This window comes from Rhinolophus sinicus, chromosome X, assembly GCF_036562045.2.
Source record: "Rhinolophus sinicus isolate RSC01 chromosome X, ASM3656204v1, whole genome shotgun sequence".
Classification (NCBI taxonomy): Eukaryota; Metazoa; Chordata; class Mammalia; order Chiroptera; family Rhinolophidae; genus Rhinolophus; species Rhinolophus sinicus.
In genome coordinates, this window is record NC_133768.1 from 72,403,107 (window position 1) to 72,475,195 (window position 72,089).

The 72,089-nt window shown below is 36.1% G+C and overlaps 1 protein-coding gene across 2 annotated transcripts; it reads left to right on the plus strand.

The window, feature by feature from the left end:
- The first annotated feature begins 12,743 nt into the window (after positions 1–12,743).
- PWWP3B (PWWP domain containing 3B) lies at positions 12,744–45,869 on the plus strand. Of its 2 annotated transcripts, XM_019713859.2 has the most exons (9): positions 12,744–12,871; positions 15,409–15,594; positions 20,063–20,170; positions 20,896–20,994; positions 22,379–22,564; positions 36,207–36,268; positions 38,342–38,477; positions 40,726–40,800; positions 41,836–45,869. In XM_019713859.2, the coding sequence occupies exon 9, from the start codon at positions 42,054–42,056 to the stop codon at positions 44,133–44,135; it is 2,082 nt and encodes a 693-aa protein (XP_019569418.2). In that variant the 5' UTR covers positions 12,744–12,871; positions 15,409–15,594; positions 20,063–20,170; positions 20,896–20,994; positions 22,379–22,564; positions 36,207–36,268; positions 38,342–38,477; positions 40,726–40,800; positions 41,836–42,053; the 3' UTR covers positions 44,136–45,869. The 2 variants fall into 2 exon arrangements, with proteins under 2 accessions (XP_019569418.2, XP_019569417.2); XM_019713858.2 differs by lacking the exon at positions 20,896–20,994.
- Positions 45,870–72,089: the final 26,220 nt, after the last annotated feature.

Consider the following 72,089-nt stretch of genomic DNA (forward strand, 5'->3'; position numbering starts at 1 on the left):
GACTACTCTCTGTCACCATACACGAAATTTAACTAAAAATGAATCAAAGATTTAAATATAAGACCTGAAACAATAAATTGCATAGAAGAAAGCATAGGTACTAAACTTATGGACCTTGGGTTTAGAGAGGATTTTATGAATTTGGCTTCAAAGGCAAAGAAACGAAAATAAATAATAAGTTAATGGGACTATATCAAACTGAAAATATTCTGCACAGCAAAAGAGACCGTCAACAAGACAAAGAGGCAACCAACCAAATAGGAGAAGATATTTGCAAGAACACTTCCCATAAGGGGCTAATATCCAAGATATATAAAGAACTCATACAACTCAATAAGAAAAAAACAAACAATCCAATTAAAAAAATTGTCAGAGTACCTGAACAGCCACTTCCCCAAAGAAGACATACAACATCCAACAGATATCTGAAAAGATGCTCAACTTCACTAGCTATTAGGGAAATGCAAATAAATCAAAACAACAATGAGATACCACCTCACTCCTGTTAAAATAACTATTATCAATAAAACAACTAATAAAAAGTGTTAAAGAGGTTATGGAGAGAAAGGAACACTCATACACTGCTGCTGGGAGTGTAAATTGGTACAGTCACTGTGGAAAACAATACGGATATTCCTCAAAAAGTTAAGAATAGAATTACCATATGACCCAGCAATTCCTCTTCTGGGTATCTATCCAAAACATCTGAAAACATTGATCTATAAAGATATAAGCATTATTCGTGGTGGCCAAGACATGGAAACAATCAATGTGTCCTTTGATAGATGATCGAATAATGAAGATGCAGTATGTGTATGCGATGGAATATTACTTGGCCATAAGTAAAAGATGAAATACTGCCACTTGGACCAAGACATGGAAGCAACCAAAATGTTCTTCGATAGATGAATGGATAAAGAAGTTGGGGTATATATACACAATGGAATACTATTCGGTGGTAAGAAAAGATGATATAGGAACATTTGTGACAACATGGATGGATCTTGAGAGTGTAATGCTGAGCGAAATGAGTCAGACAGAAAAAGCAGAGAACCATGCGATTTCACTGATATGTGGTATATAAACCAAAAACAAGAAAAGAACAAGACAAACAAATGAGAAACAGAAACTCATAGACACAGACAATAGTGGTTACCAGAGGGTAAGGGGGGTGGGGGGTGGGAGATGAGGGTAAGGGGGATCAAATATATGGTGATGGAAGGAGAACTGACTCTGGGTGATGAACACACAATGGGATTTATAGATGATGTATTACAGAATTGTACACCTGAAATCTATGTAATTTTACTAACAATTGTCACCCCAATAAATTTTAAAAATAAATTGGAAAAAAAAACTAATTAAAAATAAATAAATAATAAAATATTTGAAAAAAAGAATTTACCCAACTTTAGCAGAAGAGAGAAAATAAATTGAAAATAAATTAACAGTCTTAGTGACCTGTGGGACTGTAGGAAAAGATCTAACATTCATATCATTGGAGACCCAGAAGGAAAAGAGAGTGGGACTGAAAAGGTATTCAAAGAAATAATAGGTGAAAACTCCCCAAGTCTGATAAAAGACATAAACCTGCAGATTCACGGTGCTGAAAGAATCCCAAATATGATAAACTCTAATAACTTCATACCAAGACACATCTCATTAAAACACTAATTTAATTAAGCATTAATTGACACATCTAATTTGAAAACAAAAAAAGAAAAATGTTGAAAGAAGACAGAGAAAATATAATGATGGTAGATTTCTCATCTGAAACCACGGAGGCCAGAAAGGAGTTGCACACAATTTTCCAAGCACTGAAATACAAGAAATGCCAGTTACAAATTTTATATCTCACGATAATATCTTTTATGAATGAAGGAGAAAATAGAAATTCTAAGACAAAGGAAACTAAGACAATATGTTTACAGGATGCCTACCCGTATAGAATGGCTAAAGAAATTTATCTAAGCAGAAATAAAATGATAACAGAAGAAGGTTTGAAACTTTAATAAAGAAGAATATCTTAGAGGGTAACAATAGAGGTGAATATGATGTTTCTTTAATATTATTTGATGATTGATTTAGAAATTATAGCTCCATGTAATGTGGTGCTCGATATATGTAGAATAAATACATAAGACAATTATATTTAAAAAGTGACTAGTGTAAGGAGACCTAAACGGAAGTAAGGTTTTTGTCACTTTACTCAAAGTGGTGAAATGTTGATAGCAGTAAACCATGGTAAGTTCATGTGTACATAGTAATACCAGAGCAACCAGTACCATGCACAGCAAAAAAAAATGATCAACAAAATGAAAAGACAACCCATGGAATGGAAAAAGAATATTTGCAAACATCGTATATTTGATAAGGAATTAATATCCAAAATATATAAAGAACTCATACAACTCAATAGTAAAAAACAAATAACCTAATTAGAAAAAACACAAACAAATTTATAGTGACACAAAACACCTCATTGGTTGACTGGGGGTAGGGACTGAGTGGAGAGGGGGCATAACAAAAGGGTGTGGGAAATTGGGGGGCTTGATGGATATATTTATTATATTCATTGAGGTGATATTTTCCATATATATGTCAGAACTTATTAATTGTAACATTTTAAATATGTGAATTTTATTGTCAACTGTATAACTCAATAAAGCTGTTTGAAGAAAAGCAGGTTATGAAACACTAAGTAAGGTGGTCTATGCATTAGATGTTACAATATGCAGTTGCTAAAAAGAATGAATGATATATATATATATATATATATATATATATATATATATATATAGTGATATATAAACATGTGATGTTATGTTTTAAAAAAGCAAAATGCCGAATGTCATGTATCCCATGGCCTTGTTTTAAAGTAGAATAATATGTTAAAAAAATCCGGAAAATATGTGCCAATAATTACGCAGTAATATCTGGGTAGGCAGGCAGGAAGTGGGGGTGGTAGAGATACAGGACCATATCAACTTCTATATTATATGATTATCTACTATTCATTTTTTCTTTAAAAATATGCATTATGTTTGCTACAAAATGAAATGACATTTGAAAGAGCAAATATCTTGTTTAAATTATTTTTTAAATGATGAAAAAATATTTTTGATATAAAAGTGTTCAGCTATATTGTTGAACAAAATAATCCTAGTTTGAAACAGTATTCACATATATATGTGTGAAAATTTATGAAGGAGAAAACTACAAATTTAACAGTGAATATCCCTGGTGTGTTATACTGTCTTCCTTATATATCTTCTTGTATTTTTGTATTTTCATATTTTCTATAAGCATATGCAATTATTTTCCAGAAAAATACTGGCAATAAAGACATAATCCTATTGTACCTACTGCTCTCAGCTCCCTTTCCTGTCCTTCCGTACCATGTTTCCCTGAAAATAAGACCAGGTCTTATATTAATTTTTGCTCCAAAAGACTCATTAGGGCTTATGTTCAGGGGATGGCATCCTGAAAAATCATTCTAGGGCTTATTTTCCAGTTTGGTCTTATTTTCAGGGAAACACGATATTATAGGTGATGGAAATCCATAGACTATTTTTCCCAGATCCCCTTTCCAGATTGGTATTTATTAGGCTATGTCAATGGGAGGCACAGTTAATAAGGTGGGAAAAAGAGAGAAGCCATTGTTCCTTTTCTTTCCCCCTCTCCCCTCCCTCCTCCCTCCCTCCCTCCCTCCCTCCCTCCCTCCCTCCCTCCTCTCCTCTCCTTTTCCTCTCCTTGCCACACTTCCTGCAAATACAGCAGCTCTGGTCAGGAGGTTATTTCCTTAGCAAGAGCATGGCTCCTCAGGGGAAGTGTAGCCTCCTTGGTTCATGTTTAGGCAGAAGGGTCTGGGCCTTGGTGGTAAGTCACAGTTGCTGTGGCAGCTTAGGCAGCAGTGTGTTCCTGGCTCTGGCTCCAGCTGTGGCAGAAGCCTTGGTAACACAGGACTTGTATGCTCTGATACCTGTAGCTTCAGGGCACTCATGGGCTTTGGTTCTAATGACAAAAGTGGCAGATGATTTTTAGCATGTGGGCTATTGTAACATCAGTGTTGCTCTCTCTCACACACATGAGTACAAGCTACATACTTACACCTTAAAATAAATTAATGATAATGAGAATAGGTTGGTCTTACCAACACCAAGAATGAATGTACCTCTTAAGAAGGACTCCTGGTAGTTAATTGCGCTCAAATTTATAAACAGAATCTAGGAGTCATTGCTAAACAGGGGCCTCTTATGCCCTCTGAGCTTCAGGGAAAAGCTCACTGAGCTCCCTGCCTCCTGCATTGTGTTCCTGCTGTCTGAGCAGATCCTTATAAAAAAGCTCATAGGTTCCTAAATCAAGGCCTGGGCTGAAAGTCGGCCTTGGCCAATCAGAGCTGCACAGCTATATCCTCATTTGCATCTTTGCCAATCAGACAGAGCGTCTCCATGCTGAGAAATCAGGGCTGTTTGGGCCAATCAAACTGTGTGGATTTGGAGTCTTCATTTGCATAAAAACGGACCACTCAAAGACTGGGGGCAGGCACTCTTCTCTATATAAGCCACCTTCCCCTCCGCCTCAGTGGAGTCCACCTTTGGTTTCCAATGAAGACTGTGTTTCCCAGGATGGAGCTAACACTGGAGCTGTCTCACCAGAGTCAGACCTGTAACCATGAAAGATGGGATGTTATGATAATACTCTTATAGTCTTTTTTTCTTTCAAGTATATTCCATGAATGAGGCCTGCTCTGTATGATCCCCATTTTTTTTCTCTTCATTCTCATATCTCTACTATATTCTCATTGACAGATCCCGTCTTTGACATGACATTCCTTTGTGGATTCTTCTTCCCTGTTCTGGCCTTAATCTAGTTCAAAAGATGTTTTTAAACCTCCTTGGAGTTTTCGGAGGAAAATACAAGGGTACAAAAGGTGAGAGCAATTAGTAATTTTAAGTTAAAAGAGTCTAATTAAAAGCACTGCTTTAGTAGAGAATGAAGAATTAAACACAGAACAATGCTCTAAAGATTGTTCCAGAGCATAGGGAATCCATGTTAGATTTCTTCTCTACATTCACATATATTAATGAACCATGTGTATTTTCAGATACTCTGTAGTTCATTTTGGGCTTTGTTTTCCCTTTTTCCTATTCTTGCTATGCCTTCATTAGCCCCTTGCTATACTGCTAATTAGGTTAGTACTAAACACTTTGAATCATTGTAATTTTGTTTATATTGCTTCATAAATGATAGTATTAATCTTTCCTACTTAAACTTCTTTTTCAGAAGTCTCCTGAAAATTCTCAAATATTTTCGCGTGAACTACAGTATTGCTTTAATTACTTCTATCAACTCTAGAGATAAGTATTAAGATTACTCACTTTTTATACTTATGTACTCAGGAAAGTAAGGTACATAAAAGTTAAGGAACTTGAAGTCACATGACTAGTAAGTGGCAGAGTTTGGAAATAAATTCATATCTACCAAATTGCCTGTCACATTGAGAATATCAAATATGTGGGCATTCTGGCATATATCTCCCTCACAATTTATAAAGACTAAACACTGGGTCTAGTGAATATATATATATATTCACTAGACAATGATAATTACCTCAATTCAAAGTACATGCAGGAATAATTCTGGTCCAGCCTGGTTCTTCTTTTATAGGTCCCCTATAAGAGTCAAAAGTAATACTCCTTGCTTTAGAGTCATCAAGAAAGATCACAAAGGGTCATGTTCTTTGCTTGTTAATCCCAAGAAGAGCTGCGTCACACTGCAACTCTAACCTGTCATCTCAGAGTGTGGCAAGAGCTGATTTTTTTTTAATAACCTGTGCACTGTGATGATATAGTTGTTAGGTCTTCAGAAACCTTATTCACATTTTTAAAAAAACTTACTATAATATTACCCTATGTAGTCCAACTCATAGTATCATTAGCCATTGACAGTGTGTATGGACTCAGGAATACAAAATCCCCAAATGTGCAAACTCAAACTTGCATCCCTGTGGGTTATTTGGCGGAGGGTTCTCTGTGGGAGTTCATTTCTCTACAATGAAACTACATTTTCTCTCACCACCGTGTTCCCACACATTTGAACAGAAATATCTAAGCCCTCTTTGGCTGTGGCAGTGACTCACTGACTAGTTTGCCTTTCTCTGTATCTGAGCACTCAACTCCAGTAAGTTCTTTTCTCCTGCTGTTGTGCTGAAGGTGGGGTGACATTCAGCCAGTATGCATTCTTTTGGTCATCCTGCTTGTTTTTAGCCAGTGTTGGATATTGGTCAAGGCCTCTGACTTAGGGATTGTTACAGGCTTTGTATGTCATCTGTAAAAATTTGCTTTAGATAAATTTATCTCTAACGTGTCAAATTTTAACTCAGTAGTAAGGGAACCAGCAAAATAACAAAAGCATTTAAAAGAGAGTTTTCCAGGTCAGAAAAGGTATTGAAATGAAATGGTTACAAATTTGGGGACTAGGAATGCTTACAAAAACAAGTAGGTTTTTGTAATAAAGTTTCTTTCCACAGAGTCTAAAATACATAATGTCCTTGCCAGTTGTTACAAAAGGAAGCTTGTACATGCTGATTATCAGTCAGAAGATAAACCAAACAAACAAACAAAAAAAACCCCAGCACATTTAAGTAGAAAATGTTCACAATATATCTGCCTGAGACAGAGATTGAGTTTTCATACTCCAGCAATAATGCATTAATAGGGACATTTATCAGGAAAGTATGAAACAAAGTTAACAGAGATTGGAAGCAGAGCACAAAATAATAAGTTAGTGCCAGTGATTTTTTTTCAAGCTGCAGAAAGGAAGATACAGAATATATAATTTGCTCATTTCTTAGTTTGTGCACAATTCTTTTTTTCTTTGACCTTCACTCCTTTTGGTTTACTCTTCCAAAAAGCAATACTCATTCTCATATTAACTTACTGTTTGAATAATTGTTTTGTTTGTTTTTCCTTTACAAGTTTTGAATATAGCAAAAATTAGACATAGGCTTACTTTATACACTGTTATTACAATCACGTTTATCAGCAAGGTTTGTACTTATATTTATGTTATTACTTTCATTCACTTTCCACCGTCGAGGAAAATTTTCCAAATAAAATTCTACAGTAAATCAATCTAATAGCAACAAATTAATTTTGTCTATGAACCTGGACTGACAGAGCATGGTCTTTTTCTACATACCCTCCTATATTTATATGAATGCTTTAGGAGTGTTACTCAGCACACACACATACCTCCTTATTGTATAGTTTCTCACTTTCATGGTGAGAAACTACCAAGGCCTGACACATTTGTTGGAAGATTATGAAAGGAATCCAAAACTCTGTTTTAAATGGTCCCTATTAGCTCAGAAATGCCCTGTACCATTTTTATGAACTTGGCTTATTCAAACTAGAGAACAAGAACCAAGAAATTCATCTCCATCTGTTTGCTATACCTATTACTGTGCAGCAATCCCACATTTTCATAGGTCCCCCACAATTTCCAAGGTTCCTAACCTGCCAGAAAAGATTCTTTACTACCTGTGAGGCAGGGAGTTTCTGGGCAGATCAAGCACCAGATAAATTCCTTGGAAGTGTCTTAGGCATTACTATCAAGTATAATCCTTGTTGTTTCATGGTAGGGCTTGCCAATTCTGATTTGGTGATTTTGCCTTCAAATGTGACATTTCTATTGTGGTTTTAGTTACAAACTTGATTTGATTTGTGGTGAGTTACAGTATTGATTCAATTACTTTTGTCAACTGTAGAGATAGATATGAAGATTACGTATATGTTACAGATGAAGAAATTGAGGCACACAAAAGTTGAGGAACTTACTTAAGATTGCACAACTAATAAAAGGCAGGACTGAAAAATCAGTTCATATTTGTCACACTGCTGATCATATTGAAAATATCAAACATGTAACCACCTTGCTATACGCCTCCCTGAAAATATATAAAGGCTAAGCAGTGGGCCTTTTGAACAGCCTCCTATATATCTTGAGTCATCATCTTTAAGGTATTTTTTATTCCCCTGAAAATTCAAATCTACAGTCTGTTTTTACATTAAAGTGTCATAATATGAACATGCATTTCTGAATTCTGATGGGGTACAACTTCTGATGGGGTACAATTCTGATGTTATACCATAACATTCTGAAGAACTTAATCTGTTGTATCCCAAAATCTGATGCCTTCAGTTACACCATGATATTCTTTCCATGGATTTTTTGGAGGGATCACTTGACTTTCATACTACTTAAGGAGTGAGATATTTCTGTTACCCTGTGATTTTGAGCATTATAATAGAAAAGGAGGAGGAAGAGGAAGAGAAGAAAAAGAAGAAAGAAAAACTTCATGGAGTAACTTTCTGAATAGAAGCTACCAAGCACAATACTAAAACATCCCAATGCAAATAATCACAATTAGATTTTTCTCATTAGTTTCACTCAGTCCTCCCTTAGTCAAATGCAACTAATTCTTATTCATTTGTCTTGGATCAGTAGTGTACACCTTGAAGTCCTCTGCTTCTGGACTGATAATAGGCCCAGAAATTTTGAATCCCCATCCTGTATACAATCCATTTAACTGTAGTTTTAGGCTAACTTTCTTAAACCTCTCTTCCATTATACCCAATCATTACCCTGTAGCTTGTGACAGGGGTCCATAAGTTCCCATGTGTGTGGGAGGGAGAGGCAAGTCTGACAGGCTTGGGGTAATTTTATTAGAGTGATTGAATATATCAGGAAAAGTGCATGGATTCCCTTATTAGGTAAAAAACATAAACATATGAACCTAACCATGACCTTTTCTTAGGGTGTTAGGCAATATTTGTCAAAATGAGTGTAAGAACATTTTATGGATTGTGATTGACAGATCTCTAGGGCTCTCCTATAAAGTGTGGGGCACAATCATCACTAATAACCAAGTAATAATAACCTAAGAATGAAATCTTAAATGTTAATTTGTAAAAAGTTATTGTGTCAGCCCATGCACATGAATAAAAGCATGCTTCTATGTATACTGAAAAGATAGTTACTGAAACATATTTATATCAGTAACATTTTAGCTATACAAAATTAACCTAGGAGTTAGGAGTTGATTTTATTTTTTTTTTATTTGACAGTTTTTTTTAATAATGTGTATCTGGAGGGGAAAAATATATTTCTTCTAACATTGTGAATACAATTAGAAAATAAAGAGCAAATCAAATACACTTAAATTAAGTTTATTTTTCATCCCTCCTTCTATAAGGTGAGGGAATAAGCCTTTATTATTACTTTTAGCTATCTGGAAACTGCCAAAGGTGATTTGGGTGTAAGAGACACTTTGACAGTTTTATTACACTAAATTTAGGGTTAGATTTGGGGGAAGAACATAACAAAAGGGACTATTAGGGGAAAGTGGCTGTCCGATTAAAATTAGAGCATAGGTACCTAAGTACAAGGAACAGTTTTATTCTTGGATTCCTCATGAACCAGAGTGACAATACAACATTTAAAATTAACATAGCAGAAAGAAGCACAACAATGAGTAAAAATTTAAGCTTTTCCTGAGATCAGGAATAATAAGGGGCAGTATAGAAGAATAAAGGTTAACTATTTTAAAATGAAAATATACATACAGGTGAGGTATATTACATTTTTTGGAATCTGGATAGCATATATGAAAAATAAACAGTAAGTACATATGATCTCATTGTGAGGTTAGACTATATATTCAAAGATCATTTTTTGTTTTAGTTATTTAACCCTCTCCTTTCTGTTATTCTTAGGTTGTTCTTATTTAAACTAGTGTGCCATTATATGTATATATTTAAACATATGGACCCAGATACACATGTATAAATACATATTATAGAAAGGTTTAAACATAAGGTTTAAAACATAATTAAACGTCTAACATATTATAAGGTGATTCATATACCACACTGATTTTGCTGTTTAATTTGAATTTTATAAAAAGTAAATATTTTTATATGTAAGTCTAAATAAAAATCATAAACCCCATGTTTTTCAAGGGTCAACTATATAAATAAAGATTCTTGTATTCCAACAATGATGTGCTACACCAAATATCTAATTGTGGGTCCCAGGAATCTGCATTTTTAATAAGCAACTCAGATGATTTTATTTTGTTCAATAAAGTTTGAGAGTAAAATTAATACAATGTGTTTTTTTTAAAATAATCATTGCATTGCAACTTGATATGTTTGATGCTCTTTGTTTATGGATTCTGATTTTCTTAGGAATTTTCCTGGTACCAAAAGATATTCATTCATTATTTTCAAGTTATCAAAGTCAATTAGACAACTTAGAAATTAAATTTAGGTTGATATTTAAACCAAAAAAACAACACAATCATTTGGCATTAAAATTTGACTCTATAATGTTACGGAGAAAACTTATATTAAAATATAGTCCAAATGGAATAACTGTAGGGCCACATATTTTGTAGCATTGTCTGAAGTTGGCAAGAACCGATTCTTTGGTAAAAATTTAGCTTAGTACAATTCAGTTTCTCACTATTATCTTAAACATCTAATGGGAGGGATGCAGCTTTTCTGAGCAGTGAAATCAGTATATAGACAATCTAGGAAATTCTGATTAGTCTTTTTGAGATTATAACCCTAAACTATGTAAATCTAGAAGACAAGTGGAAAGGCTATGTGGGCTCTGAATCCCGTAAAGCAGAGATCTCACATATTTTTTATTATCATTAGTGTAAAAAATTATGGACATCCCCCAACGTTCATATTTTTAAAGTACATAATGTACTGCAGTACAAGTAATTTATAATGAGTATTTAAAAATTTATAAATAGAAGCTTATAAAATAGATCGAGATGAAAAAATTGAATTTTAAATATTTACTTCCTACGCCCCGCTGAATAGTTTAAATGTGCTCTAAAGTATACATAATTCTCTAAGGAGTTAATTTCTCTACTGCCAATTTAGATATGACACTGCTACTAAAAGTCCTACATGTTCTACACTAACCTTTATAATGTTCAATTTCAGAGGATAATGCCGAACATTTACCAAAGTATTAGTTCCAATTTACACTTCAGCAATGTATGAACCCTTTAGTTGCTTCTCATCCTCACCAGCATTTGGTATATTCATATTTTATATTTTGCTATGTTCATTTTCTATATTCCACTGGTTTCTTTTAAAATATTTTTAATACTAAAAAAATTTACATAATATCAACAGCAATAAAAGAGCAACACTCAGAGTAGAACCTTTTTGTTTTAAATAGCAGTTTCTCAAGGTTTTATGATTTTAAAGAGCAAAGTTTATCAGTTCTCTGTTCTCAATGTTGTTATGTTTCAGTGAACAATGCTTCCTAGTGTTATGTCCTTGACAAACAGTAGAACTAATTCCACAATTTTGCAGAGTTTCTCATGAACAGAAACTGTTTTTATAGAGTTGCAGTGTTGAGAAGGTTTGTGTGTTTTTTTAATTATTACAGAGATCTTAACAGAATGTTCTCTTATAAATCATATCAGACACTACAAGATCAAAATAAATAGACTTTAATCTAGGAGAGATCGAAATGCTTTGTATGTTAAAAGAGCCTCAGGACAAGCTGACCAGCATTTTCTCCCAATTCTGTTAGAGTGAAACAAAATGTTCTTGCTTGCCCAGTAATGTACTTCTATCCATGTTTGCTTTATTAAACATTCTGAAGTGAATTAGTGGGTACATAAAAGTTTACAATTTTCATATCTTGAAAATAATGAACAAATTGCAATAAAATAGGATAGCAGATGAAATCAAAATGTCAGCTTTATTAAGAGGGGAATGTGAATAGCAGGATATTGATCATTATGAGAGTAAAATGGAACTAATAGAACCCCAGATTTAAGCAAACTATCCATCAGCCTAAAGGTTTGTCTAGTCTAGAAGAAGCAGAGAGAGCCTTCAAGTTGCACTACTTGACTCTCTTCACAGGGAAGTCAATATCAGGAGTAGGAAAGAACATTGTGAATTGTCTGCTTGTGTCCTTCCCCCAGTTCTTTACCTTGTTGTTCATTTCTTTCTTATTGATATATAAGAACTAGTTTAGGGATATTTTTGCTTATACAATCATATGCATTGGAAAGTATTTCTAAGTTTGTGATTGATTTTTTTTTAACTTGGTTTATTGTGATTTTATTACTGATACATATATTTTTTTTCCAATTTCAGTATACTCAGATTTTGTTTGATGATTTTTCTTTACAAATGACCTAAGAAAGGAAGTATTACAAGGCCTGACTGAAAGAAGAGACATATTATGTCCCAGATTCACATTCAAAATTATAAAGAATTAGTTCTACCTAAAATATGTATTAATTCACTATAGTCTCAATCAAGACCCTTAACATGCTTTTCTAGTGGAGCTTGACTAGCAGATCTTTAATTTACTAGAGATAAAGGATGACAGAAGGCCTGAAAAAATATGTAAAGAATATTTTAACAGCATTTTTATTATATGAAAAGGGGTTTGCTACTACTTTACTTTTTTTTTCCTCAGGAAGTCACCCACCCTAAGGGTTTAAATGGAAATGGAACAGACATATGTTGCCATTACACTTTAAAGTTCTTTAAAATAAACATTTTTTTCCCATTTAACTGTATTTCAGTTTAACTTGGTGATTCTCCTCCTTCTAAATGAGGGAAGGACCGCCTGCTTTCTCCATCACAGGGAGGGGGCGGAGCATCCTCTGGAAGCTTGGAAGTGAGCAGTGCCTGGCCAGTCTTGGGGGAGGGACTGCATTTCATACAGACTTCCGAGGCTTCCGCTGAAGAGCAGAGGCTTGGAAGTAATGGCTGTTGAAATCTAGTTATTTTCAGAGATTTCTGGAGACTTTGGAGTAAAGGTGAGAAAAGAAGTGACTGCACCTTTGGAGTAGTGGGAAAGGAGTGTCGTTTTGTGAGAGTCATTGTTTCTGTGAGGAAATTAATACCTGGATTGTGTATTCCTCCAGATATTTTAAAAATCCATGTTTTAGAAGTGGGGGAGGTTGTGATCAGATTATACCTGTGGAAAAAATACTTCATGAGATTGCAAAAGCTAACTTTTGAATAGGGCATTTTATGTTTCCATCAAAAAGCAGTGGTGACAGAGATAAATGATGAAACAAAACTTGAGAAATTAATCATCCTTATTTTGAAAAACAGGACTGTGATAATCCCAAATGAAAAATGAAGTTGTTAGTTGGGAGGTGTTAGCTTTTTATTGTACTTTGGTTGTGTTGATTGTGTTTCTAACAAATCTTACTGTTTTAGCGGATTGTATAGTGGTAATCTGAAGTAATGTATAACTGTACAGATTTAAGTATTGTCTACATCTCTACATATCTATCAAAAGAAGGATATATTCTTATTTGTACTGTAATATGAAAAATATCTGAAAATCATAATCTAAAGAATAGTAAATATATATTAATATAATAAAACACAACAAATAATATATCTAGTAATAAAGGATGTCTAAGGAAAAAAGAGAGGAAATTTTCCACTTCTTTCTTCCATATTTCACTTAGCATGTAGTACCTATGTTTGCATAAAAATGACTGAAATGAGAATTTTAAAACGTAGAGAAAAAACTACTTACCCCAAAGTGTGTAAACATATAGACATGGAAAGGTGTTCAAATATGTGGGTGAACAAATGTAATTTCAAATAATACATTCTAATATATATTTATATATGTATATATGTTGAGGGAAAAATCAAGGGGATTAGACTCAAATGTAAGTAATGAACAACTTAAGGTTTGGAGTATTAATGGTGTGTATTTTCTTCTTTAGATTTTACATACCTTTAGATTTTTGGGGAAATAAAATGATGCTGAAATAGAACAATCCCTTTTGTTAGACATTTAAATAGATTCCCACACACATCACATTGTCTATAGACGAAGGTGAATTTTTCTGTGGATCCAAGAAGGCTGGTTATCTGTTGCTCGCACTTTTTTTGCAATTGAAATATTTAGACTATAGTCCAGACTTTGGTTCAAGCAGAAGACATTTATTTGCATTTTTACGTACTTTTAAGGAAGAATGCAAAACATGTTTAAAACATATTATGGAATAGTCACATAGGGTAGTATATGCATAAATTTGAATACTATGAAGCCATAAAAAGAATAAGCTAATGCAATGAGCTAAATTCAATGATAATAAAAGATTTGTAAGGTATATTCTAAAAATAAGCAAATTAAAGAATGACCTGTATCATATTAGTGCACTATATGCAAGAAAAAAATCTGGAAATAAACATATTACTTTATTAATTGAAGATATAAATGTAGTTGGAAAGAGAACATTTCACCCTTCTGTAGATCACATTTCTCCATTTTTGAAATCTTATTTTGAAAAATGTAAGCTTGAATAATTTTCATGATGAGAAAATGAGACAAAATTTTAGAAACATAGAAAAATCTTGTAAAAGTAATTCAAAAAAAAGATGATGTAGAAAATATTTATTGATATGGAAAGATTAAAATATATTCTTGGGAGGTGTAAAAGTCTGGTTTCAAAAATTATACACATTGATGAATATCTATCAGAAAAATCTAGAAATATATTGAGCAAACCAGTATATTTTGATCATTATTGGGGGGAATTGCTTTCTTCTTTGAAAAATCAAAAAATGAAGAAAGATATACAATATGCACTAGAGATATTGTAATAACAAACATTAAAATGAGGAATTATGATCCCATTTTTATCTGACACACACATACACACACACACACACACACACACACACACACACACACACTCCTCTTAAATTGAGAGTGAAAAAAATCTGGAAGCCTTTGAGAAGGCTATACTATCTGGATGGCTGTAGTAGCCTTCCCCACTAAGGACCTGGGTGTCTGCAGTTCTAGTTCTAGTCACAAGATGGCACTTGCCAGGTGTCCTAAATTTTCTCCAGTCAACCATTTTTATGAAGTGAGCAAACAAAGCAATAAAACGTATTTTGTATTAGCAGACTACAAGACAGTATTAGAGTATGATTGCATTTCTGTTGACAAATCGTACATGTATAACAGAAAAAGCAACCCACAGAAGGACTGATGTGAGAATTCAAACAGAAAACTTTTTTTTTAAAGTAGCTGCACAGATTTAGCCTATAGAAGACACAAGGCAATTGTTATTCCCCTCTTTCCAGTCCCACATCATATTTTTCATGAGAGGGATGATTTTAGCATGAACCAAATAACAACTGTCACAGAGAGCATTTCAAATAATAACAAAAAGGAAAATAAACATGGCATCCACATCACAGATGAGATTACATCTCCTTCCTGTGTTTCAGAATGACATGCCTGCTAAAGTTTTGTCAGGGAAGTTTCTTGATGGCATTTCCATTTAATTGGTTTGATTCCCTGTCTTCTTCTGGACAGGCTAGGTTAATATCAGAGATGCACACTAACTGAGGAATCTGCATGTGAAGCCAGCTGAGCCCCAGAAAAGCAGTGTGACCACAGAAGTGTAGAGCTGTGAGAAGCCTCTGTTGGACAAGCAACTAGAGTGAGAATCAAAACAACTGGACCACAGGGCCAGACCTGCTTTGATCCACGTGACATTGGGTAAGACTCTTCCCATTTCACGAAATATTTCACGTTAAAAACATATTGAGAACTTGGGGTATAATTCATTTTGCTTCCTGCTCTGCAGCCATGTCATTTTAAATTAAAAGCCACATTTTATATTAAAATAATGTTAAGATGAGAAATTGAGGTATAGATTATTTTGCTTCTTATTCTGCCACCATAATGTTTTGTAATTAAAAGTCATAACTTCTAGCTTGGGGAAAACAATTTCATGTGTTAAACCACTATGAAGAAATCGTTCAAGAGGCTATTTAACTGAGGTTCCAGTGAGTGGCCTGACTCCAATCCTTTACAACTAGGCTAGATTGTTATCACCACATACTAGATAGCATAGTTACGAAGATTTCTTAAGACCTGCTTAAGGTCTTATGACCTTCCTTGAATAGACATCTGTATACCCTCTTGAATAATATTTGGTAATGGTTTAACCTATTTAATTCTTTCCCAACAACAATCACAATCTCTGACGCTTAAACTCATGCTCTTAATGAGGGTATTTACGCTGAACCCCACTATCTGTGTCCATGAGATCTTTGGTTGTTTTGGAAAGCAATAGCAGCTTAGGAACATTAAAGCCCAGCATTCCCTCATGATAACCCGGTGGGGTCCAGAAGGCCTAAATTATCCAGGAACAGAAATAATGTCCCTGACATCGCCAAAGCCCCTCTCATACACATTCCTTTCTTATAGTACAACAGAAATGGTAAAGAGAGGATATTTGGTTGTGTTATCATAATAATTATTTTCTGGTGTTGTTCCCCTCCCCAAAATATTCCATGTCTCTGACCTTCTCTATCTGATACCCACTATTTATTGTGATTTGTATCTTGTCTCCATTCTCATTGTCCACGTTCTTTCTGCTTAGCAAAGTAAACTTCGTATCTGGTCCCTTTTCTTTTTTGTCATGTTTTAATCTAATCCAGTGTTATCCATTGGAAACACTTTATTCAAGTTATTTTGTGAAGTTTCTGAAGGACAAGAAGAGGCTATATAGCTGGTGAAAACCATTTACTAGCCCTAATGCGATAGTCATGGGCTTGCAAAAACTGCTTTTCTGGAAAACCATGCATCTAACACCAGACCAGTGACCTAAGTATTTTTCCACCATCTTTTGTATCTATTGATTGATTTCTTGTATATATCTGGGTATACTAGTTTAGCATGTGCAAATTCATACCGCTGTGGTTAAATTAGGACTTTTCCCATCTTTTCTGTCTCGTCTGCCTCTTACCCAGTACTACATACTTAGACAGGTACTAAACTCTTTTTTTTATTGTACCATTAAATATGGTTTAATATTTAGACAACCTAAGTTAATGTCAGAGATGCATGTGACTCATGCATCTTTGTTAACTATGCTATCTAGTATGAGGAGATGACAACTTAGCATAGTTGTCAAAGATTTGAAAGTTTTCTCTCCACTGAGCTAATAAAGGCCTCCAACCCCGAACTGTCTGTCTGCCTGCCTATCTGAACACTGTAAAAATGTATTTCTGTCATAATGCCTCCATGACAAACTCTTAAACACTAGACTATGGGTTCTGCCAACAAAAATCCCTATTTCCTCATCTAAGAACCCTTGATGTCTTTTATTCAAATTGGTTACCAGAATGATCTTGACACAGGCTTGCCCTTATGTCATGTGTCGCTGGAAGAAGGATGGCTTCTTTCTTTAGAGTCCCCAATGCAGACAGTATTCTTTCTCTTCGTTTGTTAATTACAGGAAGAGCTGTGTCATACTGCAGATCTATTTCTCTAACCTGAATAGTCAGAGGGTGGCAGGACATAGGAGCTGTGTTTACTCTTTCACTCTGATAATGGATGGGGTTCTAAGGGCCTCAACAACTTCACTTATATTTTATAATTTTTTTGTTTTTAAACTTAGCATAATATTATCTTAAGAGAACTAACCCTGAGAATGATCCATTGGCATTGTGTAGGTTTTAGCACTTCCTGGGAAACACTTCTAAGTTTAAAGCAATAAAAATATAAATTTTAATTTTTAATTTCTTGAGTATTTTGTGAACACAAAAGCTCAAAAGAAGAGAATAGAAATATAATTTTCCCATATTGAATTAGCAACTGCAAACAACAAAAACACAAGGACAAGGAGTTGCCAGTTATAAATGAAATGAAGTAAAATGGGCATTTCTCTGCATAACAAATGTGTTTTAGCCCCTATCCAGAAATAGCATATCTGAAAGGGAAGGTAGTCAAACGCCACAACCCAAAGAGACATGTTATATCTACTCTATAGCAAAGTGAATGCAATCATGCTGATATGGTCAGTGGAAAAGCATAGCATAGGAAAAACTACATATATATATATATATATATATATATATATATATATATATATATATAATTTTTTAATAAAAAGTTTATTAGGGTGACAATGGTTAGTAAAGTTACATAGGTTTCAAGTGTACAATTCTGTAATACATCATCTGTATATCACATTGTGTGTTCACAACCCAGAGTCAGATCTCTTTCCATCACCATATATTTGATCCCGTCTACCCTCATCTACCACCCCCACCCTCCTTACCCTCTGTTAACCACTAAACTATTGTCTGTGTATATTAGTTTTTGTTTCTTTATTTGTTTGTCTTGTTCCTTTGTTGCTTTCAGTTTTATATCCCACATATGACTGAAATCATATGGTTCTCCACTTTTTCTGTGTGACTTATTTCGCTTAGCATAATAATCTCAAGATCCATCCATGTTGTCACAAATGGCACTATTTCATATTTTCTTATGGCAGAATAGTATTCCACATTGTGTATATATACCACATCTTCTTTATCCAATCATCTATTGAAGGACACTTTGGTTCTTTCCATGTCTTGGCCACCATAAATAAAGCTGCAGTGAACATCGGAGCACATATATCTTTACAGATAAATGTTTTCAAATTGAAAAATATGTATTTTTTAAATTTGTGTGGGAATGTGGTTATATGTAAAAGACAGAGAGCTCATAGATGAGTATGGTAGTTACTGAAGATTGTTGTAGTTCACCAATGTGTTCACCAGCAGGGATGTGAGATTACGCAGTACTCACTCTGGGGTACATTCACCAATTCCCTCACAAGCTGAAAGTGAATGATATCATCTTTCGTTCTACCAAAGAGATAGGATTCCAAATCCAGAAGGCAGGGAGTACTGGAGGAAAGAGAACACATCTTTCTGTTTGGGAATCTGATAGACTTTGGCTCTGATTTTGTCTTGCCCTCTTCTCTACTTTGTGACCTTGCTCATGAGCAAGAGTGCCCACTTCATTCCTTTGCCATCTGTCCATTGTATCATTTCATTGCTTCTTTGTAAGTCAAAATAGGTAGAAAAATGAAATCTTGTTTACGTTTGCATCTCTTCAATTATTAGGGAAGGTGAGTATCTTTTATGTATTGTTCAGTTCTAATCTTTATTTTGAATGTTTGGGTTTTGAGGAGCCCCTATGAATAGCACCTCCCTTTTCCCACTGAACAAATTGAACAAATTGATATAAAACAAGTGAAGTTGCAGATGGAAGAGAAGATGTCAGCTTTTGCACAAGGGGATGGTAAGTTGAAGGACAATAATTATTGTTGAGAGTTAAGTGGGCCTTATAACACCAAATTTAAACAAATCTACCAAACAGCCTAGAGGCTTGCAACTGTACAAGGACAGAAACACTTGTACTTGTACTACATGAGTTTGATCACAGAGAAGTAAATATTAGGAGCAGGAAAGAATTATGCCCTTGGAAGATTGTGAATTGCTTATTTATGTCCTTTGCTCATTTTTTAACTTTGCTATTTATTTCTTACTAATTTGTAAAGAGTTTATTAATATCTTTAGATTAGAGATTTTTTTGAATTAAAAAGTTTTTGTCAAGTACTTCTGTTTTTAACTTTGGTTTATTATGTTTTACCATAGTATTTTTTTCTGTTTTCTTTCAATTTCATTATATTCAAATACCTCTTTCTTTAAGGATTTTGATTGATATTGTATGTTTAGAAATGGCTTTACTTGAAAAATCTATGAAATGTCCTGAAGGATAAATGAGACAACCTGAATAAAAAGACATACCATGTTCTAGGGCCAGGAGAATTAAAATTGTAGAGATTTAATTCTCCACAAAATAATGTGTGTATTCACTGCAATCACAAACAAGGAACTAGTGGGTCTTTTTAATGGAATTGCCCAGCTGTTTCTTAACATGTTTTGTAACATGTTACAAATATGTAAGAGATATTTTTACTGGGGCTTTACATGATAAAAGGATTTGCTACTTCTTTTCAAGAAATCACCTACCCCTGTGGTTTGAATGGAAATTAAAGAGACACATTATGTTGATTTCGCTTTCAAGACTTTTAAAATGAACGTTTTTCCCCTTTAAGTGAATTTCAGTTAACTTGGCGATTCTCCTCCCTCTAATTGAGGGATTCTCCTCCCCATCACAGGGAGGGGGGGCGGAGCATTCTCTGAGAAGCTTGGAAGTGAGCTGTGCCTGGCCAATCTTGGGGGAGGGGCTGCATTTCAGGAGGCTGCAGCTGACAAGAAGCTTCAAGGTAATGGCTGTCTTAAAGCTAGTTATTTTCTGGGAATTTCTTTGGGCTTTGGTGTTACGGTGAAAAAAAAAAGAAAAAGAAAAAGAAATTGTTGCCTGCAAGAGGTGGGGGTGAAATACGGTTTTGAGAAAATTGTTGTTATTGTGACAGAGTCAACCCCCTGAAAATTTAGTTTCTCCCGATATTTTTTGAAGTCCACAGTGTGGGAATGGGCGATCATATTACAGCTTCTAAATTAAGACTTCAGTGAGGCTTGCTGTTCATGTTAATTTTTTACGTGGCATTCCATGTATCTATCTTCATCACAGAGTTTATTATATTTTTATTTAAACATTTATTATTCTACACAAAAAGTAACTGATAGAAAATGTGACCATAAAAAGTGATTGAGACATACAAACACAAATATAATGTACAGGAACATGGAAGGGATCCAGATATGCTATTGAGTGATAACATTGTAAAAAAATATATATATGCGTTTTCCTTAAGGAGGGAACTAGACTCCCCTGTTAACAGCATATCTGGAGTGCTGGGATTACTGGGGGTTTCAAAATATATTTTTAACCAGTTTCAGCATTTTAAAAATTGCTTTATTCCATGATAATTTTTATAATTAGAAGAGCAACATGAAGCTGAAATAGCATACCCATTTAGTTGGAGACACATAAACATTCAGACACACACAGGCATGCAAACATTCCCCCCTTGTCTTTTGCCAATAGAGGAAATTTTCCTGGACTGGATCAAGCGAATAGCCTGGTTGCTGTGTTAGCTATAGCCCTGCGTGTGTCCTCCTTGCAACTCATTCTTTCTCACCACAGGTATGGCCATCGTCAGCAAGAACTGTTTTTCTATATCTTTTAAGTTTAAGAGTGAGACAGAGAGATGAGGTGGTTTATTTCTGTTAGCAGTTTTTAAAATATTATGTGGCATGGTGCATCCATACAATTGAATATTATATAGCTGACAAATAGATGTATGAACATATAGTGATTTGAAAAGATGTCTGAGTATTAGGTGAAAAACGAAAATTGCAGAATGGCAAGCACCACATTATGTCATTTAAAGATAAAGGACTGTGTTAATACATTATCTGTAGCAAAATAAAAAATATATAGAAGACTAATAGGATTATTTGTGTCGTTAGAGAGACAGGATACTCTTTACTATGTATTTAAAATATTTATTAATATTCAGTCATTTTTTAAGAATATCAGAAAAAACATTTGAGATAAAATGTTACAAATTAGGGGCGAACATTACATTTGACATGATTCATTTAAAAATCACATTGAAAATACGTATTGATACGGAAAAACTTTCAGACCATGGGCTTGAGCGCAGTAAAATGCTGGTCTGAAATTATATGTATTCATGTATATATGTAAAGAAAAAAATATAGAAGGATATTCAGGAAACAATAATGATTATTTCTTCCAGAATTATCCTTCTTTTTTATAAATCTTCATCTTTTCAGTTTTCAGTAAGCATGCAGCTTTCTTTTGATCAGACCATTGGAAGTAAAGATATTAGCAAAGATAGTAAAGACTAGTAAAGATATTGTGTAATTCATAACAAACCTCTAAATTTGAGCATGGTATATGCTAGAAGCCTGAGAAAACTGCAGGCTTGGCAAGATGTAGTTCCCACCCTTCTATAAGAAGGATATGGTAGTAACAGGATGTAGTTCCGGTACTCGTCACAAGATGGCGCTAGCTAGATTTTCAAATTTTTTCTAGGCAACTATTTTTATGACGTGAGGAGAGCCATGAAAAGATTTTTGTATTAGCAAACTATGAAACAGCATGTAGAGTGTTATTGTAGTTCCATTCACAAATTTGTGCCTAGAATAAAAAGCCCCACATTAGGACTGATGTGAGAACTTAAAAAGGAAGCATTAAGAAAAGTAGCAACATTGAATTTTGCCTATAGATGACACAAAGCAATTGTTATTTCCTGCTCCTCTGTCACCACCTCAGACTTTTCCTGAGAGAAATGATTTCAGCATTAACCAAATAACTATGTTACAGAGAGCATTTCAAACAATAAGAACAAAAAAGAAAATAAACATGGCATCTACATCACAGATGAGATTTCATCTCCTTCCTGTGTTTCAGTATGACATGTCTGCTAAAGTTTTGTCAGGGAAGTTTCTTGATGGCATTTCCATTTAATTGGTTTGATTCCCTGTCTCTTTTTGGACAGCCAAAGTTAATATCAGAGATGCACATGAACTGAGGAATCTGCATGTGAAGCCAGCTGACCCCTAGAAAAGCAGTGTGACCACAGAAGTGTAGAGCTGGGATAAGGCTCTTCTGGACAAGCAGCTAGAGTGAGAATCAAAACAACCGGACCACAGGGCCAAACCCTCCTCCATCCACGTGACATTGGGTAAGGTTCTTCCTATTTCATGTTAAAAAATGGTTAAGTTGAGGATATGGAGTACAATTTCTTCTTATTCTGGCTCAGCACCATAGCATTTTAAATTAAAAATCTCAGATTCTAGTGTTAGGAAAGAATTAATTAAGTTAAACTCCTATAAAGAAATTATACAAATGGGTATAATGATGTCTACTTATGGAAGACTTCTAAATGCCAGCCAACTGCCTGGCTCTCAAGAAATCTTTGAAAACTACCCTATTCAATAGGTAACCATTGTGTCCAAATACCTGACTCCTAAATTCATCCTGTTAGTAAGGTCATTGTGTTGTTGTCTAAGTCCAGGAGACACAAACACCAGTACCTGTGTCTGGCTGCCTTTATTAGATGGGGCAGCACTGACAGCTTTAAAAAGTTAAGCTATTACCTTAGAATAAACCTTGAGAGGCCCCAAAGTATCAAAGTATCCAATACCAGAAATGGTGTCCCTGACACACTCACCAATACCCCTCCCCCCAATCTCCTACCATACAACACATTAATTTGTTATATGTAATAGCTATAATAAGGCCCACACACTGGGGCAGTATAGAACTACTTCTCTTTTCTTGCAACCACAATATGTTTCTTTGGTGCTCAATATTTATTCATTGCTTTGTATGTCTTTTCCATTTTCATTGCCCACCTTACTTCTCCTTTGACAGAAGTAATCCCTTTGCTTATTTATTCTCTTTTCTCTTTACCTTTTCTTTAAGTGAGTATCCTCTAGTATTGCCCATTCAAAATTATTTTCAAGCGTCCTTGCAAGTAAGAGAAAATGATTTAGTGGCCCTAAGGCAATAGAGACCTCTAAAATCACTTGGTGTTTTTTTTTAAACATAAAAAAAAAATTTCATTATTAAATTTTATGTGTGTAGTTAGACAGTAATTTTACCAAAAAAAGTACAAAAAAAGAAAGAAAAAGTAATGGATTAATAATTTTAACTACATGAAAGTATTCCTTCTAAAGGCACAAAAAAGAAGCACTTCAAAAGGAATAGACTCCACAAGGTTCAGAGAAAGATTTGCACATAGCACTATATGTAGTAAAGCAAGCCTAGCTTCTTTATTCTTACAGTTCTTGAGTTATCATTGTCTTCAATCTTCTCTTTAAACACAGGAATATGTAGTGTCACAGGGCTTAGAGATACAAACTGTGCTGGAAGCAAACTCAAATGATCCTTTAACTTACAAATGATTCTTTAGTTTAACTTCAAACTCAAATGAGCTTAAACTTTGTATTGGTCAGGATTCTCCAGAGAAGCAGAACCAATAGGAGGTTATTGATGATTGATTGATTGTAATTATGGAGGTAGAGAAGTCCCATGATCTACTGTCTGTAAGCTGGAGACCCAGGAAAGCCAGTGGTATGATTCAGACTGTGTCTAAAAGCCTGAGTACCAGGGGAACTGATGGTATAAATCCTACTCCCAGGGCAGGAGAAGATGAGATGTGATGTCCCAGCTCAAGCAGTGAGGCAGCAAAAAGAAGTGAATTCCCCTTTCCTCTGCCTTTTCTTCTATTCAGACCCTGGATGGATTGGATGATGCCAGCTCTCATTGGGGAGGGAAATCTAATTTATTGAGTCCACCTATTCAAATACTAATATCATCCAGAAACATCCTCACACAGACATCCCCAGAAATAATGTTTAATCTGGTCACTCCATGGCCAGTCACGTTGACATATAAAATTAATCATCCCACACTTGATTGTGTATAGCTGAGTCTACTTGTGTAGGGAGTCAAAAGATATAACTGGGAGTTTTACAAATTAACTTCTAAGTAGAATACAATATTTCTTAAAGGATAAGTCATAAATGTGCTGCTTTATTTTTTTTATTATTAGTTTCAGGTGTACAAAACAACATAGTAATTAGACATTTATGCACCTCACAAAGTGATAACCCCAACAAGTCTACTACCTATCTGACACCGTACATAGCTATTATGATACCATTGACTATATTCCCTATGCTGTACTTTACATCCCATGACTATATGTTTTTTAATTATAGTTGATATTCAATATGAAGTTATCCCTCAATAAGTCTAGTACTCATCTGACACTATACATAGTTTTTACAATATTATTGACTTTATTCCCCATACTATATTTCACATCTCTGTGACTATTTTGTAACTACCTATTTATACTGATATATAATATTGGGCAAGGGAAACAAAAGAAAAAATAAACAAATGAGACTACATCAAACTAAAAAGTTTTTGCACAACAAAGGAAATCATCAACAAAATGAAAAGACATCCTCCTGAATGGAAGAAGATATTTTCCAATGATACATCTGATAAGGAGTTAATATCCAAAATTTATAAAAAGACTCATACAACTCAACACCAAAAAAAAGAAAAAGAAAAAAATCCAATTAAAAACATGGGCAGAGGACCCAAATAGACATTTCTCCGAAGAGGACATACAGATGGCCAATAGACATATAAAAAGATGCTCAACCTCACTAATCATCAGATAAATGCAAATAAAAACCATAATGAGATACCACCTCACACCTCTCAGAATGACCATCATCAATAAATCAACAAACAACAAGTGCTGGCGAGGATGTGGAGAAAAGGGAACCCTTGTGCACTGTTGGTAGGATTGCAAGTTGGTGAAGCCACTATAGAAAACAGTATGGAGGTTCCTCAAAAAATTAAAAATAGAACTACATTATGACCCAGCAATTCGACTCCTGGGTATTTATCCAAAGAAATCCAAAATACTAATTCGAAAGGATATATGTACCCCTGTGTTTTTTGCAGTACTATTTGCAGTAGCCAAGTTATGGAAACAACCAAAATGCCCATCAATAGACAATTGGATAAAGAAATTGTGGTACAGTTATACAATGAACTATTACTCTGCCATAAAAAAAAGAATGAAATCTTACCATTTGCAACAACATGGATGAACCTAGAGGATATTATGCTATATGAAATAAGTCAGAGAGAGACAAATACCAGATTATCTCACTTATATGTGGAATCTAAAGAACAGAATAAATGAACAACCAAAACAGAAATAGACTCATAGATACAGAGAACAAACATGGTTGCTAGGTGGGAGAGGGGTTGGGAAGATGGGTGAGAAAGGTGAAGGGATTAGGAAGTGAAATCACTGGTTTTGTAGTTAACCAGGCTGTTAAACACAGATCAGTGCCCTAAGGATTTTTCTAGATCATACAGAGTTCACTGATTGATTTCTAGTCTATATTCAGATGTACTAATCAATCATGTGCATATTCAGATCTTTGATGGTTCATTTTGAACTTCTTGCCTTCCTTCTTACATTTATATCTACTTAGACTATTGATGAAGTTTTAAAAATTATGTTAAACTTGTAATCTATTTTGATATCTGGTAGTACCAGTTGTCCCCCCAGTCAGCTAGTAAAGTGAGAACTTGGTCCTAAACCGATGTCTGTATGTCTGTCTATTTGAGAAATTCTACCATATAACCTTGTTATAATAATTTTCTGAGAAACTCTGACATTTAAACATTGTATCTTTAACAGTCTCTCATATCTCCTCACTAAAGAACTGGTAAGTACCTTTATTCAGAATGGTGACAGGAATAATTTTGGTCTAGCCTGGATCTTTTCCTATGGGTGTCTCAGAGAATGGCAATGGGGGTGGGAGTGGAGGAGAGGAAGACAAGAGGGGATTTCTTTTTTAAAAAATCACCCAAGGCAGTTCCCATATCGGTCTATCTCTTTACTTCTTAATCCTGGGAAGAACAGTACAGTTTTGTCTCTCTAATACTCAGAATGTAGTAAAGCTTTGTTTGCTGTGTGCTGTGATGATGAAGTTGTGAGGTCCTCATCAGCCTTTCCTTTATTTCTTTTAATATGTTTCCTATTCCAACATCCTAGATCTTGACTTTCTGGCAGCTTCATCCATTGGTACTGGGTAGGTGCTAGCATTACCCGGGGAATACAAAATCTCCAAACATGGCAGGTTTATCTTCTTGTGACTCTGGGTCACTGGTTAGTTTTCTCTGTGTTTGGTTTCTTTCTTCCTTCCTTTCTTTCCTTTCTTCTTACCCTCTCTGTAATGTTCACATACATTTGACCAGAGATTATGTTGTCCCTTTAACCCTGGCAGTGATTTACGGTCTGGCTTGCCTTTTACTTACCTGGGATGCTCATCCTTAGTAAGTTTCCTTCTGATGCTCTTCCTCTTCAGGTGGGCTCACATTCAGCCGGTGAACATTAATGTTTCAACTTTGTTTACAGAATTAATTATTTGTGCCTATGCCTTATGAGTCATTGACTATTTTGAATATCCATTAAGTATCTAAGATCCCTTGCTTTATCAATGCTCATGGCTCCCTCATGGTCCTTGGGAGTATTCTAACTGAACCATTTCTACTCTTTCATATGGACCTTCTCCACACACAAAAATGATATTTGCTCATTTTATAGCCACTCTGTCTCTCGTATGATATTTGGCTTCTGTTTTCTCACTGAGGACATAATTCTTACTTGATATCTATCTCCAGATTATAGCACTTTGGCTTCTACACCTTCCTTTCACTCACATGGTTTAATGGCATGTGAGATCTTCAGTGTAGTTAAAATCTCTGCCAATCAGGATAAATTTCACAAACTATAGGATGTGGATGTCATCTGGATTCTTGACATTTGTCCTGTGCTAACTAACTTTAAATGATAGATATTTAGTGAAGATGTGAATTTATAGAAATAATTATGTCACATCAAAAGTTAGGTGTCTTAGGTGCCCTAACATTTTAAAGCAAATTCAAAAATTGGAGTTAATAAAATTTAAAGAGATTAAAACAAACTGAATTTCTAATATATTCTTTGTACACTCCAGAGGATATTTTCACATATACCTTGTGGTACTCACAACCTTCTTTTGTAATCATTGATCCAAAGTAGAAATCAAAATTCCTGTATGTAAACCCATTACTCTCAGAGTAAAATACAAACTTCTTATATAGGTCATATTCTGGTTTAGATGCTTTTTTAAGACTCGGGCTTATTGAGGTATAATTTACATAGAGTTAAATTCACTCTTTAGGTATATAATTTGATGAATTTTGACAAACGTGTACAGTCATGTAACAGCAAATACAGGCATACTTTAGATATTGCAGGTTCAGTTCCAGACCACTGCAATAAAGCAATTATCACAATAAAGTGAGTCACACACATTTTTTGGTTTCCCAGTGCTTATAAAAGTGATACTTATGCAATATTGTATTCTTTTAGGTGTGTGATAGCATTATTTCTTTAAAAATGTACATTACTTCATTTAAAATATTGCTATAAAGTGCTGACCATCATTTGAGCCTTAAGTGAATTGTGATTTGTTTGCTGATGGAGGGTCTTGCCTTAATGTTGATGGCTGCTGACTGATCAAGGTAGTGGTTGTTGAAGGTTGGGGTGGCTGTGCCAGATTCTTAAAATAAGACATACCATCCTCTCTAAAGTTAATCATTTCTAGCTTTGGATTGAAAGTGAGAGGTATGCAAATCTTTCTTTCACTTGAACACTTAGAGGCCATTGTAGGATTATTAATTTGCCTAATTTCAATATTTTGTGTCTCAGGGAATAGGGAGGCCTGAGGAGAGGGGGAGATATGGGAGACTGCCAGATCGGTGGAGCATTCAGAACATACATATTTATTAAGTTCACCATCTTATATTCACGTGGTTTGTGGTACCCCAGAACAATTACAATAGTAACATCAAAGATCACTGATCACAGATTACCATAAAAAATACAATAATAATGAAAAAGTTTGGCATATTGTGAGAATTACCAAAATGTGACACAGAGACACAAAGTGAGCAAACGCTGTTAGAAAAATGGTGCCAATACCCTTGCTCGGTACAGGGTTGCCACAATCCTTCAATTTCTAAAATACACAATATATGCGAAGCACAGTAGAGCAAAGCACAATAAAATGAGATATGCCTGTACAGTCAAGTTATAAAATCCTTCCATAACTCCAAAATGTTTCCTCCTGCCCCATTGTAGTTAATGCTTTCTCCATCCCAATTCTTGGCAACCATTGATGATCTGAATTCTGTCCCTATATTTTTTTTTATTTTCCAGAATGTCATAGAAATGGAATCACACAGTATATAGCCTTTTGCATCTGGCAACTTTTACTTAGCATAATGTTTCTGGTATTTACCCATGTTGTTGAATCTATCAATAGTTTATTCCTTATTATAGCTTAGAGGTATTCTATTCTGCAATGTGTATGTCTACTCACCAGTAGATTTATAGTTTTGGTTTTATAACTATTTATAAAATTATTATATGCATTCCATAATAGGTATTTGCCCATAAGTTTTCATTTCTCTTGGGTAAATACCTAGGCGTAGGATTTGAGGTTTATATGGTAAGTGTATGTCTGTCTATATTAGAAACTGCCAAACTGTTTTCTAAAGCAGCTGTGTTATTTTACATTTCTACCAGCAATGTATGAGTTCCAGTAGCTCTGCATCATTGCCAGCAGTTGATATTGTCAGGTATTTTTCCCCCTCTTTTTAGTATTAGCCATTCTTATAAAGGTGGTAGTGGTGTCTCATTGTGATTTTACTTGCATATCCTTAATTACTAATACCACTGGAACATCTTTTAAAGTGTTCATTTGACGTTCATATACAGTTTTCCCCCACTATCCAAAAGTAGAGTGTTCCTATGAAACCTTTCATAAGTCAAAATGGCATAAAGCAAAGAAGGAATTACTGTTAATTTATATGGAAAAAACATGTAGCATTTCCAGATCCAAAAAATAACCCACCAAACCATACCAAATAATGCGTATAACCTAAAAATAACATATGAGGTGTGATCAAAAAATACAGTGAGGGGGGTTGTCACTTTGTGAGGGATGTAAATGTCTAACTATTACATTGTTTTTCACTCCTGAAACTAATAAAAAAAATATTATAGTAAAAGACACATTGTCATTAATCCCCCTCAAAATACTCCCCCTCGCTTCGAACACACTTATCCCATCGTTCTTGCCACTTTCTGAAGCAGTTCTGGAAGTCCTTCATGAGTATCTTTAGTTGTGCTATTGTGGCTGCCTTGATGTCCTGAATCAACTCAAAATGTTTACCTTTCATGGTCATTTTGACTTTGGGGAAGAGCCAGAAGTCGCAGGGTGCCAGATCCAGTGAGTAAGGTGTTTGAGGACACACCGTAATATTTTTATTTGACAGAAATTGCCATACCAGAAGTGATGTATGACACGGAGCATTGTCATGATGGAGGATGATTTACAGCACACTTTAAAACACACCTTCTCTCAACTCTAGCTTACACCCGATTGACTGCATCGAACAAGTTGAAACTTGTCACACACTGTTACTAAGGTTTGACGTTCCACTTCCTGTATTGAAGATCCCTCTTTTTTGTTGAATGGCATTCGGCAGGCAGCAGCATTCACCATATTTTTTGTTCATATAGCATATAGTAAAATCAGGAATGATATGATAAATACACAGTTTGTATAAAGGAGAAATAATATATGTACAGTGTACTTTCATCTATTGAAAAGACTGATTTCTCCTTAAGTATAAGATAACAGAACACCACAGTTTGTACACCCATCAGTTGGCTAAAGCAGTAGACTTTCCACTTTATGCATTACTGGATGCTGACTAAAAGAGACCACTTTGCTGCTAGCAGAACCAATAGTAACTTGTCAGCTTTCAAGATTCTTTTTCTCTGTGTGTAAATAGTATGAATGGTGGACACGGGCAAGTTTAAAGAACATACAGTGTCCTTATTTCAGTCACCATGATTGACACCCTTAATGAGAGCCAGTTTTACCCTAAGCATTACGCCCTTACGAGCTCTTTTAGGCTTTTCTGATACCTTAGGACATATCTTGCTAATGGATGCACAAAATAAATCTAGATAAAGCACAGATGCTCACAGAAACAGTTGAAAGTTATGAAGGGTTGATGCTGAGATGCTGAGTATAGTTCCCAGGGAAGGAGCTGGGTGGTGCCATTGTCCTTGCTGGGGGTGCACACTGCCTCTTATAACTGCTCACTGCAAAACAAACACTGAACTCTATTTTCAATTTTTGCCTTTTTTCGTAAAAGTGAAAATCCTCGTAGGATTTGTTTTTGTTGTTATTAGAGAAAACAGGTACTAATGTAGGTCTTTCATAAAAGTGAAGTGGCTTAACACAAACTTGGAAAGAGTGGGGAATACTTGTATCTTCAATTCTTATTGGGTTAATATTATTGTAAGAATTCTTTATATATTCTGAATAAAAGTTCTTTATCAAATATGTGTTTTGTAAATATATTCTCCCACTCTGTGGATTTTCATTTTATTTTTTGAAGAGCAGAATTTTTCAAGTCCAATTTATCAAGAATTTTATGGCCCGTGCATTGTGTGTCCTAATAAATCTTTGCCTAAAAGAAGGTCTCAAAGATTTTCGTTTTCTTCTAGAAGTTTTCTAATTTTTGCTTTTACATTTAGGTCAGTGATTCATTTTGAGTTAATTTTTGTATATGGTCTTAGCTAAGGGGTCAAGATGGATATTTCTGCATATGATGTCCAATTTTTCCAGCACTATATGCTGAAAAGACCATCATTTCTCCATTTAATTGCCATTGTCAAAAATCTATTGAGTCTACCTAAGTGGCGCCTTCTGCTACTGCCCCCTCTTCTGCAGCCCCCTTTCCAAGGATCTAGGTGCTTGAGTGGATGCTCACACTTCCCCCACTAGCCACCGTCCCCCTCCCAGTGCCAGCCCCATCAGGTTCATAGCCTGTCTCACTGGCAGAACTTGGGCTCAAGCCAGAGATATAGTTGGTGCTGTGTTGGTGGTTGGCTTAAACCTGAGTTTCTAGAACTGCCTCTGTTGGTGGCATTGAGATTATAACTAATGAGTACAGCGACCTCTGTACGCCATGAGTTTGGGTCAGGCTGGCCGAGTTCCCCAGGGGGCTGGGGAGGTAGCCCTTGTTAAGGTCTGTGACCCTCGCTGTTGTGGGGAACACGGACTAGGGAGTCACCTCCATTAGGAGCTGAGGGCTTGATGGATAGGGGACCTCCACTGGGTGCCAAGTTACTAGTGGCCACCACACGCCTTGTGGGTCTCCACCAGAGCCAGGGCCTTTTCCCTGGTGGACCGCCGGCTGTATGAAGGCTGTGAGTGGGTTCTTCGACCAGTGGAGGGCATGGGCAAGAGCTGAAGAGAAGGTAGGCCTGGGATGTGGGATGAACTGCCATCTCCTTTCAGAGGGCAGAGATCAGGCCTGGGGCATACTGATATTTCTTGAGCCCAACACAGTTTGGAGCTTTGCACCCAGCAGGTGCTTAATAAAAGTTAGTTGAATTGATCGGGTTCTGGCATCTGCCTTCTGCAGGACAGTGGAGCTGCTAGAATTCTCACACCAGTGGGGGTGAGGTGGCACCCGAAAGAGAGGGAGCTGGAGAATGAGAGGCTCATGCCGCGGATGGACCCAGAATTTCAAGATTGGGGTGGCACAAGCAGATAACAAAAAAGAATTTAATAAAATTGATGCCTTCTTGAAAGAAAAAAAATCCCTTGAGTATATTTGCTAGTCTGTCTGTATTGTATTTATATGTCTATCTTATGCCAATAATACACTATTTTGATTACTAGTCTTGAAATCAGGTAGCGTGAGTCTTCCAACTTAGTATTTCCTTCTCAGAATTGGTCTGGTTATTCTAGTTCCTTTGCTCTTGCATAAACATTTTAGAGATATCTTCTCAATTTCTACGCAGTCTGCTGGGATTTTGATTGAGATTTTAATGGTTCTATAGATATGTTTGGGGAGAGTTTACATCCTAAAAATAATCTTTCAGTCAATGAACATGATATATTTCTCCATTTATTTAGGTCTTCCTTAATTTCTCTCATCAGTGTTTTGAAGTCTGCAGCATACAAATTGTGCACCTGTTGGTTAAATTTTGTCCTACATTAGTATTTCCTGTTTCTTGATATTATAAATGGTTCTTTTTAAAACTTCAACTTCCAAATTATATTGTATAGAAATGAACTGTTTTATATTGCCCTTGTGTCTGTGATATTAACAAACAGTTATTAGGTCTAGTCGCTTTTTTTTTTTTTTTTTGTAAACTCATTGGAATTTTCTTTTTTTTCTTTTCATTAAATTTATTGAGGTGACAATTGTTAGTAAAATTACATAGATTTCAGGTGTACAATTCTGTATTACATTATCTATAAATCCCATTGTATGTTCATCACCCAGAGTCAGTTCTCCTTCCATCACCATATATTCGATCCCCCTTACCCTCATCTCCCATTGTAATTTTCTACACAGATAAATATGTTTGCAAATAAAGACAGTTTTTTTTCTTCCTTTCCAATATGTATGCCTTTAATTTATTTTTTGGGCATTGTTGTATTGGTTAGGCTCTTTAATATAATGTTGAATAGAAATGGTAAGAGCAGACATCCTTGACATGTTCCTGATTTTAGAGGAAAAGCATTCTGTGTTTCACCATTAAGTATATTAACTCTAAGTTTTTTGTAGATGCCCATGATCAGGTTGAGGAAGACCCATTTAATTCCTAGTTTGAGAGTGTTTTTATCATGGATGTTTGTGGAATTATGTCAGATGATTTTTCTGCGTTAATAGAGATGATCTTTTCTTCTTTCCTCTTTAGGCTATTGATATTTACATTGATTTCCAAATGTGTAAACTATCCATGCATTCCCAGGATAAACTCCATTTGGTCATAATATATTATTCTTTTTCTCTATCATTGGATTTTACTCGATGTAATTTTATTTTCTATATCAGTCTATACCATTTTATGTATCATATATGACATATGTATCATATATATGCTATATATATATGCTATATATAATGATATATATGATAGATATATAAAACATTGGATGTGTCTTTGTTTGTGAGAGACGTCGATCTGTAGTTTTCTTTCGTGATGTTTTTCGCCTTGTTTTGGTATCAGTACAGTGCTGGTATCATAAAATATGTTGCAGATCATGTCCTCCTTTTCTTACTGTATTGTCATCTGGCTTGCATAAGACACTGTGCTTTACTTAGAGTGGAGCCTACAGTGCTAGCTGATTTTTCTCAATGATCTTTCTCTACCCTAAATTTTCAGCAGTCCCTTCACACCTGTGCCTATAGAAAGGAGTCTCTCTTTGTGCCCTTGCCTATTTCACAGCAGTAGGCTCCTGTTATTATTTGATGCTAGGTTCATGATGAGCCAGGGAGGACTCTGTTGTTCTGTCCAGCCTTAAACTTAGGGAGGCACTAACCAGTTGGACCTTGAGGGTTGCACATTTTTCTCAGCATTCTTTTTCTCTTGGCATGGCAGCTAACCTCTGATTTGTATCTGGGGGCTGTCTTTGGTGGGAGATACATTCTTTCCTCTTCCTCATCAGTAGCTGACCACTGCCTTTTACTCCTGTAGGATCCTGGGCCTGAGGGGTTTCCTGCTCCTCCTAAGGGGCAGACAGGTTTGCTTCTATCCCACCCCCAGAAACAATATTTGGTTTTTTTGTTTTTAAACTGAGTTTAGGAGAGGGTTTGCTGTTTCTCCCCTAATGGCTTAGGGTTTTTGCTTCCCACGGAAAGGTTTGGATAGTGTGTTGGGCTGCAAGTCTATCTGCCAGCAGTATCCGATTGCTTCCTGCGTACCTGAATCACTGAAATGAGCTCTTTTTAGCCTCCTCCTTTATACCCAGTCATGTTTGTGTGCTTCTGGTTAAGGATGGAGGAAAAGAACTTGGTAGTGAGTGTATTAGTTCCTAGGATGCCAGATATTCCAAACTACTGATACACTAGCCCATTAAGAATTTAAGACTTCATTAAAATTTCAGCTGATTTCTTTGTACCGGCTTGCTGACCGCCACCTCTGTCTCCATACTTTGCCAAAGGTGAAACAGTGCATATGTCCCTCTTTTAAGGGGTTACTCACCCTTTGGAATTCAGTTTACTTCAGTTCTCTGATGGGCTGAAGGAATGGTATGATTTTGTTGATTATATAGATTTGTATTATTGTTATGGGTGACATTCTTTTAAATCTTTAGTAGAACTGGTGTTTTCAAATTATGTATGGGTATTATTTTTGTTTTCTTTGTTATTATGCTTTAGGAAGAAGCAAATAGTTTCTAAAGCATACTTGTAAAGAGTTTATTTTTATATAATGGTTATTAAATTTTTTCATTTAAGTTTTTATTTTGAAATTATCCATTAAAATCATACATTAAGTATCATACATAATACATGACTTTTTCTGTATATATTTCTTTGCGTTTTACACATATATACATTCATGTCATCACTACCACAGTCAGAATACAGAAGAGTTCCATCATCCCTACAACTTTCTGTGCTATTTTTATATAGTCCCATCCTCCCCTTACCTGTAACCCCTGGCAGCCACTGATCATGTCACCATCACCATACTTTTCTCTTTTTGAGAATGTCATATAAATACGGAATCGCACAGTATTGTGGTGGAGGCACCCTAGGTGACCCACCCCTTTGTATAACTCCCTCCCCTTAAGTTTGGGCAGAACCTGTGATTTGATTCTAATCAGTAGAATTTGGCTAAAGTGATCAGATGTCACTCACTCCCATAATTACATTCTGTTATATAAGACTAATTTATGTTAAATTAGATGCAGAACCAGGTATAGAATTCTCTAAGTTCCAGTGACTCCAAATACATAACTATTTCAAATTCATTAATTAATTCACCCATTCATCTCACACATATTTATAGAACATATTTCTCATTTACAGTGAGGTAGGTACAGTGTATTTTAGTGATTAAGAGCATGGGCTCTGGAGTCAAATACTATGTGCCAAATACTCTCTAGATATCCTTGTAAAAGGTCATTAACCTCTCTAATGCCTCATCTACAAAATGGGAATATTCATAATACCTACATAACAAGATTTTATGAGAATCAAGGGAGATGGTATATACAGAGCACTTGGCAGAATGCCTGGAACACTTTTGGCTTCTATCTTTTTCATCATTATTATTAATAATACTGTTGGTATGCAGAATGAGTCAGCTATAGGTGCTCTCCTTCATAAAATAACTATCTTATTATTAAATGAGATAATATGTCAAGTGCTGGGAACTGTGCTGGCATATAGAAAACTTTTATAGGTAATAGACATTATTATATCTATAATTATTATCTATCTTCATTATAATAATAGTAGTATTAGCATTTATTATTAGTTATCATTCTTCTCCTTCTACAAAACAGTAAAATATAAGATGTTATCTAATTAATCTTTTCCTTTGCATTTTGTTTGGAAAATGGTGAGGTTGTGTAGCATTTCCTAATTTATGTGCAATATAGGAAATAGAATAAATACAAGAGTGTAGTTTTAATGAAATGACCATACTTTATGTGCATTTGTTTTTTCCAAAATGTGAAATGAGAAGACAGAATGAGAAATATTACATTATAAAATACATAATTGAATATAGCTCTTCATTTAAATAAAGCCATATTTATATTGGCCTGATAATACTCTTTATATAGTAATGATTTGAAAGCTTTGAAAAGATTCATTCTGTAATAAGAATGATATTATTTTTGTAGGTGATTGTAAGATCAACTATTTTGTTCTACTAAAAGAGAGGCTGGAAAACACGGTGACTTAGGTAAGATAGAAGTTTATTGTTTCACTAAATTAAAATGATTGGAATGAGGTGATCCCCTTATTCAGGGGTTTAGGTATTTCCATCCCTTGTAAGTTATTGTCTTTTTTTAAGTCACTTTTTGGTCCAGAATGGCTATCCAAATTTTATCATGCTCAAATTCTAGAGGGGAAGCAAGAGAAAGAGGGCAAGTAAAAAGAAAACCCAAGCTGGCTGTTTACCCCCTTTGGAGGTACCTTCTCAAGAATCTTCACAACTATTTCTGTTTACATTGTTTGGCAAGAAATTCCATCACATGGCCATCCATGGCTTATAGTAAGGGAGTCTAGGAAAAATAATATTTTAACAGTTTACACCCACCCTGAATACAACTAGGATTCTACTAATGAGGAAGAATGCAAAGAGTATAACAGATTTAGGGTGGGCAACTAGAAGTTCTGCCCTAGTCATTATAAATGTGGTACATGGTTGTAAGAAAGCATAAATCATATAATAGAAGTCTGCAAAAGATTGAAAGGGACAACTTCCTGTGGCAGAGAGAATGCAACATATTCACAAAACCCTGTTTCGTTTTCCTCCTGGGTCACAGAGAGACTACGTTCCCCAGCCTCTGGCAGTTTTAGCTAGGTGACTGTGACCAGCAGGGAAGTTTGCCAGACCTGGCCCCTAAAAATTTCCACAGGATTTTCGAACCCTTTCTTTATGAGATTGCTAGCCAGATGCAAAGAATGCAGTGGAGGACTTCAAGGCCAAAGAAGATGGTAGGGACATAGGATGGAAGAAGTTTGAGTCCCCTAATAACTGCTTGGAAGAAAGAACCCTCCCTCTTTCTGACAACGTGATTACCTACATTGAACTTTGAGATCAGCAAAATAAACTTTTGTGGTTGAACTTCTGAGATTTAGGGGTTGTTTATAGCACAAAACATTACGTGTAATTATTAGAGCCCTCACTAATACATCAGCCTAGAGATGATCTTCTTTAATTTATTTGCATTTATTATTCCAAGATTAATACTTGTATAAAGGTGGCTTTTTAAAAATATGTATATATTACATATTATATGGCACACAGGCACTTTATTCCCAAATATCTTCATTCCCAAAATTATCACTAATGATATTTAAAATTGGCTTTCTAAGTTAAATCAGAAATCTAAGTTTAAATTTAATACGGGAGAATTTTAATGAACAAAATTTGCTAAATTTATTTCAGACATACATACGGGGGTGCCAAAAAATTGTATACAAGTGGACACTTTGGTCAATGTTGCTCAAGCAGTAGTTCACTGTAATCAGAAGTGTCTGGACACTGATGGTAACCACTTTGAGCACCTTCTGTAATTGCAGAAGTCAAACGTGACTTGTATTCATCTTTTGTTATCAGTATATATTGAGTACTACAATTTTAATACAGTTTTCCTTTCTTAAAATGTGTATGCATGTTTTGGCGCCCTCTGTATAAACAAAGACATGTGAATTTTTAAACATCAATTTTCCCCACATTGAATTGCCTGAGACAAAATATAAGAAGAAGGAATTGCCAATTGTTGACGAAGAGTATGTGAAATGTATACTCTACTGCCAAATCAGTGTTTTTCAGCCTTTAGTGAGAAACACCCATGTCTGTGAAGAAATCTCTGAAACGTTCCTGAAGCGCTTAAGAGATCAATTGAATCAAAGTAGAGGCATATCATGTACTGAAAACAGAAAAAAACATGTGTATAAAAAAGTCTTCTCCATAAAGTAAAGTACAGTTTTAGTGCAATCCCATTGAACATCCTCAGTGAGTTATTTTAACAGAGCTTGACCAGCTGGGTTGTAAATGTACCTGTAGAGGTAAGGTGCCAGATAAGGCAAGGAAAAAATATGTAAGGAGTATTTTAATGTAGATTTTTGTTTTTTAATAACGTGATTTGCTACCACTTTTTATCAAGAATTCACACACTCTAAGGGTTTGAATGGAAATTAAACACACACTTGTTGCCATTTCATTTTAAAATCCCTTAAAAAGGAATATTTCTACCCCTTAACGCTTCAACAGTTTAACTTGGCAATTCTCCCTTCTGTAATTCAGGGAGGGGCCTCCTGCTTTCCCCATCACAGGGAGGGGGCGGAGCATTCTCTGAGAAGCTTGGAAGTGATCCTGTGCTTGGCCAGTCTTGGGGGAGGGACTGCATTTCAGGAGCCTGCGGCTGAGAAGAAGCTTCAAGGTAATGGCTTTCTTAAATCTAGTTATTTTACCAGTGCCCTAGAGAAAAGATGAGAAAAATAGGAATGGTGGTCTTGGAGTGGTGAAAAGGGTGTGTAATTTTGAGAGAATTGCTGGCATTTTTAAGGAATTAATCTTTTAGAATTTTCTGTATTTCCCAATGCTTTAAAAGTCTACAGTGGGAGAAGGGGAGATCAGATTAAAGTCCCTATATTAAGATTTCAGTGCAGAATGGCCGTTCATGCTAATTTATTGACTTGACATTCCATGTTTGTATTTCTGGAATGTTGTTACTGTTTGAATTTTTAAGCATTTATTAATTTACAAAGAAAATGATGAATAAAAATATTTGACAGCATGGGGGAAATACTCTTATGAATTGGTTGACACATAGAAAACTATGTGTCACCTGTATATGAGCATGGAAAGGCGAACAGATATGTAGTTGAGTGGAGATACTTGCACATATACTATATGCATGGTTGGGGAAAAAATCTCAGAGAAAATAAACTCCCATGTTAGTCAGCATTTCTGAGTGGTCAGGTTACTAGTATTGTAATATTATTTTTTCGCCTATTTCAGGATCTTCAGAGTAGATTTCCCCTTGATTATTTTTATAATCATGAAAGAAAAATGAAGCTGAAACAACATACACATTTTATTTCAAACACATGAGCATTCACAGACACACACAGTCATACAAACATGCCCCCTCCTTGTTTTGTTTTGTTTTTGCCATAGTGGACATTTTCCTGCACCTCATCAAGCGTGTAACCCTAGTTGCTGCGTTGGCTACAGCCTTGCATGTATCCTCCTTGCAACTCATTCTTTCAGATCTCATGTAAGGCTGTGGTTGGCAAGAACTATTTTTCTGCATCTTTTAAGAATGAGACAGAGAATGTATTTGGCTTATTTCTATAAGCAGTTTTTAAAATATTATGTGGTGTAACTATACAATGGAATATTATATATCTGGAGAATGGAAACATAGAAACATGACCTTCTACATGTAGTGATTTGAAATGTCTGATAAATAGCACAAAGTGAAAAAGTAAATTATAGCATAACATTTGTCATATGATCACACTTAAAAATAAATATGTGTGTTACTAAAACATGTATGCTACTACAATACATGCAACAAACCTGAGAAAACATATCTGCCACACTATTAATAGGATCATTTGTGTAGTTGGAGAGACAGGGCAAGCTTTACTGCTCTCTATTTAAAATATTAGTATATACTTATTTATTTACTTGTTTTTCATCGTCAGGGAAAATACTGAGAAAAAATGCTGCAAATGTGGGAAAAAAACATTTAAAATAATTTGTAAAATATCATGTGAAAAGCATTTATGTAGAATGATGTTGAAACTGTGTTCTTAATTGAGATCTGATGTTGGTTTGAAGTGATAAGCATTTATACATGGAAACAATTCTAGAAATATAGAAAATATTCGTAGTGATTATTGTATAGAGTTGTACTTTATTTTGCATATATCTTTCTGCATCTTTTCAATTTTTAATAAGCTCCTGGGTGTTTTTATAACCAGAAACGCTGTAGTTGAAGTCATTATGATCCTATTATAATCCTACAAAACAAAACCCTTTAGCTTAGACTAGAAAATTCTGGAAGCCTGGGAAGGCTTCTGGCCGGCTAAATGTATTTCCTAACTCTTCTCTCATAAAAAGGATCTGATGGTGCCTATGCCTCCTGGGGTGGCCGCAGTTCTGATTCTGGCCACAAGATGGCACTTTCCAAGTTCCCTAAAATTTCTCCAGGCAACCATTTTTATGAAAATGGCAAAGCAATGAAACATATTTTTGTATTAGTGGACTATGAGACAGCAGGTAGAGTATTGTTAAAATTCCAATTATAAAATTATTTATATATATATATATATATATGGAAAAATCCACAAGGTGATTAATGCGAAGATTGAAACAAAATCTACAATCTGGCTCAGAGTAGACACAAGGCAATTGTTACTTCCCTTCTCTCTTGTCCCACCTCACACTTTCTCAATCAGAGAGATGATTTCAAAATGAACCAGATAGCATAACTGTATCACAGACAGAATTTAAAACAATAAGAACAAGAAGGAAAGTAAACATGGCATCTACATCACAGATGAGATGAAATCTCAATCCTGTATTTCAGAATGACATGCCTTCTAAAGTTTTGGTAGGGAAGTTTCTCTTAGCTTTTTCCATTTAATTAGTTTGAATTTCTGTCTCCTTTTGGACAGTCTTTCTTCTTTTGGAGTGAGAATCAAGACAACCGGATTATAGGACCAGATACTCTATGATCCACGTAACACTGGGTAAGGCTCCTCCCATTTCATGAAAACATTTCACATTAAAAATTTGCTGAGAACTTGAGGTATAATTTATTTTTATTCCTGCTCTGCAGCCATAGCATTTTAAATTAAAAGCCACATTTCATACTAAAACCATGTTAGGTTGAAAATTTGAGGTATAATTCATTTTGCTCCCTGTTTTATAGCCACACCAATTTGTAATTAAAAGTCGTAGTTTCTAGTTTAGGGAAAGAATCTCATATGTTAAACCATTATGAAGAAATTGTGCAACAGACTCTTCAGATTTCTACCTGAGGTCGTAGCCAGCCATTCATTCTCAAGAAATCTTTGATAACTATCTTTTCCAATAAGTAAACATAGCAACCATTCTGAATCTCTGCCTTCTAAGCTCATGCTTTTAACAAGGTCATTGTGCTACTGTCTGGTTCCAGGAGATCCATACTCCATTATCTTTGCCTGCCTTGGGTGAACAGGAAAGTATCACTAATATAAAGCTATGTGTTCAGTTAGAACAGTGCTTCTCAAGGAGTTCTTGGACAAACTGCATTACGATCACTTGAAAACTTAGAAATACAAGATGTTAGGTCCTATCTAGACCTTCTTAATAAAACTCTCAGGATAGGGCCTAGAAATCTAGTTTATTAAGACCTCTAGATGATTCTGACACCTCCAAAATTTATAGTCCCACTGCCGTAGTATAACATTAGGGGCACAAATGTCCCAAAATATCTAATGACATAAATAGAGCCCCTGATACAACCACTGCAACCTTTCCCACCTCTGCCAGCATGTACACAAATTTACTCCTTAATAGTCATGTGCAATAATAAGGGCAAATTCTTGAATTTGAGGTATTATAAACCACTTCTCCAATTCTTTTCCCCCACTTTATATTGTGCTGCATTTTCTCTTCCATCTCATGCCTCGCTGAGTATTATTTCCTTTTGTCTATTCTCTATTTGCAATTGCTCACCTTCTGCTCTAGCAAAATAACTTTATTTGCTGATACTTTTCTTCTTTTCTTGTTCCCTATTTCAGTATCTTCCACATTGTCACATTCAAACAACAGACTCAAGCGTCCTTGGGAAATTCTGCTGGAGGAGAACAGGCTACACAAGCTGTAAACACTTTGTAGTTCTAAGACAAAGGAGACTTTGGTAAGACTGTTGTTTCTGATAGGAACTGCCTTAGCAGTGACGAGAGTAGCCAGACAACTCAGTCTCTGATAATAACCTTGTAGCACACAAATCCAAGTCATGATGGATGCCGAGTATGTCCTATGCAATTGGGAAGACCAGTTATGGCCAGCAAAAGTTTTGTCCAGATCTGAGACTTCATCAAACAGTAAGAGAAAAAAGACATTTTTCCTAGAAGTTCAAATACTCTCACTAGATTTAAAAATTAAAGTGGAAAGCACGGAAACAAAGATCCTAAATAAATCGCAGATTGAAGCCATCACCTCCTCACTAGCAGCACAGTCAGAGGGCAGTGCTCCACCTAGAGAGGAAACAGCCTATGCAAGGTCATTAAAAGTGGCACTGGATATTCTGAATGAGAAAACAAATTCGAATCAAGCAAGCAGTTCAGATGAAGAAGAGGCCACTACACTGTCTCAAAATGTACCACCAGAGCTTTCTGATTCACCACCTCGTAAAAAGTGTAGAGAGCATGAAGGAGACTTATCAGAGTGTCTTGAGGAAAGTAAAAATCCAACATTCCTGTCAGTATCTTCAGAGAGTGATGATTCCCTGTATGATGATAAATCACAGGTGGATGCAACCACTGATACCATTTCAAGTGAAATGGAAACAAAGTCATCACAAAACTGCAGCTGGTACCAAACTTCCCCTTCACTTTCAGAAGAAGATGAAAAGGAGAGCAAGGAAAAGATTGACATATCAACAATTACGCCTTTTCATTCCACAGTTAAAGAGGAGAATGTATGTGTTAAAGATGAGAAGTTCACTCCAACTTGGCCGTCAGGTTTCTTCACTGTGCCCAAAGCTGTGAAAAAGGAGCCAGAGGACATCTGCCCAGAGACCCTGGCTATTTCCTCTGAACGCTCTTCCTTCTCAGAGAATACTGAAGATCCCGGAGAGGGTCCCTCGAACCTACACTCAGACACCAGCCAGAATCAACCTACTGTGGAATCAGAGATTGGTGCTGCAGCATCCTCCAGGTATTGTTCATGGGAATCTCAGGTTTTATTTAGTGCCTCTAACCACGTCCTGGATTATTCACACCTTGTGAATAATGAAAGAAGTCTTCAGAGACTGGATTTTGAGGAACTTGGGGAAGAACTTCAAGCTTCTGACAAATCAGGGTATCTAAATCTTATTGATGCTTCTGTATTAGATGACAGTGAGGAAGATGAAGAAATTCCACGCTTAGTTTTGAATTATGGGCCACGTTCATTTGAAACAGGAATGATAGTCTGGTTTAAATATCAAAAATACCCATTCTGGCCTGCAGTGGTAAAAAACATCAGGAGAAAAGAGAGAAAAGCAAGTGTGCTTTTTGTTGAGTCAAGCATGAATCCTGAAAAGAGAGGCATTAGAGTGTCTTTTAGAAGATTAAAGAAATTTGATTGTAAAGAGAAACAAGAACTAGTGGATAAAGCCAGGGAAGATTACAGAGAAAGTATTGACTGGTGCATCTCACTGATTTGTGACTATAGAGTTAGATTAGGTTGCGGTTCTTTTGCAGGCTCTTTCTTTGAGTATTATGCTGCTGACATTAGTTATCCAGTTAGGAAAACAATCAGACAGGATACCTTCAGGGACTTATTTCCAAAGCTGCCTAATGAAGATTGTAGGGAACATAAGGCTGTGACTTCCAAAACCAAGAAAATGTCCTTCCAAAACATTCTCCCTGACCGAATGAAGACTGCTCGGGACCGAGCCAACAAGAACCTAGTGGACTTCATTGTGAATGAAAAAGGAACAGAGAATCATCTTCTGGCCATTTTAAACGGCACAAAAAGGTCCAGGTGGCTGAAATCGTTTTTGAATGCAAAGGGTTTTTCTCCCTGTATTGAAACATACTTAGAGGATGAAAATCAGTTGGATGAGGTGCTAAAATATTTACAAGAAATCTACAAACATATAAACGAAAAAATGCTGGCTCTGATAAGAGAAGATAAAGTTAAATTTATCCTGGAAGTTCTTCTGCCAGAAGCAATCGTTTGTTCAATTTCTGGTGTTGATGGATTAGATTACAAAACAGCTGAAGCAAAGTATTTAAAAGGACCATGTCTAGGATACAGAGAAAAAGAATTATTTGATGCAAAAATCGTACATGAAAAGAGACGGAAACCACTAACAAATGAAGCTCATTAAATCTTTTGAGAGTCCAAACCATAACAGGGAGCTTAATAGATAAGAGTTTTAAAAAGTCTCTCTAACACATAAATACTTTGCAGAAATGGGAGACTGGCTGATGTGTGCACTTCTTTTGTTTTTGTTTTGTTTTTTGTGGTTTTTTTGGCGATCACTATGATCTATGAATATTACTACAGCAACATTTTCTTTTTTTATGCTTCTTCAAAGTGAATTTTATTAACATATTTCAGCAGTTGTACTTTCTTGGATATTTCTAGAATGCATAATTCCTAAATGATTTTTAAGGGAATGTACTATTTTGGGTGGGTTTTTTTTTTTTTTTTACATTTTTGTGTCTATGCTGTATAGTTAAATACAGTGTGCACAATCATTTACATATTAAGATTTCACTCGTATTAGATATTAAGCAAGATAATTAGAAAAAAGTGTAAGAAACATCAATTATATATTTTTGCTTAGTTTTTAAAAAAAAAATACTGGGTTTCTCTTAAGATAGTTGAATTATTTTTCCTGCCATGCCTATTTATTTTTGGAAAAACTATCTCTGAGACATAGAACCAAAGATAGAGATGCTTTGCTATATATTATAACTAACTATAATTGCTTTTGCAAGAAAACAATCTGGAATTCAAAAATAAAGTAAATGGATTACCTGCATGCAGTCTATATGTGTGTGAATAACATCTCAGCATGCAGAAAATAATTTTGGCAGCCTTAAACAGGATTATTCATTCTACCCTGGCCTGACATTCAATTTATGGAAGTGTCTATTCAATAGCTGAATGGTTTCTTAAAACAGACAGGCTTTTGGCTGTTTTCATGACTAACAGTAACTGTATCTTAATATAGCCATCTGACCACATGTGGAAGGCAGCTAGAGTGATTGTATTCACAGTCTGGCTACTGCAGAGTATGAGTCCAGGTTGACTGCTTAAAAGCCCATCTAGTTTGATATAAACTGTAGAAAATTCAAGCACTTTGTTCTGAGTCTTGTACCTCTAAATAAATAGTCATTGGTTTCAAATCAAGTAATCTGTATCACCTGGCTTATTTGTAGAATAGTTCCAATTGGTTCCAATAATATAAATGTCAAATGTTAAGTCATTCCAGGCTACCACAAAGAATAGATGGACCAGAATCTGTGAATTTGGAAATGGTTCATAGAAAAAGCCTCCACTTGGCTAAATATGACAATTATCCAAATATATTTGAAAATGCACAGTTAAGAGTTAAAATCTAACTTGAAATAAGACTTGTGTGAAAATAAATGTTAGAAGGGCTACTTTATTTTAGAAACTTGACATAAAAATAAATGCTAAATGCTTAACATGAACTTGTCTGCATTTTAACTCTTAAAGTGAGACAACTGTTACTCTTGAGCTTTTGTACTGTGTTTACATGGCCACTTGTTTATGTAAACTTTGCAAAACTTTAATGGTTTGATTTGTAATAAAACGTTATATCTTTCACCTTGGATGTTCACGTCATTATACTTCCAATTGTGTAGTTACATACCTGGTCTCTCTCTCTCTCATATATATATGAAACATATATGTATATATCAATTGATATGTATATATCAATTATACATATATATGTACACACATATGTATATATGTATAATTGATATATACATATATATAATTTGTATGGAATTTTTGCTTATTGTAGTTATCATTATTTTAATGCTTATTATACATTATCATTCTAAATAAATAGTCACTTTCATGATTGACTTTGCATTATTTAAAAAAAAAGCCTTCCAACTTGTATAAGCTTCAGATTCCACAGAACCTTTCCTGGACCCTGCCTGACAAAAACCAGGACACCTTGGACATATAGCCTGTGTCAATCCACATAGCTTCCTCATGCTCCTGAGGAGGATTTGACAACAGACTATCACAATATATCCTCGGAAAAATACGCTGTATTTACTCCATAACACTGTGTCCCTTTGATTCCAGTATATTACCCACCTTCAGTTTTCTCAGTGGAGCCATTTCCGTCTCTTGGTTCTAGCGTTTTCTTAACTACTTCATTCATGTATTCATTCATTCACACATTTGTTAGTCAGGAAAGCAAGCAATGTGTAGTTTAAAGTTTTGCTTTGAGGATTTAAGGTGCCAGATTTAAGGTGACCCAAATGACAGCATCAGGTTTAAAGTAAGCCGAATGACATTCTCATTTCTAAAATGACTAGGTTATACTACTTCATAATAGAGAGAAACATTTATTAACCTCATAGACTAACTGCCTGTATTTGAAAACCAGAGTCCCAAGCTTCCCAAAATTTGTCAATTCTTGTGTATCTTGTTTGGGGTAAAGAGAGGGCACCTGATTCCTCCCAGGATGTCATTTATATTGTGGCTTATATTAAAGTTAGGGAGACGTTTCTCAGGCATCTATTTCCTTCTTTGAATGAGTTTCAGTCTGAGTAATTGAAGCTAGCTCTAATAATGCCCTAATCTAGATCTCTAACCTAGGTTTGTGTGTCTGATGGGAGTACCCCGTCTAACCCATTGGATTAAGGAGACCCTCAACTCTTCCAGTAATAAGGCAGATTGCTGAATATCAGACCCAGATTTTAATTTTAAGGTTGGCAGAGCTGCATGGAAACTGTATTCACAATATTTACAGGTCTCTATATCAATACATGTACCCAAAAAACTCTGAGACTTGCAAGAGTACTGAGTATGAGTATCTTGAATAACTATAATCCCCTGACCCCTCAGCCTGGCAAAAGCAGTTTCCTAACCCTTGCTATTGGAGAACAGCTTCCTTGTTCCCAGAGATAAGACAAGCTACCTCACCTATAGTTGCTACCTCAAAGGACATTGCTTGTCTTACTCAACATCCATCAATGATATTTTTTATTGCTCCCAACTCATGACAAGGGTAAGTTATCACAACACAAGAAGAAAAAATACAGTCTCTGTTTAGGTGGAAAAACCAGAAGGAAGTATAGGAACTAGGTAATATGTACTAGCATGAACCGGGATAATATATGTTGGAATGGATTTTGAGGATGTTGAATTAGCAAGGGAAAGGAGCAGGCTATAAGTAAATATTGGGGAGAACTTACTGATGTGTGACTCAGGGTTCAATGACCTGGAGCTTTCTTAATATGCTGCTCAGGCGGCATCTTTAAGTGTGGACAACAGCCTATATATAGTAAATGAGATGGAGACACTGGCACTTTCTTGCCAGTTTTGAAGAATTGGTGAGAAGATCAAATGGTTTACTGCACAAGACAAGAGGACTTATCTCTAAACTATCTCCCATGGGAAGGCAGAGAAAACAGTATTATACTAAGAACTGTGTTGGTGAAGAGGAACAGTGACATATTTGAGAAGCTCAATGTTGGCTCTCCTCTGCAAACCATGATCGGAAGTAAACTATGTTGCAATGGAAATGATAGGTTTCCCAAGTAGTAGGGCCCAGATGGCAGCACAAAAACTCAGGGGCAAATTGGGCATCATTACCATAATGGGAAGCAAGGTTAGAGTAGAGTTGGGCTATGTTGACTGACAGAAATCTGTTGCAATGACTTACAAACAGTACTCCAAGGATAGATGTATGCACAGCTGACTAGAGTATTACTTCTTTTGTACAAAAAGAAAACCAAACTTGGAAATTTAAAGCCTGATGTTAGTAGCTGTGGTGGAAAATCACAATCCCAACCAACTTTTCAGATCTGCAGTGCAAGTAGCCCTGCTACTAAGGCCAGGAGTCAGCATATCTGGCAGTGCTTACCATATCTATGGTAGATACACTATCTAGTCATTCTAAGCCATAACATGGGAGTACAGCACAGCATGATGGAGTTCTGAACAAAAGCCATAGCTCTTGGGCCTATAAACTCCTTGCCATTTTAAAAACAGCTCCTTGTATATTATTTAGCATTAGTACATATGGAGTATCTACCCAAGAGATACCAAATAACTATGACAGGTGCTGCCTACCATGTGCTGTACATTATAAGATTCACCCAAGTGATAAGGTCTGGCAGTCTCAAGAGCAGTCCACACTATGACAGAAATGCTACATTCAGGATCTAACCAGAGTAGACACAAATAAATCAGCAGATTGCACAAAACCCCATGCCATTGAGCATTGTTTCAATAATGACCCTCATAGGGTAGGAGATGATGTATGACAACTAATGGAAGAGGAAATTATGAAGACAGGTGCAAAGATATGTCAGCATTAAATATTGATGATAGCTGTAAATGAACTGCCACCTCATTTCCGCTTCAGTTGGAATAGACTTGAAAAATAATATTGAGTACTGGTCATCAAAATGGCGGCATGAGGTGAGCCTCGGGAAATCTCCCCTGGACTTTACAACTAATCGGACAACTGTAACTCCACAAAGGACTCCCTGCACAGCAGACAGGCAAGAAGAAGAGGCCCACTACTGAATTCACCTAAAGGTGGGTGAATTGCACAAGCGGGGCAGAAGGGAAGGGAGAAAGGCGGAGACAGAGCCTCGTGGGCTCAGGACGCAGACCTAGCTCAGTGCTCCGAGCTTGCTGCATCCCGGAACTACCACAGCTGTGGGAGAGGGAAGAACTCGGACTGCTAGGGCTCCGCTTATGGCCCACAGGGCTGAGGGGGCAACATATAACACGGCTGAACCCAACGCTCACAGCAGAGACCTCGGAGAAAAGACTGAGGGAAGAAGGCTGAAAACAGTGGTTTAAGCCCTCACTGCCGAGCACAGAATAGAAGCAGTAGGCACTCAGACGAGCCGCCCCCTCCCTACCCTCCCAAAGCTTGCACTGCCCCCACCTGCCCTGAGCTAGAAGCAGAACAGTAGCAGTGTCAGATCAAAAGAACAGAATATTTGCTATTCTGAGAACTATGGACCGCAGACACAGATTCGCAGCCCAACTAGTTCCGGCAAAGAGCAGGGAGCTCTGGAAGCAGGACCAGCTGTGGTGGTGGTCACCGCCATTGCTTTGGGACACGTCTCACAGCTCACCCCACCCCTGGCCCCACCTATATGGGCGGATCCCTGAAACAGAACTGCTGAAACAAACGGGCTCTGAATCTGGTACAGGAAGAGCTTTGGAACTTCAAAATCTCTCCACATACCCACACAGATACTATGCCCTGTGACCCAGGCAAACTATTAACAGAGGAGAAGCCCATCTCCCAGGGAATCCCCCCATTGTGTGAGAAGCTGGAATAGTGCAGAGAAAACATAACACTACACTGTGAGAGAGAAAAAAAAGGCTGCAGTCGGAGAGAAAATAAAACATTCTACCAACAAGTACTGGAAAACAAAAGAAAGACCTCTTCCTATCAACCGGTTGCAGAAGCCACTCCTGTAGATGTCTAGGAAGAGAAATAATAAAGCAGTAATTGCAATCAAAAAAGGCAACAAGACAGCTCAGAAAGAAAGTGAAAAGTCTTCAGAAAAGGAACTTAAAAATATGGAAATATGTGACTCAAATGACAGAGAATTCAAGATTGCAGTACTGAAAAATCTCAAAGAGATGCAAGAAAACACAGAAAGGCAGTTTAATGAACTCAGAAACACAATCAAAGAGCAACATGAGCATTTTACGAAAGAGATTGAAATTTTTTTTTATTTTTTTTTATTAAATTTATTGGGGTGACTGATTGAAATTTTAAAAAAGAACCAAATAGAATTTCTGGAGATTAAGAACTCAATAGAAGAAATTAAGAACAAAATGACCAGCTTAGGTAGTAGAGTTGACGAGATGGAGGAAAGAATCAGTGACATCCAAGATAGAAACCTGGAAATTACACAGATGGAAGAAGAAAGAGACTTGAGACTTCAAAGAAATGAAAGAACTCTACAAGAACTTTCTGATTCCATCAGAAAGAGAAACATAAGAATAATGGGCATTACAGAAGGAAAAGAAAGAGAGAAGGGAAAAGAGAATATATTCAAACAAACTGTCGATGAGAACTTCCCAAACTTGTGGACAGAACTAGATCTTCGAATCCAAGAAGCAAATAGAACACATAATTAGCTCAATCCCAACAGGCCTTCTCCAAGGGACACTATACTAAACCTGTCTAAAATCAATGTCAAAGAAAGAATCCTCAAGGCAGCCAGGAAAAAGAAGATGGTAACCTACAAAGGAAAGCCCATTAGATTATCATCAGATTTTTCAGCAGAAACTCTACAAGCCAGGAGGGAGTAGAACCGAATATTCAAACTATTGAAAGAGAGAAATTATGAGCCAAGAATAATATATCCAGCAAAGATATCCTTTAGATATGAAGGAGGAATAAAGACCTTTCCAGACATACAGAAGCTGAGGGAATTTTCTAATACCCGACCTGCACTACAAGAAATACTAAAGGAGGCTATTCGACTACCATCAACAGTGACAATTTATGGTAACCAAAACATAAAAAGGGGGAGAGTAAAGGCCTGAACCGGAATATGGGAATGGAGAAAGTAAGCATGCTGAAGAAAATGGAATACTATAAATATCAGACTTTCTTTTACATAAACTTAATGGTAACCACTCAAAAAAAAATCCAGAACTGAAATATATACTGTAATAAAAGAAGAAACAGAGGGAAACATCATAGAATACCACCACACAGAAATAATAGACAACAACAAAAAGGCAAAGAAACAATGGAGACACAGCCTTACCAGAAAACTAAAGATAGAATGACAGGAAATCCTCACATATCAATAATCACCCTAAATGTAAATGGACTGAACTCACCAATAAAAGGCACAGAGTAGCAGATTGGATCAAAAAACTAAACCCAACCATATGCTGTCTCCAAGAGACACATCTCAGCTACAAGGACAAGCATAGATTCAAAGTGAAAGGGTGGAAATTGACACTCCAAGCAAATAGTATCAGAGAAAATCAGGTGTAGCCATAATGATATCAGATGAAACAGACATCAGGGTGAAAAAGATAACAAGAAACAAAGATGGACATTTCATAATGGTAAAGGGGACTATACAACAAGAAGACATAACGGTCATCAATGTTTATGCCCCCAATCAGGGAGCACCGAAATATACCAAGCAACTACTAACAGAACTAAAGGGAGAAATTGACCAAAACACAATTATACTAGGGACTGAAATACATCATTGACAGCTATAAATAAATCATCCAAACAGAAAATAAAGAAAGAAATAGCAGCCCTAAATGACACATTAGACAAAATGGACATAATTGACATATATAGCGCACTTCGTCCTAAAACATCAGTCTATATATTATTTTCCAGTGGACATGGAACATTCTCAACGATAGACCGTATATTGGGAAATAAAATCAGCCTCAGCAAATTTAAGAAGATTGAAATCATACTAAGCATATTCTCTGATCACAAGGCTTTGAAATTGGATATCAACTGCATAAAGAAAGCAGGAAAAAACACAAATACATGGAGGTTAAATGGATAACCTCACGTTACACCTTAAAGAACTAGAAAAAGAAGAATAAATGAAATCCAAGGTCAGCAGAAGAAAGGAAATAACAAAAATCAGAGCAGTGGTATATGAAATAGAGAACAAAAAGACAATAGAAAAAATTAATGTGACAAAGAGCTGGTTCCTTGAAAAGATTAACAAAATTGACAAACCCTTGGCTAGACTCACTAAGATAAAAAGAGAGAAGACACTAATTAACAAAATCAGAAATGGAAAAGGGGAAGTTATCACAGATGCCACAGAAATACAAAGGCTCATCCAAAAATACTGTGAAGGACTATATGCCACCAAATTCAATAACCTACAAGAAATAGACAAGTTCTTAGAAACATAGAGCTTCAAAGGCTGAACCATGAAGAACTGGAAAATCTAAACAGACCGATCACCAGTAACGAAATTGAATCAGTCATCCAAAACCTTCCCAAAAGCAAAAGTCCAGGACAAGATGGCTTCACTAGTGAATTCTACCAAACCTTCAAAGAGGATCTAATACCAATCCTGCTCAAACTCTTCCAAAAAATTGAAGAAGAGATAGTACTCCCTAACTCATTTTATGAGGCCAACATTACCCTGAAACCAAACCTGGTAAGGACAACACAAAAAAAGAGAACTACAGACCAATATCTCTGATGAATACAGATACAAAAATCCGAATCAAAATTCTAGCAAATCGAATACAACAATGCATTGAAAAGATTATTGATCACAACCAACTGGGGTTCATACCCGGAGCACAAGGATTGTTCAACATCAGCAAATCCATCAATGTGATACATCACATAAACAAAATAAAGGACAAAAATCATACGATTATATCAATTGATGCAGAAAAAGCATTTGACAAGATACAACATCCATTTATGATTAAAACACTTAATAAAATAGGTATAGAAGGAAACAACCTTAACATAATAAAGACCATCTATGACAAACCCTCAGCTAATCTCATAATTAATGGTGAAAAACTGAAGCCCTTTGCTCTATGTTCAGGAACACGACAGGGCTGACCCCTATCACCTCTGCTTTTCAACATAGTGTTGGAAGTCGTTGCCAGAACAATCAGGCAAGAGAAAGAAATAAAAGGCATGCAAATTGGGAATGAAGAAGTTAAATTGTCACTCTTTGCAGGTGACATGATGCTATATAGAGAGAAACCTAAAGACTCCACGAAAAAGCTATTAGAAACAATCAACGAATACAGTAAAGTTGCCGGCTACAAAATCAACGCACAAAAGTCCATTGCATTCCTATATACTAACAATGAAATCTCAGAAAAAGGAATGCAAAAAACAATACCTTTTCCAATTGCAGTAAAAAGAATAAAATACCTAGGAATAAACTTATCCAAGGATGTGAAACAGCTATATGCTAAAAACTACAAGACATTTTTATACAAAATTGGAGAAGACTCAAAGAAATGGAAAGACATCCCGTGCTCATGGATTGGAAGAATCAACATAGTTAAAATGGCCATATTACCCAAAGCAATATACAGATTTAATGCAATCCCCCATCAAAATCCCAATGGCATTTTTTAAAGAAGTAGAACAAAAACCAACAGATTTGTTTGGAACCACAAAAGACCTCGAATAGCCAAAGCAATCTTAAGAGAAAAGAACAATACTGGAGGTATCACACTACCTGATTTTAGCTCGTACTACTGGGCTACAATAATCAAAACAGCATGGTATTGGCAGAAAAACAGACACAGAGACCAATGGAACAGCATTGAGAACCCAGAAATAAAACCACATAAATATGGACAGATAGTTTTTTGTTGTTTATTTTAATTAAATTTATTGGGGTGACAATTGTTAGTAAAATTACATAGATTTCAGGTGTACAATTCTGTATTACATCATCTATAAATCCCATTGTGTGTTCACCACCCAGAGTCAGTTCTCTTTCCATCACCATATATTCGATCCCCCTTACCCTCATCTCCCACCCCCCACCCCCCGCCCCCGTTACCCTCTGGCAACCACTAAACTATTGTCTGTGTCTATGAGTTTCTGTTTCTCATTTGTTTGTCTTGTTCTTTTGTTGTTCTTGGTTTATATACCACATATCAGTGAAATCACATGGTTCTCTGCTTTTTCTGTCTGACTTGTTTCGCTCAGCATTACTCTCTCAAGATCCATCCATGTTGTCACAAATGTTCCTATATCATCTTTTCTTACTGCCGAATAGTATTCCATTGTGTATATATACCACAACTTCTTTATCCATTCATCTATCGAAGGACATTTTGGTTGTTTCCATGTCTTGGCCACCGTAAACAAAGCTGCAATGAACATTGGAGCACACGTGTCTTTATCTCTAAATGTTTTCAGATTTTTTGGGTAGATACCCAGAAGAGGGATTGCTGGGTCATATGGCAATTCTATTCGTAATTCTTTGAGAAACCTCCAGATAGTTTTTGACAAAGAAGCAAAAAACATGCAATGGAGGAAAGACAGCCTCTTCAATAAATGGTGCGGTGCTGGGAGAATTGGATAGCCACGTGCAAAAGATTGAAACTGTACTGCTGTCTGTCACCATGTACCAAAAATAATTCGAAATGGATCAAAGACTTAAGCATAAGACCTGAAACAATAAACTGCATAGAAGAAAATATAGGTACTAAACTTATGGACTTTGGGTCCAAAGAGCATTTTATGATTTTCACTCCAAAGGCAAGGGAAGTAAAAGCTAAAATAAATGAATGGGACTATATGAAACTTAAAAGCTTCTGCACAGCAAAAGGAACCATCCACAAAATAAAGAGGCAACCAACTGAATGGGAGAAGATTTTTGCAAACAGTGCCTCCGTTAGAGGGCTAATATCCAAAGTATACAAAGAACTTATGCAACTCAACTACAAAAAAACAAGCCACCCAATTGAGAAATCGGCAGACGACCTGAAGAGACATTTCCCCAAAGAGGACATATAAATGGCAAATAAACATATGAAAAAATGCTCAACATCTCTAATCATCAGAGAAATGCAAATAAAAACCACAAAATGATATCACCTCACCCCAGTCAGAATGGCTATCATCAACAAGACAAATAGTAACAAGTGTTGAGGAGGCTGTGGAGAAAGAGGAACCCTCATACACTGTTGGTGGGAATGCAGACTGGTGCAGCCGTTATGGAAGGCAGTGTGGAGGTTCCTCAAAAAATTATGAATAGAATTAACGTATGACCCAGCAATCCCTCTCCTGGGTATCTACCCAAAAAATCTGAAAACATTTATGCATAAAGACACGTGTGCTCCAATGTTCATTGCAGCTTTACTTACCGTGGCCAAGACATGGAAACAACCAAAATGTCTTTCGATAGATGAATTGATAAAGAATTTGTGGTACATATACCCAATGGAATACTATTTGGCAGTAAGAAAAGGTGAAATAGGAACTTTTGTGACAACATGGATGGATCTTGAGTGTATAATGCTAAGCGAAATAAGTCAGACAGAAAAAGCAGAGAACCATGTGATTTCACTGATATGTGGTATATAAACCAAAAACAACAAAAGAAGAAGACAAACAAATGAGAAACAAAAACTCATAGACACAGACAATAGTTTAGTGGTTACCAGAGGTAAGGAGAGAGGGTGGTGGGAGATGAGGGTAAGGGGGATCAAATATATGGTGATGGAAGGAGAACTGAGTGGGTGGTGAACACACAATGGGATTTATAGATGACATAATACAGAATTATACACCTGAAATCTATGTAATTTTACTAACAATTGTCACCCCAACAAACTTTAATAATAATAATAATAATAATAATAATAATAATAATAATGAATGTAAAACTTCCAGTTGACAGAGCGCCCACTTGGTCTTTTAATTTGTATAGAGGAAGTTGTAGCTTGTGGTGGTTTCCCGGACTGTGGAGAATGACTTAGCTGATATACCAGGTCTTGGAAAGAGAAGCATTGGAATTTGAAGGTAAGAAAGTTTGGAAAAGAGGCATGTGGATGGAACTATGGGAATGGAAACTACGCACATGTATCTCTGTACCTCATATTATTGGTCATCCAAGGAATTGACTGTAGAGAAGACACAAAAAAACAAGTAGATCTGATGACTCATGCTGTGGATGTCAAACAGCTTGTCTTAGTTCTGACAATCATCTTAGTTCTGACATAATGGATCCATGAATTGTCATGGTGGCAGGGATGGAGCCTAAGCTTGAGCTCAACAGTGTTGGTTCTTTCTCACCAAGGGTGATAGGGCTACTGCCACTGCTGAATGTATAACTCCCCAAAAGTAACATCTGATGCTGGGCTCTTATTCCTGCACCTTCATTCAAGGATATCATCCAGCTACCTCATTCCACATTGAATGCACTACACCCATTCTATCTTAGAGGTGGCAGTTATTCATCCTCACAAGAATGGATACCACCTTTGGACCCACAGGATCAAACACCGCTTGCCTGTAGTGTGGTGCAATTTCATAACACAAACTTGTTTCACTTTTCCTCCTTCCTTGTTTTACTACTCACTTTCCTCATGCTGGCTCACTAGAACCATTTGCCAAACAAACTACTTACATGGAAGCCACTGTGTCATGCTGTCTTTTGTGGGCACTCAGACTAAGATAACCAGCAATAATGTACATATTTTATAAAATATAAGTAGGTACCACTGTATCAAAAATGTGTTAAATGTTTTAAACTTATTAATAAATGAAAACTATTAAAAGTAGTAATTTGTCCAGTTCTTCATTAGATAGAGTCATACACTTCCCCCTATTCCTTCTGCCAAAATCAATAATCTAAATTTTCACCTATGAAACTAGAGAAAGAAGAGCACATTAGATCTAAAATAAGCAGAAGAAAGAGAATACATAGAGTAGAAATCAACAAAATTGAAAACAGGGAGGGAAACAAAAGAGTAAATTAATGAAACCTAGAGCTGGTTCTTTGAAAAACATCAATAAATTCGATAATATTTTAGTGAGGGTAACCAAGAAAAAGAGAGAGACAGAAGATACAACTGACCATTATTAGCAATGAAAGAGGGGATACCACTACTGATCCCATGGATATTAAAAGAATAATATATTATCAGTAACACTACACACACAAATTAAATAACTTAGATGAAATGGACCAATTCCTCAAATAGTTTCAAAGGCAATTATTTTATATTTCTTTTGACTCTACTTGATGTTTTAAAATAGGATTCACATTCTTTTATTTTACATGAAAAGGCACTGGTGTCAGATATTAAACAATAGTAATTTTTAAAAAAAATAATGTATATTTTCCCAGAAATATAAATCTATTTTTCCTTTTATTTATTTATTTTTGCTTCATTTATATAAACCATTGTATTTCTTTTTAAGGCAATTCCTAATTTCCCCCTATTAAGACAATTTATTTTTGGAAAAATATCTTTGAGACCTCAAACCAGTGACAGAGATGCTTTCTTGTATATTTTTACTAACTTCACTTGCTTTTGCAAGGAAATAATCTGCAATTAAAATAAAGTTAATGTATTACCTGTATACAATCTACATCTGTTTGAATGAAATGTCAGTAAACTACAGTAAATTATTTTGCCAACCTTGAAAAAAATTATTCACGCTACACTTCCCTGAATTTTCACTTATGGGAGTATCAATTCTTTAATGGCTCAATGGCTTCTTAAAATAGACATGTCTTTTTGACAGTGACTGGGTCTTCTTAGTATACGAGTAGCTATATGACCACATTTGGAAGGCAACTAGAGTTACTGTAGTCAGGATCTGGCTACTCTAGAGTATAAGTCCAAGCTGACAGCTTAAGAGCCCATCTAGTTTGTAGAAAATTTAAGCACTTTGTTCCGATTCTTGCATTTTCAAAAATGTAATTTGTCATAAGGCAAACAAGCTTTATCATCTGGCTTATTCAGAGATGAGATCTAATAGGTTCCAATAATATAAATGCCGACTGGTAAGTCATTCCAGATTGCTAGAAAGAATGGATGGAACCGGTCTAGGAATTTGGAAACGTATTACAGAAAAAGCCTCCATTTGGCTAAATATGACAAATATCTGAATATAGATAAATATACACAATTAAAAGTTAAAGTCCGAAGCCAATTCATTGTTTTTCTTAATTTGAAACAATTTTTTTTAAAAATAAATGTTGGAAAAATTATTTCAAAACTTGATCTAAAAATAAATACTAAGGGCATAACTTAGACCTGACTGCATTTTTACCTCTTAAGGTAGGCCAACTGCACCTCACATGAGACGTCATTTACGTATGTTTTTTCATAGTAATGACTATGGTAGCTGAATTTATTGGGAGAATGAGACCACTTTCCTAATTTCCCCTCATTTTACAGAAGCATCCTTAACTAAAATTATATTGCATTTCCTATTGGATGGGTGATGACCCATTTTCCCTTTACTTAGTAAGTTAATGTTTTAAGAGGAAGACAGAAGTTCAGGCAAAATAATTGCAAAGAAAAATTGTAATATTTTGTACACATTTTCAATGTATGATGTAGAAGTTAAAATTATTTATAATTAATTTGCATGGTGTTGCTGAAATTGTGAAGTAGAAAAGTCCAAGGATCTTTCAATCCACTGAAGCAATGAATAAGCTTGCAAAAACTATCAGAATCAATTTTTTTGAAACTCTGGAATCTAATAAAAAATATACAACAGAAACCCAAATGTCCATTGACACATGAATGGATAAACAAAATGGCATATACTCGTACATACAGTGGACTATTATTTAGCCTGACAAAGGAAATCCTATAACATGTTACCATATAGATGAACCTTGAGGACATTATGCTAAGTGAAATAAGCCACTCACAAAAAGACAAGTACTTTATGATTTCACTACTATGAGCTATCTAAAGTAGTCAAATATATAGAGACAGAAGTAGAATGGTGGTTACCAGTAGCTGATGGAGGGAAATGAGGAATTGTTGTTTAATAGGTGTAGAGTTTCAATTTGGCGAGATAAAAAAGTTCTGGAGATCGGTTTCACAACAATTTAAATATACTTAACACTACTGAACTATGCACTTAAAGATAGTTATTATGGTCAATTTTATGTTACTTTTTACCATCATTTTAAAAATACAACAACCAGGGAAGTCCTTAAAGAAGAAAGAAGATGGTAATTTTTGGTGAGAGACTGTTGAGGAATTTTTACTTACCTGTCTATCATCTACCACTCACCAGCTCAGAGGTGGCCATGGGATGACAGCCCACATGCCTGGTATAGCTAGCTTTCTAGTGCCAGAGGAGCAATATTGATATGGTTTGCAAAAATATGTGGTTGTGTATTTTGACTTGTCTGATAGCTCCCTTAGGAGACTTGCCTTTGTTTTGACTCCCTCAGAACTTTCTCAAGTTTGGAGTAGCCTCCCTGGTGGTATTTCTCAAAATCATTTAAAGGCACATACAAGCAACCATCTAGAGCAAGGAACAATAGACATAGCAAGAAACAGACAAACTGAAAATTCTGGCAAGGAAGCAGCTGGGGAAGGAGATACATGGAGGAATAAGTGTTTTGAGATGTTCTTATTTATGCTGGGGACTCTAGAAGGACACATGCATGCCCAAGGCTAAATGCATCCTTATAAAAGACCTGAGAAGACGCAAATTTTCACCTCTCCTTGATCTTAAGGCTCAATATAAACAAGAAGTGACACCTACGTTGATTTTTAATGGCCTGGCTAAAGTGTTGAAGCAGTGCCCCCAACCCAAAGCCAATGTAAAAAGAAAACACCAGAAGCGGTTTTTTTGTTTGATAGGGTTTTGTTTCTTTCCTTTTATTTTTTTTACTTTTTTTTTAACATTGTCTATCTCTTTTCATTTTTAATTGACTCAAAGCTTTTAAGGAAATCTCTGTCAAATCAAGAACTGGCCACTATGCTAATGGAACGGAGACTTTAGTGACCACACACAACAAAGAATATGCTCTTTTTTTTAAATTAAACTTTATAAGGGTAACAATTGTTAGTAAAGTTACACAGATTTCAGGTGTACAATTCTGTGTTACATTATCTATAAATCTCATTGTGTGTTCACCACCCAGAGTCAGTTCTCCTCCTATCACCATATATTTGATCACCTTTACCCTCATCGAACACCTCCCTCCCCCCCTAACCCTGTGGTAACCACTAAACTATTGTCTGTGTCTATGAGTTTTTGTATCTCATTTGTTTGTCTTGTTCTTTTGTTGTTTTTGGTTTTTATACCACATAACAGTGAAATCATATGGTTCTCTGCTTTTTCCGTCTGACATATTTTGCTTAGCATTATACTCTCAAGATCCATCCATGTTGTCACAAATGTTCCTATATCATCTTTTCTTACATCAAACAGTATTCCATTGTGTATATATACCACAACTTCTTTATCCATTCATCTTTCAAAGGACATTTTGGTTGTTTCCATGTTTGGCCACCATAAATAGAGCTGCAATGAACATTGGAGTGCACGTGCCATTATGGATAAATGTTTTCAGATATTTTGGGTAGATACCCAGAAGAGGGATTGCTGGGTCATACGGTAATTCTATTTGTAATTTTTGAGGAACCCCCACACTGCCTTCCATAGCGGCTGCACCAGTCTGCATTCCCACCAACAGTGTATGAGGGCTCCTTTTTCTCCACAGCCTCTCCAACACTTGTTACTATTTGTCTTGTTGATGATAGCCATTCTGACTGGGGTGAGGTGATATCTCATTGTGGTTTTTATATGCATTTCTCCAATAATTAGTGATGTTGAGCATTTTTTCATATGTCTATTTGCCATTTGTATGTCCTCTTTGGAGAACATCTCTTCAGGTCCTCTGCCCATTTTTCAACTAGGAAGCAGTTTTGCCTCAAGACAGCAACACAGAAATTCTGCCTGAGTTTACACGCTTCAGACTCAAGATCACAAGAGCAACTCTTGCTAGATTTCCCAGACTGTTGGTTTTTTGTGAAGATTTTGGACTTACCTGCCCCCAAGTCACACGAGCCAATTCCTTAAGAAAGATGATAGACAGACAATAGATGATAGATAGATAGATAGATAGATAGATAGATAGATAGATAGATAGATAGATAGACAGATAGATGATAGATAGATAGATAGATAGACAGATAGATGATAGATAGATAGATAGATAGATAGATAGATAGATAGATAGATAGATAGATAGATCCATCTCTAATCTATTAGTTCTGTTTTTCTGGACAACCCTAATGCAAGTTCCTTTAGTGAAATTTTCATTTCAGTTCTTATACTTCTCAATTCCAAGGTGTTTATTTGGTTCCTTTTTATAATTTATATCCTTTATTGATATTCCATATTTGATAAGACATAATTCTCATGGTATCCTTTAGCTCATTAAGCATATTTAAATGTGTTAATTTAAAGTTTTATTTACTAAATCTAATGTCTGGACTTCTTCAGGAGCAGTTTCTATTGTCTTTTCCCTGTGTATGGACCGTACCTTCTTGTCTTTTTGTTTATCTCATAATTTTTTGCTGTATATTGGGCATTTTGAATATTACAATTTGGCCACTCAGTAAACCAGATTCTCCTCTATCCCCAGGGTTTAGTATAGTTTTTTTTCTGTAATAGTTATTGTTTGTTTGTTTAGTGACTTCTGGACTAATTTTTAAAGTCTGAATTCCTTGTCATGTGTAGCTAATGAAGTCTCTCTTTTCTTCCACCTGCTTGGTGATTTGACAGAGATTTCCTTGAAGCCCTGGAATTTTTAAAATCCCAGTTATTGCAGATGGGGTCTTTGTGTGTATTGGGGCACTCACCTTGTCAGTTTACAGCTTTACTTAATCCTGCATTTTTTGCTTGCAGAGAACCTAGACGTCAGCCAGAGATGAGAGTTTATAGCATTCTCAGGTATTTTCTGAGTATACACTGCACCCTGGGATTGCAGGACACTTTCTTTATTCCCAAAAATGTGATAGCTTTTGCTAGACTTCATTTCCCAAATTCCTTAATCCCACCCTTTACTCCTAGGCTTTTGGGTTAGTTTATTAAATTGTCCCAACTGTAATCCATTAACCTAGGCAGCAGTAATTAATACATTTACCTTTAAATGTTTTCAACAACTGTCCCCAGTAACCACCTCAGGGCTGGGAAGGTTAGATGAGATAAGAGCAAGCCTTTGAACCAGTACTATAGGGATCCACCAGAGAGATCAAAACAATCAACCACATTTCTTTGAGAATAAGGTCCCTATTATACTTCTGGTACTGCTACCTACTCTAGATGTAGCCTGCTGTTTTCAAGGCCTCCACCAAACTTGGGGGTGAGCGATAGAACCAGGGTAAATTAAAATGTCAGAAAGCTCTCTGACCAGGATTCAGCTGTGTGTTTTTTTTTCTTATTTATTTCCCTGTTTTCTGCAAGATTTAAGTTAGTGTCCAGAGTTCATATAAAGTTGATTTTGACAGGTCTCTCCCTAGTTTATTCATTGCTTTTGTGGAGGGACAGATTTTTGTAGTTACCTACTCTGCCTTTTTTTTTTTTCTCAATTCTATTTTAAAATACTTTTTTTAAAAAATAAACTTTTGTGAAATAACTGTAAATTCAACAAGCAGTTATAATAAATTATATGTTATCCCTTGCACACTTTGTTCAATTTGCCTCAGTGGTAACACTTTGCAAAAGTGTAGCATATCACAACAATAATATTTACTTTGACATAATCCACCGATCTTACTCATATTTCATCAGTTTTACTTGAAGCTGTGTGTGTATGTGTTCGGCATGTGTATTTGATTATTACATTTTTCCCTGAGTAGGTTTGTGTATTTACCACCACAATTAAGATACTAAACAGTTCCAACACCAAAAGGATCCTGTTTTTTGCTCTTTTATAAACATAGTCATCTTTCTTTCCTCCTTCATCCATTCATAATCACTGGTGTTAAACAGAAACTTTCACAGCCAGAAGCATTTCTAAAAGAAATGGTTAATTGAGCCACTTGCATGCCAGAAAAAGAACCAGGTCCTGGGGCATGCAGTCTAAACCACCACCAGCAGGGCTAGGTGCAACACACAAACATGTCTGTCGTCCTCAAGTTCTGGAGTTGGCAAGCTCCTTTATACCTCAAATTTGAGGAAGAAAGATTAAGTTGTTTTGAAAGAATTTACGTTGGCTATAGATAAAGGAATTGGAGCAGGAAAAGTGGGGCTAATTCTGGGACAGATGCATGATCCCTAGGAAGGAGTGTGTGCTCTTTACAATTGGCTGTGGATAACAGTCCAAAAAGATCATGTGGAGCAAGATGTAGAGGTGCCTGGTGGTCAGTGGCACCTTATGGTAAGCTACTGCTGTTCTCTTTAGGTAATTACAGAAATAGCCACCTAGAAGTTAGTAATTCAAAGTTTCAACATACATTCAGGAATGGAAGCAGTCTTCTGTTGGTTTTGCCCTGCAGTTGTTAACTGATTAACCTCTTTATTCTCTTCCTTCCACCCTCTGGCCTACTGTCATTTAATTTAGGACATCTCAGAATATTTTCTCATTGGCAAATACTAATCTGTCCATCATTTATCAAATATTATTTCAAAAATGTTATTTAAATGAAATAAAAATGTTTATAACCTTTTTTGCTTATCTTTTTTCACTCACCATAACTTCTTGGAGATTCATTCAAATTGCGTGTATAGCTTGTTCATTTTCATTGCTGAATAGTAGTATTTCATAGTATGGCTATACTACAGTTTCTTTAACCATTTACTTTTTAAAGGACATCTGAGTTATGTTCATTTTAGAGTATTACAAATAAGGCTACTGTGAACATTTGTGTACAGATTTTTTGTAAACATAAATCTTTATTTCTCTGAGATAAATGTCCATGGGTGCAATTGTTGGGTCCTATAGTAATTGCATGGTCAGCTTTATAAGAACCTGCCATACAATTCTCCAGAATGTGTGAATCATTTTACCTTTCCCCGAGCAATACATGAGTGATCACATTTCTCTGCATCCTCACCAATATTTACCATTGATACTATCTTTTATTTTAGCTCTTCCAATATGTGTGTAGTGATAGCTCATGGTGATTTTAATTTGCATTTCCCCAGTGGTTAAAGATATTAAATACCTTTTCATGTGCTTACTTTTGATCTGTATATTCTATTTGGTGCAATGTCTGTTCATGTATTTTGCCCACTTTCTATTTGAATTTATATATACATATAACCTAATATATATGTGTCTATATATACATACAGAAGGTGCCAAAAAATGTATACGCATTTTAAGAAAGGAAAAAACTGTATTAAAATTGTAATACTCAATATATACTGATAACAACAGATGAATACAAGTCACGTTTGACTTCTGCGATTACAAGAGGTGCTCAAAGTGGTTACCGTCAGTGTCCAGACAGTTCTGATTACAGTGAACTACTACTTGAGCAATGTAGACCAAAGTGTCCACTTGTGTACATTTTTTGACACCCCCGGTATATATAATATACATAATATATACCGGGGATGCCAAAAAAATGTACACATTTTAAGAGATGTTATCTTTAAATATATATATATATATATATATATATATATATATATATATATATATATATATATATATATATTACATTTATATTTAATATGTATGTATTATGTATTATGTACAATATGTGTAGTTTCTCTTTTTACCGTTGAGTTTTGAGAGTTCTGTATATAATCTAAATTCTAGTCCTTTGTGGGATATGTACTGTGTAAATATCTTTGGTTGGCCAATTTGTAGCTTTTCTCTTTATCCTCTTCACATAGACTTTCAAGAGCAAAATCTTTGATGAGGGTTAATTGATCAATTTTTCCCTTTTTTCATTATACTTTTGATGTAAAAACTAAGAACTCTGTTTAGCCTTAGGGTACAAGAAGTTTCCCCTATGCTTTATTTTTTCTAGAAATTTTATAGTTTTGTATTTTACATTTAAGACTTCACTCCATTTTATGTTAAGTCTTTTGGCAAGGTGTGATGTTTAGTCAAAGTGTGTGTGCTTTTATTGTTTGTTTTGTTTTTGTGTTCTGCCTATGGGTGTCCAACTACTCCACATCATATGCTGAAAAACTTATCCTTCCTCTACTGGACTGTTTTTGCATCTTTGTCAAAATCAGTTGGGCATAGCTGTATGAGTCTATTTCTGGATATCTATTCTCTTCCCTTAAGGAATATATTTTTCCACCAGTGTAACTATCATAATTATTATATAGATACAGGTATAGATGTAGATATATAGGTGATATAGATATAGATTGATATAGATATAGTTAGATATAGATATAGATGATATAGATATACAGATACAGATAGATAGACATAGTCATAGACATAGACATACACACCACATTGGGAAGAGTGCATTATTCTTCTCTTACGAAATTGTTTTGGCTATACTAAATCCTTTGTGTGTGTGTGTGTGAGTGTGTGTGTGTGTGTGTGTGTGTGTGTGTGTGTATATATATATATATATATATATATATATAATTTTGAATAAAGTTGTCTATGCCTACAAAAAACTGAGATTTTTATATGAATTTCAGTAAACCTAAAGATAAATTTGGGGAGACTTTACATCATTACTTGTTGAGTCTTCCAATCCATGAACACAGCTTGCCTTTCCATTTATATAGGTCTTCTTTGATTTCTTTCATTAGCATTTTGTAATTACCAGCACAAGATCCTGTACATGTTTTGATAAATGTTTCCTTTTGTTTGGAGTACGAGTACTTATATATTATTTAAAATTTCAGTTTCTGCAGGTCTTTTGTCAGCATATAGACATACAATTGATTATTTTTTGCATTCAATATTATTTTACATTAATTTCAGGTGTACAGCATAGTGGTTAGACATTTATATAATATAAGAAGTAATCCCCCTGACTAATCTAGTACTCAACTGGCATTAAACATAGTTATTACCATATTATTGACTGTATTCCCTATGCTTTACTTTACATCCCCATGACTATTTTGTAACTACCAATTTGTACTTCTTAATACCTTCAACTTTTTCACCCACCCACAGTGTATCTATGAGTTTGTTTCTGTTTCAATTGTTTGTTCATTTTGTTCTTTAGATTCCACATATAAGCAAAACCACATTGCATCTGTCTTTCTCTGTGTGATGTACTCAACTCAACACAATACCCTCCAGACCCATCCATGCCATTCCTTTCTATGGCCAAGATCCCGTTCCTTTCCATGGTCATGCAGTATTACATTGTATATATGTACCAACTCCTATTTCTCTATTCATCAATTGATAGACACCAAGGCTGCCTCCACATCTTGGCCATTGTAAACAATGCTGCAATGAATATGTGGAAGCACATGTCCCTTCAAAGTACTGTTTTGGGTTTCTTCAGATAAATACCCAAAAGTGAGTGTACTGGGTCCTTCCTTGTCTCTTGTTGTCTTTGTTTTAAAGTCTATTTTGTCTGGTATAAATATTGCTACCCCAGCTTTTTTTGTTGTTTGTTCCCATTTTCATGAAATATGTTTTTCCATCCCTTTACTTTCAGCCTGTGTGATTCTTTCAATCTGAAGTGAGTCTCTTGTAGACAGTACATGTAAAGGTCTTATTTTCTTATCCATTTAGCCATACTATCTTTTGATTGGAACATTTAAGATATTTACATTGAAAGTAATTGTTAATAGGTATGTAATTATTGCTATTTTATTATTCATATTTTTTATCTTTTGATCTTCCTTTTCTTAAAAATATTTCCTTTAACATTTCTTATAATATTGGTTTGGTGATGACAAACTCCATTAGTTTTCTCTTGTCTGGAAAGCTCTTCATCTGTCCTTAAATTCTAAATGATAGCTTTGCTGTGTAGAATATTCTTGATTGCAGGTCATTGCTTTTTATCACTTTGAATACTTCATGCAAATCCCTTCTGGCCTGTAATGTTTCTGCTGAGAAATCACCTGACAGTCTTATGGGAGCTCCCTTGTAGGTAACTAACTGCTTTTCTCTTGCTACTTTTAAGATTCATTCTTTGTCTTTAACCTTTGGCATTTCATTTATGATGTGTCTTGGTGCAGGCCTGTTTGGGTTTATCTTGTTTTGAAACTCTTTGCACTTCCTGGGATTGTATTTCTACTTCCTGTGAAGGATAGGGAAGTTTTCCATCATTATTTCTTCAAATAGGTTTTCAGTTCCTGGTTCTCTTTCGTCTCCCTACGATGCAAACGTTGTTGGTATGCTTGATGTTGTCCCAGAGGTCCCTTAAACTATCCTCATTGTTTTTAGATACTTGTTTTTCTTTTTGCTGTTTTCTACTACCTTATCTTCTAAATCATTCATTCGATTCTCTGCATCATCTAATCTACCGTTGATTCCCTCCAATGTATTCTTTATTTCACTTATTGTATTCCTTATTTCTGACTGGTTATTTTTTTATGTTTTCTATCTCTATTTTTATGTTTCCTTTCTTTTTGTTGAAGTTCTCCCAGAGATCACTGAGCATCCTTATAACCAGTGTTTTGAACTTTGTGTCTGGTAGATTATTTGTCTCCCTTCTGTTTAGTTCTTTTTCTGGAGTTTTGTTCCGTTCTTTTATTTGGGACATGTTTCTTTTTCTCCCCATTTTGGCTACCTCCCTGTGTTTATTTATATGTACTAGGTAGGGTTGGTATGCCTCCCAGTGTTAGTACAGAGGACTTATGTAGTAGGTGTCCTGTGGGACCCAGTGGCACAGTCTCCCTGATCTCCAGAGCTGGTTGCTCCCAGTGTATCCCTTGTGGTTGTTGTGTGTGCCCTCCTGTTGTAGTTGAACCTTGATTACTGTTCATACATCAATGGGAGTGACTCACCCTCAGGCTGATTCATTGTGAGGGCTGGCCTCCGTGACTACAGTGTAGGAGCTGTGGTGCAGGGCTGACCCTACAGAGCAGGATTCACTTTAGCAGGGCTCCGGTGCCTGCCCAGTGTGCTCTTTGGGTTTGTTGTCATTGGAGGCAGCTGGGTGATTCTCTGACTCAGTAAGAACCTGGCCTCTGGGGGTGCCTGTCTCCAGGGCCTCTTGAGAGGGGCCCCACCACAAACCAAGTTCAGCCACAGTCTGTGCTCTGCCTGGGGACACCTGGCATGAGCTACAAAATCAATCCACAGATGGCCGCCACTTATGCTGTGCTTGGAGGTACCTCAAGAAGCCCGGCCTGGAACCAAGACCAGCTGTGTCTAGTGCCAGACTGAGGGCTGCTCAACAGGAGATACAGGACATTCCAAAGCCAGGTGCTGCTTGTTTGGATTTTTGAACCTTTGAGAGATTTTACAAAAGCTGAAGCATGAGCCAAGAAGGCTGTTCATTAGAAAAGCCCACTGGAAGTGGCTGGGTCTGCCTGAAAGTTGGGTGGAGTGAGATCTCACATAATCACCAGGGTAGGACAAAGGAATAGTTTTAGCTAGGTTGATGGAGACTCATATATGGAGGGTGTCTGTAACTTCATGCCATAAAGGGGTGGGGCTCCAAAAGAAACAATAGCTTCTGCCAGCTCCGCCATCCAGAGGAAAGCTGTCCCTCCAGCCCTTGCTCTGAAGCCAGACAACTCAGTTCCTCCACGTATGCCCCTGGCACCTTTCAAACTCCTGCTGCAGTGGTGGAGCTCAGAGTGAGTGAGTCCATCAATGAGTAAGTCCATGCATGGGCCTTGTAAGAGGAGCACCTTAGACTGCAGTGGCCCATGTCTCACTCAGCCAAAATCTCCTCAGGTTTTCACAGCCAGAAGTTATGCAGAATTCTCTTCCCAGCACTGAAACCCTAGGCTTGGGAGCCTAATGTGGAATTAGGATCATTCATTCTTCCAGGGGGAACTCTGCAGCCCCAATTTTTAATGGTCACATATGAGTGTGCAACCAGCCTGTTCCATGTCTCTGCCCCTCTTACCAGTCGTGATGTGGCTTCTTCTGTATGTCCTCAGTTATAGAATTTCTGTTCTGCTAGACTACAGGTGATTCTCAATAATGGCTGTTCTGAAGATTAGTTGTAATTTTGATGTGGTGGTGAGAGGAGGCAAGCACACTGTTTGCCTGCTCCCACTCTCTTGACTGGAAATCCAATAGTCAATTGATTGTCAACAAGGTTACCAGGCAATTTGAAAGATGAAAGATGACCTATTCAACAAATGATGCTGACACAATTGGATTTTTCTTTTCTTTTTTTTTTTAAATTAAAGTTTATTGGGTGACAATTGTTAGTAAAGTTACATAGATTTCAGGTATATATTTCTGTAATACATCATCTTTATATCACATTGTGTGTTCACCACCCATGGTTAATTCTCTTTCCATATTTTTAAAAAAGTGACTCTTGACCCATACTGAAGACCTAACATTAAAAAAATTACTCCAGGAGTGACATCAGCAAGATGGGAGATTAATTAGTGCTGGATCTTCCTTCCCCTACAGGCACAATGATTCAATGATACATTGATCAATTCTTTTTGAGAGAAAACCAGAAACTAGCTGAATGCTTCTTGCATCCAGAGTGAGGGTGAAACCAGCTATGTCTAAGCCAGCAGGAACATTTGAGACATCCTCGTATCACAAGCACTACATCTGGCACAATGCCATATGACCAGGAGGAACATCCAGCTTCAAGCTTCTCCATGGGGAGGAAAAGCAAGGCCTGGACCATATATCCAATGTTCTACTTTTTTTGCAGGCCTTCAAGAGGCTCTAGTTTCTACCTTGCCTGTCTTAGCATGTTGATGGGACACAGCATACTGTACACATCTGGAAGGCCAGCATTAACAAAAACTGCAGTTTGAATTAGCAAGGTAGTACTCACCATAACCCCACCCTCCAATTCAGCACAGAGCAGATAAGTGGAAGAAAAAAAGTTGCCAGCTTCTTGCTGGGGAGAGACCAGATGCCTGGGGATGGCTAAGATAAAAAATGGTCTTTTGAACTAGCACAAATATTTGAGAGCCTTTGGGTGAATCTCTGGTGAGGATGATTGGTGATAGTCTTCTCTTATATGAGGCCAGTCGGTGAAGACTAGGAGTGATGGCTGTTTTGTCTAATGCACAGATACCAACACAAAGAGTCAAGGAAAATGAAGAAGCAGGGAATTATGTTCCAAACAAAGGAAGAAGATAAATCTCTAGAAACTGACCCTAATGGAATATAGATATATGATTTGCTTGACAAAGAATTCAGAATAATGATAACAAAGATGTTCAATGTTGGCAAGGATGTGGAGAAATTAGAACCCTCATGTACTGTCCATGGAAATGTAAACTGGTAGAGCCACTGTGAAAAACAGTATGGCAGTTCCTCAAAAAATTAAAAATAGAATTACCGTATGATCCAGCAATCCCACTTTGGTATCTAGCCAACATAATTGAAAGCAGGGTCTCTAAAGGATATTTGTACAACCATGTTCATAGCAGCATTATTTGTAATAGTTAAAGTGTAGAAGCAACCCAAGTGTCCATTGATGGATGAGTGGATAAGCAAAATGTGATATAAAAATACCATGGAACATTATTCAGCCTTAAAAAGCCTTAAAAGGGGAAGGAATTCAGCAATATGCTACAACATGGATAAATCTTGAGAGAATTTTGCTAAGTGAAATAAGCCAGTCACAAAAAGACAAATACTGTATAACTTCGCTTATACGAGGTACTTAAAGTAGTCAAAATCATAGAGAAATAAAGTTGAATGGTGGTTGCTAGGGGCTGGGGAGAGGGTAGAATGGGGAGTTAATTTTAAATGGATATAGAGTTGCAGTTTTATAAGATAAAAAGAATTATGGGAATGAATGGTGGCGATGGTTGCACAACAATGTTAATGTATTTAGTAACACTGAACTGTACACCTAAAAGTGGTTAACATGGTCAATTTTACATCATGTATATTTTACCTCAATAAAATATATAAATAAATACATATTTTTAAAAACACTGTCTTTACTCAGTTTTGAGGTTCTGGCTAGAGTCCTGTCAGTTCCCTTTACTGAGTAGCCTATTAAGTCCACATCCCTAACTACCTCCCTTACTTAGCCCTCACACTTTGAATTACTACATGCCTGCTCTAATCTCCCCAGTGCTGGTACCAGACAACCAGGGACAGCCCTCATGCCACAGAGCCCACTGAAATTATTCAAATTTGTCAGTTCTTAACCTGCTTATCCTACCTCACCTGTTCCTTGCCCCAGAAACCATAATGACAGCTCTTGCTCACAGTTCCCCCTTCTCCCTCTACCTTGTCACTAACCCCATGCTCCCATGCTTTTCCTAAGTGGCATTGCCTGGCATACCGTATTCTTACCAGGGAATGGTGAGTGTTAAAAAAAAAAAACCTGTAAAACTCGTCTATTTCTCTCTCTTGATCTGCGTCTGGCCTCACCATATCTCACCCAAGGTAAAAAGGTTTAAAAAGGAGGACAGGAGGAAGGGACGCATGGTTAAAACAAGAGGGATTAAAGGGAGAGGGAGAAAGAAACAGAATGAGACCTCCCACTCTGTTTCCATTTTTTATTGTATCATCCCAACAAAGGACATTCAACAATGTCCATTTTGCTGTTTTCCTTCCAACTGCAAGGCACTCATGATTGTGCCACTCAGAAAACCCTGCAGCAGAGCCTTCTGTGATCCCCCTTTCCTCACAGGTCTGGGTCCCAACTAGGGTGTGGAGTAGGATCCTCTTCTGAGATTCTGAGGGACTTGACAATCTCCTCCAAGATACAACATGAGGCACCTCACTGGTTACACGAGTACCCAACACCAGCTGTAGGTAGAATAACAAGAATCAGTTTCATCCAGCAAGGGTAATCCCGTTAACTGGGACCTGACCTTTAGTTAATTATAATGTCATTATAATCTCATTTACATTGCGGTTACTAGGACTCCCAGCATGTATCTGATGCCATGACAGTTCCAGAGGAGCCAAATAAGGAAGAAAGAGTGGGAAACTGAGGATCCCATCTACTGGGAGGAAAGTGATGAGCCATGTCAATGAGACATCATCAATTTCAGCCCCCAGGAGGTATAACTACCACTGGTCAGGACTTCCTCAGAGTGACTCAGTCTTTTGAGTTAGCCCGCACTTCCCTCTTAGGTGTGTACTTTCATTTCAATAAACTCCCTGAGTTTTCCTGCATCTGTCTCTCTCTTGAATTCTTTCTTGTGTGGAGACCAAAAGCTGGTCACCACTGCTCCAGGTTGAGTGCTCTCTTGGACATCCCCATGAGCCTGTGGGGACACTCTGAGCCCCTTTAAGGAACCAACACCAGCTGGGTAGTCCCCTTAACTCAGAGGCCTTATTCCTAGCTCTGAGGGAACCATCCTCCCCTCTTCCAGGTTTTCAAAAAAGGCCCAGATATTCCCTTGGTCTGCCCAGCTCTAGGGATGGGGGTTCCTTCCTGCTCTTTCTATCTCTGTATAATTTTAGTCTTCCTTTTATGTCTATTTAGATGTTTCATGCCTATTTAACTAATTTCCTCTATTAAATCCCTAGTCTTACTAATCTGTGTGGTTTCTGTTTCCCTTACTGAACCTTGA

Excerpts from the sequence above, each read along its gene's own strand:
- PWWP3B (XM_019713859.2), top strand. The coding sequence starts at position 42,054 with ATGATGGATGCCGAGTATGTCCTATGCAATTGGGAAGACCAGTTATGG.